This window comes from Nicotiana tabacum, chromosome 11 (assembly GCF_000715075.1).
Source record: "Nicotiana tabacum cultivar K326 chromosome 11, ASM71507v2, whole genome shotgun sequence".
In the NCBI taxonomy this organism is placed as follows: Eukaryota; Viridiplantae; Streptophyta; class Magnoliopsida; order Solanales; family Solanaceae; genus Nicotiana; species Nicotiana tabacum.
In genome coordinates this window covers 90,372,603-90,444,691 of record NC_134090.1, presented here as the reverse complement: position 1 = coordinate 90,444,691, position 72,089 = coordinate 90,372,603, and the positions used below count along the sequence as shown (strand labels likewise).

General features: G+C 36.8%; 5 protein-coding genes across 5 annotated transcripts; 2 read left to right on the top strand and 3 right to left on the bottom strand.

Annotated features, from left to right (window-relative positions):
• Positions 1 to 18,583: 18,583 nt before the first annotated feature.
• On the top strand, positions 18,584 to 26,002 carry LOC107802867 (ras-related protein RABD2a). The gene is made up of 8 exons (XM_016626442.2): positions 18,584 to 18,769; positions 19,922 to 19,994; positions 24,133 to 24,180; positions 24,304 to 24,351; positions 24,847 to 24,918; positions 25,022 to 25,177; positions 25,274 to 25,377; positions 25,614 to 26,002. Exons 1-8 carry the CDS (start codon positions 18,756 to 18,758, stop codon positions 25,708 to 25,710), a joined length of 612 nt encoding a protein of 203 aa, XP_016481928.1. The 5' UTR covers positions 18,584 to 18,755; the 3' UTR covers positions 25,711 to 26,002.
• Positions 26,003 to 30,375: 4,373 nt separating this feature from the next.
• On the bottom strand, positions 30,376 to 31,131 carry LOC142165938 (uncharacterized). Its single transcript, XM_075224329.1, has one exon. The coding sequence runs from the start codon at positions 31,129 to 31,131 to the stop codon at positions 30,376 to 30,378; it is 756 nt and encodes a 251-aa protein (XP_075080430.1).
• Positions 31,132 to 36,007: 4,876 nt separating this feature from the next.
• LOC107802866 (transcription factor MYB1R1-like) lies at positions 36,008 to 39,900 on the top strand. Its single transcript, XM_016626441.2, has 6 exons — positions 36,008 to 37,279; positions 37,859 to 38,070; positions 38,152 to 38,229; positions 38,317 to 38,367; positions 38,521 to 38,601; positions 39,447 to 39,900. The coding sequence occupies exons 1-6, from the start codon at positions 37,003 to 37,005 to the stop codon at positions 39,690 to 39,692; spliced, it is 945 nt and encodes a 314-aa protein (XP_016481927.1). The 5' UTR covers positions 36,008 to 37,002; the 3' UTR covers positions 39,693 to 39,900.
• Positions 39,901 to 53,085: 13,185 nt separating this feature from the next.
• LOC107802865 (oleosin L-like) lies at positions 53,086 to 53,526 on the bottom strand. The gene has a single exon (XM_016626440.2). It carries the CDS (start codon positions 53,524 to 53,526, stop codon positions 53,086 to 53,088), a length of 441 nt encoding a protein of 146 aa, XP_016481926.1.
• A 4,795-nt stretch (positions 53,527 to 58,321) lies between these two features.
• LOC107802863 (uncharacterized) lies at positions 58,322 to 60,801 on the bottom strand. The gene is made up of 2 exons (XM_016626439.2): positions 59,757 to 60,801; positions 58,322 to 59,148 (listed from the first exon to the last, which is right to left on the bottom strand). The coding sequence occupies exons 1-2, from the start codon at positions 60,799 to 60,801 to the stop codon at positions 58,322 to 58,324; spliced, it is 1,872 nt and encodes a 623-aa protein (XP_016481925.2).
• Between the last annotated feature and the right edge of the window lie 11,288 nt (positions 60,802 to 72,089).

The following is a 72,089-nucleotide window of genomic DNA, read 5'->3' as shown; positions in this document are numbered from 1 at the left end:
TTGGCTGCCGAAACCTCTTGAAAATGTTTATTCCTGTGGGGTACTCAATTGCGGACGACTTCAAGGTCGAGAAACCGTCGTCCAAGCAGAACTAGGGTGAAGGAGGATCAAGGTACATATGCTCCGTGACCCATGACATCCTTCTTGTGGTCCCAGAGGACTGTAATTGGGGAGTTAAGGAAGTGGTAGTCCCCGGGCCCGAGGACGCTATTACTACCCATGTGGAGAGGTATTTGTGTGTTTACACTTACCCCTTTATGCTGGCCCCGGTGGACCTAGTTATTTTAGATTTTTGCAAGAGATACGAGGTGTGCCTGGGGCAAATCCACCCGTCTCTATGTAGAATCATGATTCTCCTTTGTTACTTCGTGAAGAAGACCGAGTCTCGTCAGTTCACCATTGATCATCTGCTCCATTTATTTAGTCCCCGAATCTTCCCGGGAGGGGGGGGGAGGGAGGGGCCAATCAAGCTTACTTGTTGGGAAAGCAAGGCTCCCTTTTCGAGCATTGATGAAGACTGGGACCGAGACTAGTAGGGACGCTTCATTCAAGTGAAGACCGAAGACTTGATAACTCCCGAGTTTATGCCATTCCCTAAAAAGTGGAATGTATCTCGTAAGTGCAGCCTCTCCTTAAGCGTCGATTTTTTTTTCATATTCTTTCTTTTTATTCATACTTGTGGTTGTGCAGTCGTGGCCCGGGTTCCAAATGCGGTCTACCGGCTTAAGGAGTGGATCGAGGGCATCTGCAAATAGATGACGTACTCCGAACGCGCATGGTGCAAACTTTCGAAGAGCCAACGGGATGCATGTTCTCATGGTAAGGTCTTTCTCCAAATAGTTAATACCATGCTTTTAACTTACATCATATTGACTTTTCTTCCTTCTTTTTGTAGGTTTGACTAAGAACATTGAACTTAGGACTTTGGAAGGGGACGAGGATGTATCCTTGTCCATTGATCCCTCAATTACGGGACAGCCCAGGGCTGCCGTAGGGGAAAAAGAAGAATAAAAGAAAGGCTTCGGCCTCCCCGAGCTCCGTGGTGAAGCCAAAGAAAAGAGTGGCTCGTAAGCCTAAGAAGAGCTCTAGCTCTCCGGTGCCAGACTCTGATTCGCTTCTTTGGCTCAGTGATGAGTCCAAAGAATATAATATTCTTATTGCCCATGAATCGACCCCTCCTGTGGAGCTGGCATCAGCCTAGGGGGAGATTCGTGAGGCTGATTCCCTCAGACTCGGGAAACTGGTATGGAGACAGGGTTGAGAACCCCAGGGACGTCGACTCTACTCCAAGGAAGCGCCTGGAATAATAGAAATTATGAGGATGCCCTCCAACATCGAGTCCATGCTCGAGGAGGTCCAAGCGGGAAAGGAGAATTCCAATGAAAGGATCCATGGCACGGACGATCCCCTTCATTCTTTCTTTGATAGTGTGGACTTGTCCACTTTGGAAGATTTTTTCGGGGTGGGTGACCTAGAAGTATCGAAGAAGGATAAATCTTCGGAAGCTGACGGGCTGAGTTCGAACCCAAAATTGATTAAACAATTTCTCGCTCTGAGTGTGGACCCCAGTCGCAAGATATTGGTCATTCTTACTGTCCCAGAGGATGCTCGGGGTTCTATCTGCCCCCGTGGGCATAGCCAGCTACCTCTGATGCTTGGTGATTGAGGAGGACCATGCAAAATGAACGAGGTGAATATGTCATGCCTTTTCAATGAGGCGCAACATGCACTGAACCAGGTTAGGAATCATTACGTCTTTTTGGATTTTACTCAGGTTTTGATGTCTCTCACGTCTTTCATTATTTCGCAGGCCTCGCTAATTCACTATGAGAGCTTCCTCCGATACCGGTTCGAGGCCAATCAACTCAAGCTTGAGCTCAATGGGTAGGCTCAAAAGAGGGATATGTACAAGCTCCTCCGCGAGCAATAAGACGGGGCCATCAAGGACTTTCAGGCCGAGCTAGATAGGGCTCAGACGGAGGCTTAGACCCTGAGGTAGGAACATGCCAACCTGGTCGAAAAAGTAAAGGTCTTTGAAGTTATAAACGAGGAACTAGTCATGGCGACTAACGACCGAACCTCGCAGCAGTAAAAGATCGACTTAATTGCCCAACTCCGAGTGGAAATGAATGAGGTCCAAGGCATGGATGATGGGTGGAAAAGTAGGATGGACCGGCTAGATTCGGAGAAGGAAACTGCCTAGGCACAGCTCACATCAATAGAGGTTCAACTTCGGTGGCGAAGGAGAAAGCTGACAAGTGGTCCCAGCTGAATGATGAACTCCAAGCACAATTGAGTTTGGCTCTAGCAAAATAGGACGCCCTCAGTAAGGAATATGAAGCAATAAAGTCCCAGTTGTACACAACCTCCATCGATGCCGAAGAGATGGTGGCCTAGTATAGGGATGATGTCGAAGCAACCGAGGCCCGCCTAAAGACCAATGCTGAATATATGAGGCGGCTGTCTCGAAGGGAGATCCTTGAAGAGATCCATGCATGAGGCTTTGACCTGTCGACCGAGATCGAGGAGGAAAAAATGCTTAAGGCCGAGATGAAGAAACTATCCGAGCCTAAAGGTGCGGAGGGCTCCGAGCATTCCGAAGGGTTTGAAGGCTCCGATGGTTCTGGCGATGAATAGGGCCCCGGTGAACATCATGCGTGAGTGCCTTAGAAATTTTTTAGTTTTTGTGTTGTGTATATATTTTTTGTTTATTTTGAGGTCGTTTTTTGTTGGGCCTTTGTAAAGACATTTTGGAATAAATAAAATTTCCCTTTTTGGCAATTTCGAGTCTCTGCTTTTTTAGCATCTTTTCATAATTTCTATTCTTGAAAATATTTCTAATGCCTTAGCATAGAATCAAATGTAGTAATAAGTCGTTTGTTTTTTGGAGGTCCGAACATAGCCTGACTTCGATGCAATTTTTATTTGCTCGAAGCTTTGAAAACTCGGAGTAGTCGGAAGTTTTCCTAAGATGCTTAAGTGATTTTAGATGATGCTTTTGCCGGAGGTAACCCATTTGGCAGGTTTTGAATTTTTATTGAAGGCCTTATGTTTACGGGCTTCGTACGTCTCAAAACCGTTTTTAGGGTGGTCGTAGCCTTTTAGGTTTAGGCACTACCTAATGGATTTTGTGCCTTCGGGATTTGATAGCTCAAGTTTCCTAAACTTATTTTGGATGATAGTCCCCGAGTGGGGGTAGCCCTTGGGCTCGATAGTCCCCACATAGGATAGCCCTTAGACTCAAGTAGGGGTAGCTCTTGGTCTTGATAGTACCCGAATAGGGATAGCCCTTAGGCTCGATGCTTTAAAAGGCAAATATACGTAATAACAAGGTGGAAACATTCTTTCATTTTTGTGTATAACGTACATGATCGAAAGCGTGTAAAAACTTGTATTATGGCTAAGGTAGCCTATGCGAGCACGGTTCATTTGACCATTTGGCCCTTACAATAACTCCTAACCATTGAGCCTAGGTTGTTCAAGTACAAAGTTTCCTTCTTCCCTTGCTAAGAAGCTTAACCCGATGGGTGATGGCCCCAATATTCGAGGTCCATCTTGAGAAGGCTCAGATACTGTTGATGTGACCATTGACTCTGATTTAAAACCGTTCTTCAAATTTAAGTTAGCACGATTTACTGTTGCCTCGTTAAAAATTTTGCCAAAAAATCCATTTGGGAAAAAACTGGTTCAAGGGAAAAAGAGTGCAAAGCGTGCTTTCATACCTAATAGTCACATTCTCATTTGGCTGTTGCCTAAAAGTGTTAGTACAATTCATAATATTATAAAAAGGTAAATGGGATCGTACCTTAGCAGTAATATCGTTTTAAGTGCATCACGTTCTAGTTGTTTGGTAGTTGTGCACCGTTTCCTACTTCGAGTTTGTACGAACATTTGTCGGTAATCCCGATGACTCGATATGGTCCTTCCCAATTCAGCCCCAGCTTCCCCTCGTTCGGGTTCCAGGTATGTAGTTTTACTTTTCTTAACACCAAGTCCCCAATCTTGAAGTGTCGGAGGTTGGCTCTTCGGTTGTAATACCTTTTTATTCGCTGTTTCTAGGCGTCCAACTAGACTAGGGCGGCCTCACACCTTTCATCCAATAGTTCCAGGCTTGTGCTCATGGCCTTACCATTTGATTCTTTGATCGCATATCGGAACCTGAGGCTCCGTTCTCCCACTTCGACTGGTATTAGTGCTTCAACATCGTAGACTAATGAAAATAGAGTGACCCCGGTACTAGTAGGGCTATCAAAACGGGCTAGCCCAGCCCAACCCAACCCAAGCCTCGTGGGCTTTTCAATTTGGTGGGCTAGGGCGGGCAAGACCTCCATCTATATGTGCCTTAAAATGGCCAGCCCGACCTAGCCCTAAGAGGGTCTCGGGCTATGGCGAGTCGGCCCTTCAATTTTTTTAGAAAAAAAATATTTTTTCAAATCTCTAGATATTTTTTCGTGACATAATCTCTTAATTATATGAACGACTTCTATTTATTTAGAGCGTACAAGAATCTTGATATTTGACAAGGAATCTCGTAATTGAAATACAAATTCTCTATTTCTCGAGCTCTTCTTTTTTAACGTTACATGAATAATTCTTTAGTACTTTTCTTTCACTTTACTTATGTTCGGAAATTGCTTCAATAAGTTTATATGTTAAGGTTTTTTAATTTAGGTTTAACATTATTTATTGATTTCATCATTATAGTCGTGTTGTCAATTTTCTTTGGGTATTAAACCTTGACCTTTTTCTATACTGAAGCGCAATTTAATAATTAATAACATATTAAAGTAACCAAACTGATTATTGTCCACTTACAACAATATTTTCTTTTGAAAAAAATTATTATTGGCCACTTAAAACTTTCTTAGTTCGTTGTTAATTAAGCAAAAGAAAAACTAATCTTGTCATACTACATGAATGTCAAAAATATAAATTATAGTTGATATGAAAGGGTAAATGAGCAATCTAAGATTAGAAAATGAGGATTATAGTTAATACTATATTTTTTTAGTTTTTACATTTTTAAAATATTTAAATTTAAATTTAATTAATTTTTCGCCTACGGGCCGGCCCAGGCCCAACCTCGGTCAAGCCTCAAGGGCCAGCGGGCTAACTTGGGCTGAGCTTATAAGCCTCAGTTTTAAATGGGCTAAAAAACCCAATCCAACCCTACCCAAGTAGCGGACTGGGTTGGGTTGGCATCACGGGCCAAGCCCATTTTGACGGCTCTAGGTACTAGGTTTTGAGGTTATACAATATGCTCGCAAGACTTCGGGCAGAATTTCCTTCTCCCTTTGGCATCGGTCAATCTCTTTTTTAGGTTTTGAAGTATGGTCTTATTTGTTGATTCCGCCTGTCCGTTCCCACTAGGGTGGTTGGGTGTTAACAAGATCTTTTTGATCTTGTGATCTTCGAAAAACTTGTTTACCTTTTTTCCGATGAACTGCTTCCTATTATCACATACTATCTCGGCCGGTATCCCAAACCGGCATATTATGTGGTCCAAATGAAGTCAATGACTTCTTTTTCCTGGACCTTCTCGAATGCTTGAGCTTAGATCCATTTAGAGAAATAATTGGTCATAAACAGTATGAATTGAGCCTTACCAGGTACCCACGGTAGGGGACAAATGATTTCCATTCCCCATTTTATGAACGGCCATGGGGACAAGACCGAATGTAGTAGCTCTCCGGGTTGATGGATCATTAGTGCGTGTCTCTGACATCAATCACATCTTTGTACAAAGTCCTTTACACCTTTCTCCATGTCGATCCAATAATAGCCGACACAGATTATCATTCGAACCAAAGATTGTGCCCCCGAATAGTTTCTGCAAGTGCCTTCATGAACTTCTCCCAAAACATATTCGGTATCTCCCGGCCCCAAGCATATGGCGAGCAGGCTGTCAAATGTTCTTCTGAATAGAGTACCTTCAGACTAACTGAACCTGGCCACCTTCGTGCGCAGATCACTCGATTCTTTAGGATCTGAGGGCAATTTCTTAGTCTTCAAGTTGTTTATATACTTGTTTCTCCAATCCCAAGTTAAACTTATTGAATTTATTTCGGGCCAGCCTTCTTCCACTACCGATATCATGACTGTACGACTGTTCCTAAGCTGAATTCATCATCATCAACCGATGACCCCAAGTTAGCATGAGCATTGGCCTCGCTATTTTGATCTCGGTGCACGTGCTCAAGGGCCCATTCCTTGAATTGATGTAGCTTTACCTGCAATTTATCTAAATACCTTCGCATTCGTTCCTCTTTGAACCTCCCATTAACTTGATTTACCACAATGAGGGAATCACACTTAGCTTCGACCATCTCAACCCCAAGGCATTTAGACAATTCGAGACATGCAATCATGAACTCATATTCGGCCTCGTTGTTAGTCAGTTTCATAGTTCTAATAGACTGACTAACTATGTTTCTCGTAGGCGGATTCAACACGATACCGAGTCCGGACCCGTTCGCTTTCGAGGCACCATTTGTAAAGAGGGTCTCGATTCCCAAGAAAGTCTCCAAGGATAATAACAATTCCTTTTCGACTTCGGGTATTAAGGTCGGCGTAAAGTCGGCCATGAATTCTTCCAAAATTTATTATTTGATAGTGGTTCGGGGTCGATATTCGATATCGTACCCGTTAATTTCTACGGCCCATTTGGCCAACCATCCTGAGAACTCGGGTTTGTGCATAATATTCCTTAGTGGGTAAGGATTTACGACACATATAAGGTGGTATTGGAAATACGACCTTAACTTTCTAGAGGCGCTTAGCAAAGCGAGCGCCAATTTTTCTAGGTGAGGAAACCTTGTTTCGGCGTCGCCCAAAATTAATACTAACATAGTAAATAGGAAATTGCGTACCTTCCGCTTCCCGTACTAGGACTCCACTTACTGCTACCTCAGATACGACCAAGTACGGGTACAACTACTCATCCGCCTTCGGAGTATTGAGCAAGGGTGGATTCGAAAGGTATCGTTTGAGTTCTTCCAAAGCTTGTTGGCATTCCGGGGTCCAAGAAAAGTTATTCTTCTTCTTCAATAATGAGAAGAATCGATGGCTTTTGTCTGAGGACGTCGATATGAACCGGCCCAGGCGGCTATAGACCCGGCTAACCTCTGAACTGTTACATCTTGTACTTTAATATTAGGATGAGTCGTAGTAATCCATATGATCTTGAAGGGATTAAGACCATTCATGAGATTATAGAGGATTTTGTGATTATGTTATTGCAAGACCTCGCAAGTTTAATAACATTGATACCGTTATATACGTTTGATGTAGTATTTTGAGTGGATCATTTCTGTAAAAAGTATGAAAAATATGGTTTTATATAGTTATTAATATTACTACTTTCAAATATGCTTTAAATTATACACATAATATAAGAAAATTTATGAGATTTTCTTTATTGTAAGGATAAAAATTATTTTCTCACAAGAAAAGAAGGTTACCTTTTAACCATTTTAAGAATTAATCGTACGAAAATTTATATTCTTTATATGAGAGTAGGAAAATTAAAAGTTGAGAAAATATATGTATTTTTACATGGATGTTTTAATAAAATAATAGTATATGTATTGATTTATATGGTACCATAATTTATTAATATTTTAATAGTAGTACTTTAGAATGAGGACAAAATTATTTTGAGGTTATAATCATTACGCTATTTCAAACAAGTGATAAGTAAAGTCGTGAAGGTGAGATGATAAAACGAGTCAAAGAAAATGAGTTTCGTCGAAAATTGACAATTTAGGATAAAATACGGTCCATGCTATAATATCCCATATTCATAGACTAGTGTCATACAAGGTACCACATGACTATATTAGTAAGGTGTATAAAGTGTGTTATAAGTGAGTAGTATTTTAAGTAATTTGAGATAATTTTTAATTATGTGGATAATTAGTTAATTATTAAATTGAGTGAGAAATTAGTAATAAATTAATTAAAAATAATCATTTAAGTGAGATTTTGGATAAATATTAAGGAGGCAACAACCCACGTGGAAGTATGGAAATTTGACAGCAAATGCCATCTACTCATGACCTTAAGAAGGTGGTGGCAACATTAAATATATATGTGTATATAGGGTTGGAGAGTTTTATCTTTAAAGCCTACTGATAATGCTTCTGAAAGTAGTAATCAAGTAAAAGTGATGGTAACATCAGTTATATTGGTTGTCATATTCTTTTTGTTGATGTCATCTTAGCGTTAGCTGAGTCTGAGCTTTGTACCTGAGTTAGAAATCCCATGTATGCTTCTCTCTGTAGCTATCTAAATTTATTTTCCTTTGTTGTGCTTACAAACCTCAAGCTGGTAGAAGTACAAGAAGAATTTTGTCCTAAGATGTCCAAAATCACATTGACTTGAAAAGGTTACTAGACATTCTCGGTATATCTGCTTCCCAAACCTCAAAGATGAGTAAAATGAAATTGTAGGAACTTTTGTTCCAGGGGTCCTTGGCTTCTATTCCCTGCTGAGCTCATTTTTTATCAGAGCATGGTAATACAATCATGTAGACTGTTTAGCCCAATTACTTGTAGAGAACGCACGAAAGTGGCTTGTCGTGTAAGGTTCACAGGGTTGAGTTGTTACCGTAGTTGATTAGAGGGATTGTCAAGAAAATTGACTCAGGTATGTTAAGGCTATTTCTTCTGTCTTTTGGCATGATCCAAATAACGATGCAATAAACATAATGATATTCCATAAGTGGTTCTACTTTTTGCAGTTAAGGATGTCTATGTTATTCATTCATGTAAAAGTGATATTCAAGCATGTCTAAGTATGTTCCTAAGTCTCTATTGAGGTATTTGATAAAGATATTAATGTTGATAATATAATTGACATGTGCATCTTCGTGCATTTACCACTGTGCTACGGCCGGTCGGGCAGTTACCACCGATTGGATAGTTATGTATCATTATTTACCACCGGTTGGGCAGTTATGCATTTACCACCGAGCTACGGTCGGTCGGGCAGTTGCCACTGATCAGTTGGTCAGTCATGCATCATACGATATAGTCTCAAAGAGAAGCATTATATATATATATATATATATATATATATATATATATATATATATATATATATATATATATATATAAGTATAATAAGTATGCATATACGGTGGCACTTCAGAGATTCAAGTTGATTCTGATATGTCTTTAATTAATATTGAATTATGGCAATGTTTCAGTTCTGCCTTACATACTCAGTACATTATTCGTACTGACGTCCTTTTATTGGGGATACTGTATTCATGCCTGCAGGTATAGACAATCAGTTTGACGAGACCTCATAGTAGATGAGATTGATATTCAGCGAAGGATCGGTAAGACTCCACCTCATTCGGAGTGCAGCCAACTCTATATATATATATATATATATATATATATAAGTATAATAAGTATGCATATACGGTGGCACTTCAGAAATTCAAGTTGATTCTGATATGTCTTTAATTAATATTGAATTATGGCAATGTTTCAGTTCTGCCTTACATACTCAGTACATTATTCGTACTGACGTCCTTTTATTGGGGATACTGTATTCATGCCTGCAGGTATAGACAATCAGTTTGACGAGACCTCATAGTAGATGAGATTGATATTCAGCGAAGGATCGGTAAGACTCCACCTCATTCGGAGTGCAGCCAACTCTATGAGTTCAGAAATTCAAGTTGATTCTGATATGTCTTTAATTAATATTGAATTATGGCAATGTTTCAGTTCTGCCTTACATACTCAGTACATTATTCGTACTGACGTCCTTTTATTGGGGATACTGTATTCATGCCTGCAGGTATAGACAATCAGTTTGACGAGACCTCATAGTAGATGAGATTGATATTCAGCGAAGGATCGGTAAGACTCCACCTCATTCGGAGTGCAGCCAACTCTATGAGTCATCGTGTCAGAGTTTTGCTACAGACTTATGGGTAGGCAGGTACCCTATCCCATTTGATGTCGAATAATCTTAGATGCTTTGTAGACAGAGTTTCATTTTGTACGGTATGTCAGAGGCCTTGACGGCCCATATGTATTCATGTTTTAAGAACGACAGTTATTAATACAGTGTTCGCCCTCTTACAGTTATGCACTACGGTTATTGCCATGTTGGCCCATGACGGTCATAGAAAGAATGAGTTAGAGAATGGTTCGCTCGGGCCAGTACGACACCGAGTGCCAGCTATGCCTTCCTATGTTTGGGGCGTGACATGAACGACCTTAACACTATCCACCACGGTGATGTCTTTTATAGCTTTGATTTTATCAGAATTGATCTCGATCTCCCGGTTGGATACCATGAACCTGAGGAATTTTTTCAGATCCGACCCCGAACGTGCATTTTTCGGGTTAAGCTTCATATTGTATCTCCTCGATATGTCGAAGGTTTCCTGCAAATATTTCAAATGGTCCTCTGCTCGTAGGGACTTTACTAGCATGTCGTCGATATAAACCTCAATTGATTTTCCTATTTGTTCTTCGAACATCCGATTTACTAGGCATTGATAAGTGGCACCGACATTATTTAGTTTGAATAGCATTACATTATAATAGTAGGTTCCGAACTTGATGATAAAGGAAATTTTTTCTTGATCGCCCGGGTCCATCCGGATTTGGTTGTACCTGGAATAGACATCGAGAAAGCTGAGTATCTCATGCCCGGCAATCGCATCGATCGAGATCGATGTTAGGAAAAGGAAAAGATTCCTTAGGGCATGCCTTTTTTAAGTCTTTGTAATCTATGCACATTCTTAGTTTATTTTCCTTTTTAGGCACTACCACTACCTTAGCTAACCAATTCGGGTAATTAACTTCCCGAATGGAACCTATTTTAAGGAGTTTAAATACCTCGTCTTTGATGAATGTGTGCTTAACTTTGGACTGAGGTCTCCTATTCTGTTTAACCGGGTGGAACTTCGGATCCAAACTCAGCTTGTGAGTGGTGATCTCCAAGCTTAGCTTATGAGTGGTTACTTCTAGTGGGATCCCTGTCATATCTAGATGGGACCAAGCAAAACAATCCACGTTAGCTATAAGTAATTTAATGAGTTTTTTCCTAAGCTCGGGAGTCAACCCCGTTCCCAGGATACCTTCCGATCGGGCAAGTGTTCGATCAATATGACTTGCTCCAGCTCCTTGACCATTGACTTGGTGGCATTGGAATCATCAGGGGCGATGAACGATCTAGGGAATCCGTAATCTTCATCCTTGCCTGCTTCTTGCTTCTCCGATTCAGCCGAGGCCAGTATCGTTGATTGCTATTTGGTTTCTCCCTTCATAATCAGCTCCGTGTTCTTTGATGTCGAGACTGCGGACATAGGGATCACCTCATCGTCCGTGAACATTTCTTTTCCGGCTGGCTGCTCTCCGTAAACTGTCTTGATTCCTCCTGGTGTGGGGAACTTTAGTGCCTGGTGTAGTGTCGAGGGTACTGCCTTCATGTTGTGAATCCATAGTCTTTCGAATATAGCATTGTATCTCATATACCCTTCGATCACATAGAATTTTATTTCCTGAATGGTCCTGGCGGTGTTCACCGGTAGGGTTATCTCCCCTTTAGTAGTTTCACATGCCATAATGAATCCATTTAAAATCTGGACTGTCAGCACTATTTGGTCTTGTAGACCCAACTGCTCTACGACGCTCGATATGATAATATTGACTGAGCTACCTAGATCAATTAATACACGCTTAACTCGAGATTTATTTATAAGTACAGATATTACCAGTATACCATTATAGGGTTATACAATGCCTTCGACATCTTCACCATTAAACGAAATAGTTCCATCCAGGATATAATCTCGGGTTCATTTTTCCCTTGTGATGTACACCTTGGTGCACTTTAGCATTGGTTCCTGGGGGACGTCGACTCCAACAATGATCATATTGATGATGTGCTGAGGTTCCTCTTGTTCGGTCTGTTTGTTCGAGTCCCTATTCCTGAAGTGATTTTTGGCTCGATCACCCAGAAATTCCTAGAGATGTCCGTTATTGAATAACCGAGCCACTTCTTCTCTTAACTGTTGGCAGTTCTCGGCTCTATGGTCATGAGTGCCATGATACTTACATATTAAGTTAGGGTCGGACTGCAATGGTCGAGTCCACTTGGTGTCTTTGATGTGCCCGATAGAAGATACGATACTAGTAGCATTGACATTGAAGTTGTATTCTGATAACCTTGGTGCCTCCCTGGCCCCGAGTGACCTGTTGAAACCGTTTTTGCTCATGAGTCCCCACCTACTGTAGCTTCGAATGTTCCTTTTTTCATTTCTCGCAGGGTTACGCCTAGTTCCGTTACCCTTTTGATATCCATTATACGGTTGATGCCAGTTTATGTTTGGTCTTGGTTCATGATCGACGACTCTCTTAGACCTGTCATTAATTCTTTTGAGATAAATGGACCGGGGGGGGGGGGGGGACCCCGAGCTAATCATCCTCGACTCTGATTTTTGACTGGTACCTGTTAGGGACATCGGCCCAAGTTATTATTGGGTACTCTATCAAATTATGTTTCAACTGTTGTGAAGCTAAGGAACTTCGGGGTTTGAGTCCTTGAGTGAATGCCTGAACGACCCAATCGTCCGCAACCGAAGGCAGGTTCATCCGCTCCATTTGAAACCTCGATACGAATTCCTCGAGCATTTCGTTATCTCTTTGTTTTACTTTGAAAAGATCAATTTTCTGGTCTCAACCTTGATGGCCCCGTCGTGCTATTTTACAAAGGCATTTGCAAGCATAGCAAATGAATTAATAGAATTTAGGGGTAAGTAGTGATACCATATCATTGCTCCTTTCGACAGGGGTTCTTCGAACTTTTTCAGCAAAACCAACTCGATTTCATCATCTTCTAAGTCGTTCCCTTAATGGCACACGTATAGGAGGTCGCATGTTCGTTTGGATTCGTGGTTCCATTATACTTTGAAATTTTGGGCATACGAAACTTCTTCGGGATTGGCTTCGGTGTAGCGCTCGGGAGAAAGGTTTTTGGACAAATTTCTTGGAGTCCAGGCCTTACAATATCGGGGGCGCTCCTGGGATTTCGATCAACTCTAGAGTTATATGTATCTTTTCTTTTTCGTTGGCCTCAATTTTCTTCTCCCCCGATTCTACCACCTTTGTCAGTTCCTTAAGCATCTTTATTATTTCGGCGTTGGTCCAGGGCTCCGCTTCACTCGGCCTTTTCGTGACTTACTCATTTCTTTGGGTGTTTTCTAGGGATGGTTCGGGCTCAACTCTGCTGGTATATCACCGTATGTTGGGCTTTGGTTCTACATGTGGGCTATCGTTGCCTGTTGGGATTATAACATTTCGAAGATCTATCGCAGATTGATCCCGTCGCCTTCACCGTTGGGCGTACCTCGAGCACTTGATCGGGCTCCTCCGCGAACGTTGTTCTCGGGGTCGGTCGGCTGGTTGAAATCGATGGCCACATGTGAGTTGGCATCGATTGGGTCTGCAAGTGGGACTCCGTTGGGGTCAATAGGGGGCACCTGGTTGCTAGGAACTATATTGCTGTTTTCGCCATGGTGGACAAATTCAGCACCAACGTTCAAGTGAGCAGATTGAGAGTTTGACATTCTTAGATAGATCTGAAATTAAAATATCAAAGAACAACGGTAAAATAAAGTATGTTATGGAGATATGTATCAAATTACCACTATTATCCTTAGCTCTATGATATGCGCCAAACTGTTTACCCTTAAAAAATGGATAACAATTGAATTTATACGCGGTTTCAAGGATATGTGGACTAATTCAATACAAATGATAAATGACGCTAGATAAGAAGATAAAAATTAGATTAAACCGCCAAACCAGTGATGATACCGAATCCGGGCTCGATTAAAAGCTTAACAAGTAGCTTGCCTTTGGCTCGAAGCCAACAGTTATGAAGAACTCATGAACAATGATAAGAACCTTGAGTTACTTTCGAAACAGAGAAAACAGATGTTAATTGCCTTGGTTTGCATGTACAGCGTGTATATTGAATAATAAAATTCCTCTTTATATAGTAGGGGAGTTTTACCCTAAGTACAATTCTAAGAAAGGTAAAGATCTTGCTTTTCGCTAATCACTGATCAACTGCTGATATGGACCAAGATTCACGCCGTAATATTCGGTCGGGCGCGAATCCGGGCTCGATTAAAAGCTTAACAAGTAGCTTGCCTTTGGCTCGAAGCCAACAGTTATGAAGAACTCATGAACAATGATAAGAACCTTGAGTTTCTTTAGAAACAGAGAAAACAGATGTGAATTGCCTTGGTTTGCATGTACAATGTGTATATTGAATAATAAACTTCCTCTTTATATAGTAGGGGAGTTTTACCCTAAGTACAATTCTAAGAAAGGTAATGATCTTGCTTTTCGCTAATCACTGATCAACTGCTGATATGGACCAAGATTCACGCTGTGATATTCGGTCGGGCGCGAACACCACAGTCCTTTGTTAATCATGTGCGGACGTCTAGCAATGCTCCCCGAGGTCTCGTTATTCCAATCGGGTCCGAGCCATGGTCTCGATGGCTTCAGGGGCAGGTGCTTTGTTTGAGCCTTGATACGGGAGGTTCTCAACTTTGATTTTGATTCGTTGTAGTTACATCCTCTCTTCGTTTCACCCACCAGAAAATCGGAGCGCTCTTTAGCCTCAGTTTTACCCCTATACAATATATATTGATGGTGTGATAAATTTATGGAATTAAGCTATATACGTATTTTCACAATATTAATAATTTTAGCCTGTGATACAAATTAATTACTATATTTTTCAGATAACTAATTTATATTTACCAGTAAATTTACTTACAATTACCTATTAAGTGATTTGATCCTGTAAATAGATTTTGCACCGTAAACGCATAAAATTGAAAATCAAAATTGTACGTAATTACTTTTTTATTTTATTTAATGATGACTACTTATAAATAAAGATGGAGAAAAGTGAGTTTCCCCAAAACTATTTTATCGAGCAATTTATGCTATATACCTACTAAAGACAAACTAATTACCCGCTTTTACCTACTTTTAAAATAGTTACACTATACACCTAGCCGACCAAAACTATTTACCCGTATACCCATTTTTCTTATTTATTCTTCTACTGCAACTATGTAGTTTAAAGTTGCCTTGTACTTTTTCTCTATATTTTTCTTCTCCTTCTCTTTCTTCACTTTCTCTAATTGGATTATATCCCTCCCTGTAATCTCTAATCAATCCACTTTTTCTATCCTCTCTTTTTCATGTATTCCAGGAAAACAAAGCTAGAAAGTAAATCTATAAAAAAAAATTTAGGTTTTTAATATATTCTTCTCAAAATTCTCAATCTCACTGCATTCGACAGATTTTGGCTTTCTCTATATGAAATTTTTATTCAACGTCACGCGCGATCCTCGTACTAATCACCTAAAAACACCCGATTACTTAATTGGATGTTGTGTTCAAAGTTGTTTTCCAGAGATTTTCTTGTTGAACTCTTTTTCAAACTCCAGATCTGGAATTTTGTGTGTATTTGAAGACCAACCATTGTTGAGCTTGAAGCTCTTGAATTTAAAAATTCTTTTTGAAGTTTTGTTGTTTGATTCGAATTGGGTATTATAAAATATTTTTTATAGTACCTTTTGGGAAGTTCATATTGAAATTTAGACGAAGCTCTCATTTGTTTTTCAAATACTTTTCTAAATGAACTATTTAATAGAATTCCATGGAGGTATTATTCATTGCATAAGCTCTCGTTGAGTTAATTAGATTATGTGACAATTGATATTATTTTATTTTAATAATTGAATTAAAAAAAAGTAAAACTCTTGCATACAATTATATACTTTGTTGGTATAACTATATACTATATTGGTATCATATGTTAGTTGAAATATTTTTTGGTTGTATTAGCTACATTTAATTGGTACACTATTTGATTTTTCTTTAGTAACTGTAGAATAGTATGCTATCTTGAATTTTTTTAATTTTCCTTTATGCATGTGTATTATATAATAGTTTTTATAGTTATAGGCAATTGTTGGAACGACCTCATATAACTATATACCCTGTTAGTATACAGAATAAGCAAGTTGCTTTGCGAATATTTAGCTTGCAATGTGAGCATGTAATTTTCTCATACTTTTATTGTATCCTTTAATGTTTTGGTACAATGGTATAGTCGTAGATAGTTGTAGCAGTATTCTAGAGCAATCATATACTCTGTTAATATACATGTATACCATATTGGTATCATATGGTACTAGGAGCCTTTTTTGCTGCTTATACTTTTATTGTATTTTTTAATATTTTATTATTATTTCTATTCTAACTAGTATATATGGAGATTTGGTGGCTCTATATTATGTTTTTTTGCTCCATAATTGGATGTGTTACTGCTAATAATAGAGTGTGTACTGATATTTGTAGGAAAGGAGATCAAGGTTTGCATGACAATCACGTGTTGATTCTTAAAATATGATTATGTAATTTATGGTGCTCAACAACAGTCAGTGTGATATTCAGTGAATTAGATTAAGTGACAACTGATATTATTTCTATTTAATAATTGGATTTAAAAAATGAGAAAAAAGACAAAAAGTATATTATACTAGTTATATTTAAAAAAAGGTGAACAAATATTTACTATTTCAATTATTTTTTCTTATTGTATAAAAAAAAGAATAATAAAAAATAGTGAAAACAGTAAATAAAATTAGATTATAAATAGAAAAAGAATATAAAAAAAAGAAGTTAAATGAAATTAGAAAAGGAAAAAAGGAAAAAATAAGAAGAAAATGAGAAAAAAGAAAAGGAGAAAAGAAAGAAAAAAAGGAAAAAAAGAAAAGTATCATAGAAATAAAAAAGAATTGGAGAAAAAAAGAGAAAATTTCCCCACAAAAACTAGTATGAGTAGGAAATGTAATTAGTTTGATGGGTAGAAAAACAAATGGATAGGCAAGGGTAAATAATTTTGTTTTTATGGGTAACTGTGTCATTCAAACTACCCTATATACCTACCTAATCAAAAGTAATTACCCATTTTAAAAGTAATTACATCAATACCTATTTTATTACAACTAATTACCCACCCAACCCAATTCTCGCGTGCGATGGACATATTTAATTTAAGCAGCAAAAGTGTGAATCCAAAAAAGAAGCCAAAGAATATTTAGCTTTTTTCAATAGTGGGCAGTGTTGTTAGTATTGTACTTTTTTTTTGCTATCATCACCCTTTTTTTTTTTGTGCTCCATAGTTTATTTTATCTTTTAAAAGTTTAAAAAAAAAGGTACTATCTAACTAAAATTTGAATTTTCATGTGTGTTGAAGTATTTGGTGTTGGAATTTATTGGGTATTGTTCTTTGATTATGATGTTAATGCTAATTTTCAAAGATTTTATTGTGAGAAAATTAAATCCATCCTGGATGAGTTTGTTTGGAAAGTTGATTGAAGGTTGTAGCCAAATAGTATACAAATAACCATTTTGGTATACAATTCATTCCAACTATATACCCTATTAGTATAGTTATATACTATATTGGTATCATATGCGAGTTGAATCATTTTTTGGTTGTATTAGCTGCATTTAATTGATACAATATTTGATTTTCTTTTAATAATAGTAATATAGTATAATTTCTTGAAATACTTTATTATATTAATATGTGGTACACTATTTTTTTATTTTTCTCTTTATGCATGTGTGTTATGTAATAGTAGTATAGTCATATAGTTGTCGGGAATTAACCAGTAAAGATGTATACCATGTTGATATAGTTATATGTCATATTGGTATCATATGGTAGTTTGTTTTGATTGTTTTAACTGCATTTTAAGTGAATTCTATTATGAAATTATTTATATGAACATGATTTGCAGTGCTGGAATTTTTGTATGACGATGGACATAAATTATGTATATTATGTAATAGTTTTATAATTATAGGCAATTGTTGGAACGACCCCATACAACTATATACCATGTTAGTATATGGAGTAAGCAAGTTGTTTTGCGAATATTTAGCTTGCAACATGAGTATGTAAGTTTCTTATACTTTTATTGCGTCCTTTAATGTTTTGGTACAGTAGTATAGTTGCAGGTAGTTGTAGCAATATTCTAGAGCAATCATATGCTCTGTTGGTATACATATATACTATACTGGTATCATATGTTAGTTAATATTTTTTTGATTGTATTAGCTACATTTAATTGATACACAATTTAATTTTTTTTAGTAATAATATATAAAAATAGTGAAAACAGTAAATAAAATTAGATTAGGAAGAGAAAAAGAATATAAAAAAAGAAATTAAATGAAATTAGAAAAGGAAAAAAAGGAAAAAAGAAAAAAATAAGAAGAAAACGAGAAAAAAGAAAAGGAGAAAAGAAAAAAAAGAAAAAAGAAAAGAAAAGAAGCATAGAAATAAAAAAGAGTTGGAGAATAAAGAAAAAACTCCCCACAAAATCTACAATGGGTAGCAAATATAATTAGTTTATGAGTAGGAAAACAAATTGATAGACAATGATAAATAATTTTATTTTTGTAGGTAACTGTGTCAAAACTCCTATTTTATCCCTGTCGTGTGTACATTTATTACCCAACCCGATAATTCGATTTCAATCTCCGTCTAAATTCACTTCTTTCTTCTTCTTCTTCACCTTAGCTCCATCTATTTCCGGCGACGATCCGATTTCGCCATCAGTTATCTGTCCATTGGGTGGACCGTGTTCCCGTCGCCTTTGGATCAGTCGGCTTAAAATCATGAATCCCGAATAGTAATGCCTCCCGTTTCTTTTTTTCTCCTTTAATTAAATATTATAGCATTTTCTTTACCTGATAAAATTATGTATTATTGTTAATGCAATCATAATTTCTCCTTGGTTCGCGGCAATTTTATTAATCAGCTTGTTTATTCCTAAGATATTGTATATAGCCTCGCTAGATCCAGCAAATTTACTTTCTTTTGATTAAGGCAATTGGTTTCTTACTATGTGATGCTCTTTCATTAGACTGTCCCAAAAAAGAATCCTTTCACTATCTACTATTTAGAAACTATTTAGCTTTAAACCCATTCAAATATATATGGCTTGTTTTAGACCATAAGTTTAACTAGTTTTTTGCTCCTTTTATACTCCGTGCCTAATCAAACAACATTACATAAATTGGGAAGGAGGGGGTATCTTGTTGTGAGTTCTAAATTTTCGTTTTAATCTTTCTGTTGGTTTCTCTGGCAATTTTGATAGAATTACTTATTTATTAATTATCCTGTTCACTGAAACTGTCTCTTTGATAAAAAAAGATTGAACTTTTTCCCCCAACAAAAATGGATCAAGGAATGAAATGAAATGGCATTTGTCTTCTGTTCAATTAAAAAAAAGTTAAAGTGATCTGGAAGCAAAATGCATGTAGAAATGGATATGTTACTAATAATTGGTGGAGTTCTGATGTTATGAGATACTGTGAGCTTTTTCAGAAGGGCCCACTTGGCAAAGAAGCATATAAGTCAAAGTACATCATAAGACATTTTTTAATGTTTTTTTTTATTGTTGACCGAGAAATCCGTCCGGGGCCAACCCTAGCCTGACCGTAGCCCTCGAAACTCGGGGATAATTTGCCCGATCCTCTACCCTTCTCCACTTAAATACCAGGCTTAGTTCGTATGGCACTGGGCTTGGACCTGACAATTCTTAAGTTTTTCAAACAGGGATCTGTCAAGGTTTCACTTGATCCTATGTAGGAGTACTAGTTTGCACCTCAACGTCAAAATCGAATACCCGAAAAGTAGACTGGAAGGATATCTCTTTGTTTTTAATGTTGCTTACTGCCAATGTAATTAGCTTTTTTCTATTGATAAGTAGTAGTGCCGGTTTATTAGTATTTTCAGCTTGAATGGTAATGCTGATTTCACTTTATCTTGTCTTCTGCAGTGATTACTTGTTTAAACTTTTATTAATAGGAGATTCTGGTGTTGGAAAATCATGTCTTCTCCTGAGATTTGCTGTAAGTGTTTTCATCTCCCTCAGTAATTATCTTGCTTTGAGTGATTAAGGTACGCTATAGAATATGAACTAAAACTAGGAAATTGCATTTTCCAATTTATACTAGTGCTATTTCCATGAGACTTTCAATTAGGGGGGATGGTCGTTGCTGAGTTTAGTCGAGCCGATAATATTTCGTGACTATTCTTTTTGTGAAGTTGCGGTTCGATTTTTATTTACTTTTAAGTTGACATGAACGGAGCTGTTCTCTTCTACATGTGTCACGACCCGGATTTCTCACCCTCGGGAGTCGTGATGGCGCCCACTAGTGAAAGCTAGGCAAGCCAACCGTTTGAACAATTTACTTTTTTCCCCATTTTTTTAATCCTTAATTAATTAGGAACCAACAGTTTATAACAGCGGAATTTAAACAAGCGGAAGAAACAAATAAAACCATTTAAATATTTCCAATACAATTTCTTAAACAAATACTACCTAGAACTGGTGTCACAACTACACAGACGGTCTAAGAATACTACAAACAAGGTCCGAAAAATAAATACAATACTGTTTCTGAATTACATAAATGAAACAGGATGAAAGGATAGAGGGAGACGCCAGGGCCTGCGGATGCCTGCAGGACTACTTTGGATCTCCAAATGGACTGAAGGCAGCCACCCAAAGCTACGGTTCGAAAGCTGCTACACCGGGATCTTCACACAGTGCAGAGTGTAGTATCAGCACAACCGACCCCATGTGCTGGTAAGTGCCTAGCCTAACCTCGGCGAAGTAGTGACGAGGTTAGGACAAGACTACTAAATAAACTTGTGCAGTTAAATCATATACATCGTAAAATAAAAGCAGGAGTGTACAGTTAAGAATGGAAGGGGGAAATATGCTACGGGGAAACAACAAATGATAATAGAAGGACAGCAGGTAAATACAAAGTACACCATAACTCAATTATCAACAAGAATCAGAAATCAAACAAGTGCACGGCATCACCCTTCGTGCTTTTACTCTCGTCCTCACCATAAGAATCAATATAATCTGCACGGCATCACTCTTCGTGCTTTTACTCTCGTCCTCACCATAAAATCAATATAATCGGCACAAAATTGTACATCGTGCGGCACAACATCACCCTTCGTGCTTTTACACTCTTCCTCACAAAATCATACACGGCATTACCCTTCGTGCTTTAACACTCTCTCACCAAAACAATGCACGGCATCACTCTTCGTGTTTTAATACTCTTCCTCAGCCAATCAACAATCACAAGAAATAAGGGCAAGGAAATAAACGAAATCATAATAAAAATCCCGGCAAGGGAACAATAGTACAACGATCATATCCCGGCAAGGGAATAATATCAAGAACATCAATATCCCGGCAAGGGAGATAACATTAAAAGCAACAACATCCCGGCAGGGGAGACAATATAATAATCCTCTTCTCTTTTTTCACATTTACTACACAACTTACTACACAACTTGAGCCAATGCTCTACAATTTTAGTCAACACTCTTCAATATTCAATTACCAATACTACTTCCACAAGCTTTGCTCAACAATAGAAATCATCACAAAAGGCATGAACAATACAAACGGAGGCATAATAATCATAATATAAGACTCACGGGCATGCTTGACACCAACGTATAGATACTCGTCACCATGCCTATACGTCGTACTCAACAAATAACACATAGCAAATAGGACACAACTCCTAATCCCTCAAGCTAATGTTAGACCAAACACTTAATTCGATGTCACAAACACAATTCAAGTCTCAACTATCGCTTTACCTCTTGATTCCGCCACCAATTCGCTCGTATCTAGCCACAAGTTACTTAACTATATCAATAAATGCTAAATGAATCAATTCCAATGCATGAAAATAGGTTTTCTAAAGTTTTTTCCAAAGAGCCAAAAATCGCCCCCGGCCTACATGGTCAAAACCCGATTACCCATTCCCCCACGAACCCAAATATACAATTTGTTTTGAAATTGGACCTCAAATCGAGGTCCAAATTCCCAAAATTTGAAAAACCTAGGTTCTATCCAAAACACCCAATTTCCCCATGAAAACCTTTGATTTGAGTTGAAATCATGAGAAAATGTTAAAGATTAATAAAAACAAGTTAGAAATGACTTACAATCGATTTGGAAGAGTACTTGTCTTTGATAAATCGCCCAAGAGTGTTTTGGTTTTGAAAGGGTTTGAAAAATGAAAAAATTTCGGCTAAGTTATGAATTTGCAGGTTGCAGATGTCGCAATTGCGATCAGGATTTGCAATTGCGAACCCTTCAGAAGACTGCTATCATCGCATTTGTGATTAATGTTCACAATTGGGAACTCGCTTTTGCGATGGGATTGTCGCTTTGCGACACAGAAGGATTCCAGGCCACTTCGCAAATGCGATGGGCCCTTCGCATTTGCGATATCGCTTTTGCGGTGACTACGTCGCATTTGCGACCCCAAGGCAGACCAGGTCTTTTTCGCATTTGCGATAAACGTTCGCATTTGCGGGCTCGCATTTGTGAGCCAGGTTTCGCATTTGCCAAGCTTGTAGACCTGCAACATACCAGCTAAAAACCTGCAACTCCCTAAGTCCAAATTTCACTCCGAGACCTATTCAAAACGCACCCGAGTTCTCGGGGCTCCAAACCAAACATGTACACTAACCTAAAAACATCATACGGACTTGCTCGTACAATCAAATCATGAAAATACCATGTAAAACTATGAATTAAACCTCAAAACTCATCATTTTCATCAAGAATACTTAAAGTTCATAACTCTTCAACCGGAGGTCCAAATCACGTCAAATAAACTCCATTTTTCACCAAATTTCACAGTTATCATTTAAATACTTTAACAAAATTTGTACCGGGCTCCGGAACCAAAATACGGGTCCGATACCAATGATTTCCAACATTTATTCTTTTCTTTATTTCATAAATAATTCAGCAAAATAATTTCTTTCAAAAATTGATTTCTAAGGCTTGGGACCTCGGAATTCATTTCCGAGCGTACGCCCAAGTCTCATATTTTACTGCGGACCTTCCGGGATCGTCGGAACACAGATCCGGGTCCGTTTGCTCAAAATGTTGACCAAAGTCAACCATAATCAAATTTTAACTCTAGAAATTTCGATTTCTCATATTTTCACATAAAAGCTTTCGGGATATACGTCCGGACCACGCACACAAATCGAGGTGAGATAAAAAGGAGGTTTTAAGGCCTCGAAATACAAAATTTATTTCTAAAACAAGTGACGACCTTTCGGGTCATCACAACATGTTTACTTATAGCATGTTTGATTTGGGAGGTAAAGAGGAAGGATGGGAGGAGATGAAATTAAAGAGATGGGTAATGTTTTTGTTTGTTGGTGCGGAGTTAAAAGAGGTAGGTAAGCAAATGGTCATTCTCTGCATGCCAGCCTTTTGAACCCTTTGAAATTTGATGAGGATGAAGAATTATAATATTTTTACCTTCGTCCTAAATTTACCAAAAGCTGTAAGTAAACAATGAATATTCCACCGAGCCCCTATGGCTTTGGTCTAATGGTAAGAGAGTAGATGTGATGTGTGGGTTAGGTGCACGTATCGGTTCGAACCCTGTTGTTTACAGAAGTCCTGTATATAATTAGAGAAGGGTAGAGGGTTGGGCCATTATCTACCATGTTTCAAAACTTGCTACAGTAGCCTCGAGGATTTCTCTGTTATAAGAAAAAAAATGAATATTCCATCTAAAATTCTGTCCTTTATCCTTCCTTCCCATTTCCATTGTGGAACCGAACTTGATGTGCCGAAATAACCGTTGGATCAGAAACTGGCTATTTAATTACGGTTCTCTTTAACGTCTGTCTAATAATAAATAGTAAGAATAATATGTTTTGGCAGTTTGGGTTGACATATTGCCCATTTGTAATATTCAGCATTGGTTTGCGGCATTACAATTTAGTTGCTCTGTGATTCTTTTGCTTTGTGTACATTTCTAGATCTTGCTATCTCTCTGTTGACTAACTGATTTATTTTTGTATTTAGTTGCTTTTGAAGTTTGTTGTGCTTTCTGAAAGGACTGTTTTATATTTCTAGGTCCTGGTTTTTCTTGGCTAATTTATCTGAGTTTGAGTTATCATCTTTTGATGCAGGATGATTCTTATTTGGACAGTTACATCAGCACAATTGGTGTTGACTTCGTAAGGCCAATTTCATCTCATACACTCAGAAACATATGTGTCTCTATTTATTCTTTCTGACAGAGGGAAGTTTGTATAACATGGTCACTTTCTTTTTTGATATCTGTACTTCTTTTCTTGCAGAAAATACGCACTGTGGAGCAAGATGGGAAGACAATGAAACTTCAAATTGTATGGGTTCGCTTGTCATCTTTTCTGTTTCCTTGGGATTAGATAATGTTTTATTCCTTTCCTTACATTCTGTCAGATCATGGGACACAATATGGATTGATAGTTCAATTTTGGAAGTACTCTCTGCCTGATGAATTTTTTTAAAGAAAATGCCTGTTGTGCTCAGTCTCTTGGTTCCTTTTTCTTGTTATTTACTTATTAAAAATAGGTTTACTCATAAATAAATAAAAAGCAATGCAATCAAACATAGTCTGCATTATTTTTGAAATTCTATTATTCAGTAATTAGTAGTGCTAAGATTGAGCTATAGTTGACCATTAAGTGATGAACCTGACTTGCAGTTCTGTTAAGATTCCATTATTGTAGAGATAAGTCCTGAAATTTGAACTGTTGATGTATATGGTGCTGGTGATCCCAGTATGTGGGCATACTCTTTACTGTTTTGTTATTGTTTAAGTGGATGTAAAGTCCTCTTTTCTGCCTCGTATTTGCCAGTGGGACACTGCTGGACAAGAACGCTTCAGGACGATTACCAGTAGTTACTACCGTGGGGCACATGGCATCATTGTAGGTTTCTCTTCTCTCCTTTTTAGAACTATTAACAGGTGGATTTTGTCATTCTGGCTCGGTAAAATAGTTCCTCCAACCACTATTTTGGTGATTCTGGCAGATAGTTTATGATGTAACTGACCAAGAAAGCTTTAACAATGTTAAGCAATGGTTGAGTGAGATTGATCGTTATGCAAGTGACAATGTAAACAAGCTTCTGGTTGGAAATAAGTGTGACCTGGCTGACAACCGTGCTGTGTCTTATGATACAGCAAAGGTGATGATTTTTCTTTCCGTTCATTTACCTTTTGAGTTCTTTGTTAAGTGCGTCATTTTCTACGTGACTAAAATAGCTTTTGGTTCACATACAAAGGCATTTGCTGATGAAATTGGTATTCCATTCATGGAGACTAGTGCAAAGAATGCCACTAATGTTGAGCAGGCGTTCATGGCAATGACAGCTGACATAAAGAATAGGTATTTTCTGCATCTTATTTTGGTTTATTTTTTGCCTTTTAGCAGTTGGAGTTGCAGTGAAGTAAGTTTATCTGTTTCTGATTAGGCCGAACTGAGTTGATATCTCCCTAACATAATCTTGTTATTGCCATTCCGGCAGTCTAGCTTGTTTCCGGATATATTTTCTCAAATTCTGCTGCTTCATGTGTATTTAGGTCTGTCTTTGTTTCATTAATGACTATCATTGTCTAATACAGGATGGCAAGCCAGCCAGCATCGAATAATGCAAAGCCTCCAACAGTCCAGATACGAGGTCAACCTGTTTCCCAGAAGAGTGGTTGCTGTTCTAGTTAGAATCACTTTTCCGGCCTTCTTTCTGGTTGCATTGTGCCAGTTATATTCTTTTTAATCTGCCAGTATTCTGGTGGTCTGTACAAATCATAAGGGTTGCTCCTTAGGACTTTTCTTTCCTCTTTGATATTTTTTTTAACTGGGGTTCAAAGTTGCAATGTTGGTTTCTGTTGTTTCAAGCAGTTGTTTCATAAGTTGGTTTTTAAGATGGGGATGGTGAGAGTTGTAATGCAGTTGTACTGTGTTTCACCTTGACTCTTATTCTCTTTAAATAAGTTGCTGCTTTTTTCTTCTCTGTATTCATGTCACATGTTTCCGGGAGCTTTGCTGTTGTTTTTTTCTTCTCTGCATTCATGTGCCATGTATCCAGGAACCGTTTGAAAGTACTAGAGGGGGTGAATTGTTGCCTAGTTAAAATTTAGTCGACTAATATAGGTATTAGTTGACTAATCACGAGACAGAAAGAGTAAAAGCAGTAAAGAGTAATAGTAAGAGACACACGATTTAATACTGGTTCAGTACCGTTGTGGTACTTACGTCCAGTTCCCTTGGGTCACAAGGGTTCCCTTAAGATCTTTGAATAAAGTTACAAGATTGTTGGTTTTTGTGTTTACTACCAAAGTATAGAATCAACAATTGAGTTCTAATCAATTGACACAACTTTCTTTTGTACTCTAGATCTCTCTATCTTTTGAGACACTGATAATTCAGAATTATAGTGTTTGAACTAAGAAGTAGACATATTTGGAATACACTTTTTGTAGTTGCGTGATCTTCTTCTTGAGAGAGCAGCCTTTTTATACAAGAGAAAAGAGCCGTTGAATCCTTTTTGAAACTGGAGGCATAAGATCTTTAATTAAGGGATTTGACCCAAGAGGTGCCTCTCTGAATCTTGTTTTTTGACTGGCCCAGATTCGAATGTGACCTTCCTTGTCACAACTGAATTCAAGGAATGATTAATTCGCAAGTGTGTTCTTCAAAACTGGAGTGACCATGATTGATAATCTGAGTTCTTTTGATTGAGTCAATTTGCTTCTTGATTGCTTATTAATGCTGTAATTGAATCTTCCTTCTTTCCTTGATTGAGGACGAGTCAATCTGCTTCTTAATTTGGTCATTAATGCAGTAACTGATTCTTCCTTCTTCCTTTATTTTGAAACCAGTAGCAATTTTGCTAATCATCTTCATTCTTTCCTTTTTGTTTGTCCTGAAAATATAACATAAGATAATATTGTCATCCTAGAAACTTAAACTTAAAATCTATCAATCTCCCCATTTTTGATAATGACAATCAAGGAGTAAACAAGTTTAAAGAACTTAAGATACTTCCATTTTCAGCTTTTTCAGGAGTTGCTTTCCCTGAGCTAGTGCTTCCCTTGAATTGAATTGTTCCTATGTTTGGAAAGTTGTGCTCATGTCTCCCCCCGAGTGTTTACTCACTTTTTTCTCCCCCTTTGACTTCAATCAAAAAGGAAAGAGCAATATAATAAATATACTAAAGTGGTTAGAGCAGTAGAGACCTCAGCAGAGGCTTAAGTTAGTACAGACAAAAAAATAATTATCTAAAGGCCACCATAAAAAAGAAGAAGAAGAAGTTGTTTGTCACAAAACAACCAGAGATAATTAATGACGTCCCAGAAAGTATTTGAGGGTGTTGATCAGTTTGGTACAGAAAGAGTCATTGGAGTTGTCAACATCCTTGGTGAGCTTGTTCATTTTTTCAGTCATGGAATTGAAGGCCCTAGTTCCATGTCTCCTTGTAGCCCCTATGTCTATCCGTAGCTTTGCGACATCTGAACCTGTCTCCTTAGTGACTTCTCTAATTTTATCTACATGTTCTTTCATTCCCACCAACAGCAGCTTGTCTTCATCAAGGTGTTGTTGAATGTGTGGAAGACTTTGGGAGGTAGTCGACTAAGGAACTGGTTGATCCTTGAACATCTACGGGAGCTGGATCACTTTCAACCTTGGTCCTTTTAACCCATCTATTTTCACCCAATGGGTAACCCATCATAGAGAAAGCAGTTTTATCATAGGTACTGGAGATGTGCTTGGGTGTAAAGGGTGCTAAATCAACCTTCATAACTTCCAGAATATGAGAGATAAGAATGCCATAGGGCAAACATGCAGCAGAAGAGGAAATATCCCTGATACTCTCAAACATATATTGACGAATCCATACAAACCAATTAAGACGCTTGTTGTTGACCTGACAGTAGAGGACAAAGATATCTCTAGTAGATAACGAAATTTGGAACCCGGACCTGGGAAATAGAGTAGTGGCAATCATGTGGGCCAAAACCCGGTGTTCAAATTTCAGATTTTTGGGGCCAATGTCAGGAGGATTATCAGACACGAAAATTTTTGCTTCTTTAAGAGACACGTCAAAGTTTTTGGGCCAAGAATTTTGAACAAACACATCATACCCACTAAATTTGGCAGAAAAAATCTTTTCAAATTTGTAGGAGTCCAACACAATTCTAGTACCTAAGACCATAGATTCTAAGTCATCCTTATCATTCACAAACAGACTTGCATAAAACATTCTCACAGGTTCTTCATACACAGAATTTCCAAGAGTGTCAAACACAGGGGAAAGGTGTTTGAAATAAAAAATTGCAGTCACATCACAATGAAGACTTTGCATAAGAGAAAGACTTACACAACATCCATAAGCCATGGATTTTGACTTATAGGACTCAAACCTTGCCTTTTCGCTGAGGCCATAGAAGATCAACTTGTCTTCTGGACCAAAATTCAAGCGTTCTACCTTGCCCTTTTTGCATGCAGCCTTTTTGGAGGTTTGCTCCATGGGTCGTTTTCCAGCCCTTTTCTGGCTAATGGGTTGATTTTCAGATGAGGCACTACTATCATTGTTAGTCTTGAGAAGGTTTGAATCAATAGATGATTCTACATCTACCGTTTCTTTTGTATTGAGAGGTTTTTGAAACCTACGGCTTTGTCTAGTTGCAGAGGAAGGATTTCTTTAGGCCATGGAGAAATCGGAGATTTGGTAGAGAATGAGGAAGGTATTTGGAAGATGGAGGTTTTTTATCAAGGATTTGAGATAAGTGAAGGGGCGTCTTGGTTATCGGAAGGTTCAAATACAGATGGAGGTGATGGTTCTGAATGACTGCAAGTAATTATTACACTTCTATAGTAAAATTACGGATAATTAAGGAAATAAAATATATTGAAAACTTATAAAATAATTTAACTACTTAAACAAGCAACTGGTTGACAAATTTGGCAGAATGCCAATCTTTTTTCGAAGGATACAAAATCTTTCTTCTAAAAGCGATTTAGTAAAAATATCAACAAGTTGAGAATCAGTGCAAATGAATTCTAATGCAATGTCACCTTTTGCAACATGATCATGAATAAAATGATGTTGAATTTCTATATGCTTTGCTCTAGAATGATGCACAGAATATTTAGATAGACAGATAGCATTGGTGTTGTCGCAAAAAATAGGAGTAGCAGTAAGACATAAATCATAGTCAAGGAATTGATGCATGATCCATAAAACTTGTGTACAACAACTTCCAACAGCTAAGTATTCTGCTTCAGTTGTTGAAAGAGCAACACAATTTTGTTTCTTGATGTGCCAGATACTAAGACATTTCCCAGTAATTGACATGTCACACTGGTAGTTTTCCTATCAGTTTTGTCTCCCGCAAAATCAGCATCTGAAAAGCCTCTTAAAGAAAAATTGTTAGAATGATCGTACCATAGGCCGAATTCAGTAGTACCAATTAAATATCTAATAATGCATTTACCAGCAGTCAAATGTGATTCCTTAGGAGCTGACTGAAATCTAGCACATTTACATACACTAAACATAATATCTGGTCGACTAGTAGTTAAATAAAGTAGAGATCCAATCATTCCTCTATACATGGTTTCATAAACCATTTTTCCATTGTTGTCATCATCTAGCATAGTAGTTGGACTCATAGGAGTACCAATAGCCTTAGCATTTTCCATTCCAAACTTTTTGATAAGCTCCTTGGTGTACTTAGTTTAGCTGATAAAGATTCCTTTAGGAGACTGCTTGATTTAAGTCCAAGGAAGAAAGTTAGTTCTCCCATCATGCTCATCTCAAATTCACCTTTCATGAAAAGAGCAAATTCTTCACAAAGAGTAGTGTTAGTGCTACCAAAGATAATATCATCAACGTAAATTTGAGTAATGAGATTATCAGTTTGATTACTTAATAAAAAGAGTTGTATCTATGTTACCTCGTTTGAAACCTTGATTCAAAAGGAAAGAACTTAACCTTTCATACCATACTCGCGGAGCTTGTTTAAGACCGTGCAAGGCTTTAGTTAGCTTGTATACATGGTTTGGAAGAGTGGCATTTGCAAACCCAGGAGATTGCTTTACGTATACTTCTTTAGATATATAACCATTTAAGAACGCACTTTTGACATCCATCTGATACAGTTTGAATCCTTTATGAGCGGCAAAGGCAAGTAAAATTCTGATGGATTCAAGTCTTGCCACAGGTGCAAAGGTTTCATTATAGTCGATCCCTTCTTGTTGAGAGTAACATTGAGCCACCAGTCGTGCTTTATTTCGAACGACTTGGCCTGATTCATCCAATTTGTTTCTGAAAACCCATTTAGTCCCAACAACAGAGGAGTTTTGGGGTTTTGGAACTAATTCTCAGACTTTGTTTTTCTCAAACTGCTCTAATTCTTCTTTCATAGCATTGATCCAATAAGAATATTTTAGAGCTTCATCAATCTTTTTGGGCTCAATTTGAGAAATAAGAGCTACACGAGACTTGTTCTTTTGTGATCTCCTTTTAGTTATTCCTTCCTGTGGATCTCCAATAATGAATTTGTGAGGATATCCTGGTTCGTTCCTCCATTCATTTGGAATATTCACTGAAGGGATCTTTTCTATGTTAGTCGACTGATCTAGTTGAGATAAGTCATAATCTTCTGAGGGAGCTTCAGCTGGTTGAGTCTGTTGATTAGCTGACTCACTTTGATGAACTTTTCCTACAATAACAAATTTTGGAGCACACGAAATTTCCTCATCTTCAGGAACATGTTCATTCCTTGGGCGAGGGTTAGTATCAATAGAAACAACACAAATATATTCTTCAATGCATAAGGTTCTCTTATTGTAAACTCTATAAGTTCTACTTGAGGGAGAGTAACCAAGAAATATACCTTCATTATTCTTTGGATCAAACTTACCTAGTTTATCCTTAATATTGTTATGAACAAAACATTTGCATCCGACGGGGTGGAAGTAGCTGATGTTTGGTTTCTTAACATTCCATAGTTCATAGGGAGTCTTTTTGAGAATAGGACGAATGAGACATCTGTTAATAATATGACACGCTCTACTTACAGCTTCTGCCCAGAAATGGTGAGGTAAAGAGTTTTTCACAATCATCGTTCTTGCCATATCCTGCAAGGTTCTGTTTTTCCGCTCTACTACACCATTCTACTGAGAAGATCAAGGTGAAGAGAAATTATGGGAGATTCCTTGATCATTGCACAAATTTTCAAACGCTCTGCTTTCAAACTCTCCGCCATGATCACTCCTGATTGTAGAGATGTAATAACCCTTCTCACGTTGAACCTTCTTACAAAAGACTTCAAAATTCTTTAAGGCATCATCTTTATGACTAAGAAATATAACCCATGTAAATCTAGAAAAATCATCTACAATAACAAAAGAATATTTCTTACCTCCAATACTAGCAGTTCTAGTGGGGCCAAATAAATCCATATGCAGCAGTTGAAGGGGTTTAGAGGTAGAAACAATGTTATTTTAACTTTGAAAGAGGATCGAGTTTGCTTTACTAATTGACATGCATCACATATATGATCTTTTGAAAAACCTAGTTTTGGAAGACCAATGACAATGTCATGTTTTGAAAGTTTTTGAACGGTGTGCATGCTTACATGCCCAAGTTTGCTATGCCAAACCCAGGGATCTTCAATTATAGAATAAAGACAAATTTGATCCCCAAATTCTAGATTTTTGATAGTATAGATATTTCTATCCCTATTACCAGATAGAATGATATTACTTGATTCGTTTTCTATGATCCAGCCATGTTTCTTAAAACGAACCTCATAATCATTGCCACATAGTTGACTGATGCTGAGAAGATTGTACCCGAGTTCATCCACTAGGTAAACTTCATCCACATTACATGTAGAGCTTAAAGGAACCTTTCGAACACCAATAACATTTCCTTTGGATTTGTCACCAAAAGTAATTGTTCCTCCATCTAGCTTGGCAAAACAAGATTACTTATTTTTAGGTACCCAAGCCTGCTTGGGTCCTGAATGGTTAGATTTTTGAGAGTCAGTTTGATTTGAAGATTTTGGTCTCCAAATCCACCTCCTGTTGTTTTTGAACCTGCAATGATTTGAGGCATGACCTCTTTTGCCATAGTAGGTGCAAGGTGAGCTGTTGAAGTTTCTAGAATTATTCTCAGCTCTAATCCTATTCTTGTAATTGTTAGTGCTATGACCATTTTTACCATAAAAGGAGTACGCTATTTTAATTCTAATAGGAATGTTCTGAACTGAACTAGAACTAGATGATTTTTGTATACCATTCAATTGAAGCTTGAGTTCGTTTACTTCTTCTTGAAGTATATCACGTTCAATTTCGCATATTTCTAGTTTCAGGGCCCAATCCTTCTTTTCTCTTTCTCTTTCTCTCTTGACTTTTCTGAGTTCATTTACTACTCTTTCAATATCTGCAAGAGCAATATCAACAAATTCTTAAAGTTCATAATAAGATGGACATAAAGGAGTACGTACCTTACTAGTTCCTTCATCCAACGGTGAAAAGGGTCTTCTTGAATCATCTTCTTCATCATTGATGTCTGCCATTAGTCCAAGTTTATCTGATTCTTCATTGTCACCAAGAACCATAAAACATATGTTGGCAACTTCCTCATGATCAGATTCCTCCTCATCGCTCCATGCTTCAAAAGCTTTCTTCTTTTGCACGTTCCTGCTAAGCTTCCTTTTTAATTCAGGACAATCAGCTTGAACGTGTCCGAGCTTTCCACATTCGTAACATCTTCCATCATTTTTGTCTGCTTCTGGCACGCCCTTCCTTTTCTGAAATTAAACTTACCTTTTCTGTAATTTTTGTTTCTTCTCATCATGTTGGTCACAACTTGCGAGAGCATTGCAATGTTTTCATCTTGTTCTCCTCCTTCTACTTCATCTTCATTTTCAGGTTCAACTATAGTTGCCTTGAAAACAACAATTTTCTTTTTCTCTTGAATTTGTCTATCAAGATGAGTTTTCTCAAAAGCAATCAAGTCACCTATGATTTCATCATAGGAGATTTTGTCCAGGTCTTGACATTCTAGAGCGATAACTTTTGGTTTCCAGATTGTACAGTAGAGTTTTTGCTTTTGCATTACAGTGATGACAATAGCTTATTCATCAGTGTAATCGTCCAAATCCAGAGGATCAGTTGATGTGATGATTTCACCATTTGCATTCTTCGTTGGAGGAATTGGAAGATTTTTTTTTTTATCACACGCCATACTTTGATGTCATATGACATGGTATATGTTTCCATGTGAATATTCCAATGAGAAAAATGTCGACCATTGAAGTAAGGAGGTCGAACCTGAGAGGTTCCTTCTTAAAAGAGAGCACCGACAATAGTGTTGGATCCCATTGATCTTTTTCTCACTAGCGGTAAAGCACAGATTATAAGCCTTGCTCTGATACCAATTGAAAGTACAAGAGGGGGGAGGGGTTGTGAATTGTTGCCTAGTTAAAATTTAGTCGACTAATATAGACATTAGTTGACTAACCATAAGACAGAAAGAGTAAAAGTAGTAAAGAGCAATAGTAAGACACACACAATTTATACTGGTTCAGTACCGTTGTGGTACATACATCCAGTTCTCTTGGGTCACAAGGGTTCCTTAAGATCTTTGAATAAAGTTACAAGATTGATGATTTTTGTATTTACCACCAAAGTATAGAATCAACAATTGAGTTCTAATCAATTGACACAACTTTCTTTTGTACTCTAGATCTCTCTATATTTTGAGACACTGATAACTCAAAATTACAGTGTTTGAGCTAAGAAGTAGACAGATTTGGAATATACTTTTTGTAGTTACGTGATCTTCTTCTTGAGAGAGCAGCCTTTTTATACAAGAGAAAAGAGCCATTGAATCCTTTTTGAAACTAGAGGCATAAGATCTTTAATTAAGGGATTTGACCCAAGAGGTGCCTCTCTAAATCTTGCTCTTTGACTGGCCCAGATTCGAATGTGACCTTCCTTGTCACAGCAGAATTCAAGGAATGATTAAATCACAAGTGTGTTCTTCGAAACTGAAGTGACCATGATTGGTAATCTGAGTTCCTTTGATTGAGTCAATTTGCTTCTTGATTGCTCATTAATGCTGTAACTGAATCTTCCTTCTTTCCTTGATTGAGGACGAGTCAATCTGCTTCTTAATTTGGTCATTAATGCAGTAACTGATTCTTCCTTTATTTTGAAACTAGTAGCAATTTTGCTAATCATCTTCATTCTTTCCTTTTTGGTTGTCCTGAAAATATAACATAAGATAATATTGTCATAATTGAAACTTAAACTTAAAATCTATCACCGTTTGGTTTATTCTTCTTATTCTTAGTTGCAAAACACCATTGTAGGTTGTGCGTAGGATTTTTTTTAGTTGCAAAATGGGTTTGTTAGATTTGTTGTGTTTTGACAATTTGATGATTGTGGTTTGTTCTTTTATGATATTTGAAAGTCATGTTTCAAAAGTTAAGACAGTGTTATAAAAAGTGTGCGCTTCTCTCTTAAAGCGCAGAAGCGACGCGAGGAGACGGCATAACGCTTTTCTGCCATAAAAAGCGACTCACATCAAAAAGCGCTCGCTTTACCCTAAAAAGCGAGAAGCGAGGCGATGGAAAAAATGCAAAAGAGCATGCTTAAGCAAGGGTAAGGCATCTGCTAGGGTTTTTTAAAAAAAACTTCGCAAATTCACTTACCAAATACACTTATGCAAACACTCTGCTGCAAGCGACGATGGGTAAGTTTCTTCTTCTCTTCTTCTTCTTTTCTTTTCCTCTTCTTCTTCTTCTTCTTCTTCTTCTTCTTCTTCTTCTTCTTCTTCTTCTTCTTCTTCTTCTCTTCTTCTCCTCTTCCTCTTCTCATTTTCTATAGTTCACTGTTCGATTTCGACTCCTTTTTCTCTTCTTCTTTCTATATTTTTTTCCAATTTTTATTGCTCTATTCTTCTGCCCTAATTTTTGCTCTATTCTTCTACCCTTATTTTGTGCTCTGTTCTTCTGTTCGACTATACTGTTTTTCTCTTCTTCTTTCTATTTTTTTCAGTTTTTATTGCTCTGTTCTTCTCCCTAATTTATACTCTGTTCTTTTGCCCTTATTTTGTGCTCTGTTCGATTACACTGTTTTTCAGTTTTTATTGCTCTATTTTTCTGTTCTTTCACTATTTCTGGTTCGACTCCTAACTGTTCTGTTTTTTTTTGTTGTTGATTGTAGTAAATTCAATCTTATTATTCAATGGCATCAAGCTAAAAAAGAGATCCAGCTTAATATGTTATTTTTATTGAGTTCTTGGCCATTTATCTATGCCTATTTAATTTTTTTTATTTATGTGTTAAATTGCGCTTTACATGAAAAAAGCGCGCGCTTTGCTTCTCGCTTCTCGCTTTGGTGAAGCGAGATCTCCTCGCTTTTTTCCGCTTCTCGTTCTCCAAAACACTGATATAAGATCATTTGGAGTAGATTTGGACGTTGAATCATGTATTGAATTGTTGAAATTCAAGAACAAGTTTATGTTTCAGAACTTAAGATTAGATTTCTGAAGTTGTATCGAAGAGATAGAACTACTTCAGTTCCGAGTTTTCTAGAGTTGAATTTAAGAAATTTCCCGGTGGGTATATTTTTGTAGTTTTTTGTTCAATGTGGTTATAACTTCAAGGGCGGTCCCAACAGTGGTGTATCTATGAAAATGCTCCTTTGTTTAAACTATTAAAATCTATTTATTTTGAGATGCATATTTATTAAAATAAATTTTTAAAGAAGTACTTTGGTAGTGTATCCGTGTGTATTTGTATCATTAAAGAAATTCTCTCAGTAGGATTTTTCCTAAAAAAATTACTTTTTGCCTACAAGTTACGAAAGAAATACACATATAAAGTCATGATTTATAAATGTAAAAACCAAATTTGTTCTTATGTTGATTTTTTGGTTTATTCAGAGAGACAATATGGATAAAGCTAAATATAAAATATTAGATATTTTCTTATACATACACGAGGGATTGCACTCTTTTTTCATGTTGTCTAACTTAAGTTCTAGAATAGTTTTTGGAAAAGAGATACCGAAACAGTTTGAATTTTTTTAAATTTTTTTAAATTTATTTATTTTATTATTTTTTATGGTGGTACTCTTAGGGATGACGCTATCCATACTCCTTAAATTTACATCCATAATAATCCTGTTTCTCAATTTGTTAACAAATAATCTTTGACTTTATTTAATGAAAGTGACTCTCTCATACATGGCAAAAAAGTAAAATTTACTAGTTTGCCAGCAAGGATACTAGTGAATAAACATAGGTTGAGTTGTATTTTCCTTCCATGTTCCGATCCTTTGCACCCAAGTAACACTTAAATTATCCTAATTAAGAACTCTTTGTTCCTAGGGAGTCAATGATTATCCTTCCGTATAGATATTGCGTATGTTATTTTATATTTTCTTTCTTTACTTACAGGAAAAATCGAACTAAAATTACAAATTTTCCTTTTATATATTGTTTTCTTGATCGTGTTCACACATATTTGTAAATAAAATTTAAGCAGAGAATTTATTTTTCAAACTAGATCTCAAAAATTGGATTGCTAGACCAAAATAACTTTGATAAATAAGGAGTTACTTCACCGGTATCCAGTGGATTTGATTCCATATATATCCTATAGAAGATTAATTATGAATATAACTCCCAAAATAAAAGAGGGAAAAATTTATTATTTATGTAAAGTAAGAGTAGTATATGTAAGGAAAAATAACTAAAGGTAAGGTAAAACTTACACGGCAAAATGATTGGTAGAAGCTATAAATATGCAATCTCTTTAGTTCAATCCTATTTGTATTGCCAAGAATTCGAGAAAACCTCGTCTTATAGTAGCGTACGCTTTATAGTAGAATTGAATACAACCACCACTTTGTATTAATTTAATTATATTATATGTTGAAGAAAAACAACATATACATATAGAAAAACCCCCTGGGTGAGTATCTAGCATGACAAAAGATGCAAGGAAGTGCTCTCATTGTGGGCAGAATGGACACAATTCAAGAACATGTAATTATAATTCGAAAGGAATCAAATTATTTGGAGTTAGGATCGACGATACGACTAATAATAATCACCATGGTGATACAAAAATGAAGATGAAGATTGGAGATCATGAATCTGCCATAAGAAGGAGCAAAAGTCTTGGTAATCTTGAAATTCATGATCACAATGCCGTCCTTGACTCTGGCTATCTTTCCGATGGGCCAAGAAATAGAAAAAAAGGTTTGTCAAATCTTGATCACCATTTCTTTATCCTATATTTTTTTATATACCAATTGGTGTCTAAGTCGAATGTTATGTTTGGGAGAGTTCAAACATCTACTATATATGTTAATGTGATATTTTGGCTAGTGTCGCCTTGCCGAACCTTCATAAAATAGATTCTTTGTATTGTTTTTGTATTGTTTTCTTATGGTGTCAATCACGAATCATGCACGTCTTTTTTCTTGAGATCATAACAATACTATATAGGTTTGTAGCGTGTTTTATTTATTTCATAGCGAAATAATCACAATGTATTTAAAGCGATTTTTGAGGTTTTGAATCAATTCTACAATAGTCTTTTACGATTTAGGTTCGTTTCTAGTTTTCAAAAATTTTGTCTCAAAATCCTTGTTTCAAATCTATATATGAGACTCTTTTTCTTTTTGCCAGGATTATTCAATACAAGGTTTGAGTTACTTTACATATATAGTATAAGGAAATTCCTCCTTCCCTACCGAATGGAATTTCAAGGCGTCTTGCTTAGATCGCATTTGTATAAGCCAGAATTATTATAGTTGTAATTTTATTTTCTGATAGGAACATCATGGACAGAGGAAGAACACAGATCTTTCTTAATTGGTTTAGAAAAGCTTGGAAAAGGTGATTGGAGAGGAATTTCCAAAAGTTATGTGCCTACAAGGACTCCATCTCAGGTGGCTAGCCATGCCCAAAAGTATTTTATCAGAATCGCCTCAAATGATAAAAAAAAACGTCGTCCTAGTGTCTTTGATGTCAATCTAAAAGATTCGGTAATATTTTAATTATATTCTCCTTTTTTGCTTTCTTTTCTGTTCTATGTATTATACTGATAGGAATTTGTAAATTTGCAGATTTCACAGATTCCTTCTGAAACTTATTCTTCTTCACCTTCTATTTCAAAAAACATGGTTCCTGAAGTCCAAAAAGAGGCAAGTCTATAATTTCGATGCCACAAAAAATAATTAATGTTACATATGATTAGCGTATTAATTAAAATGGCTATGTTTATTGGACAGGCGAGTGCCCCATTGGAACAACTGTTCGACACTTGCCAAATTAAAGGACAGGTACGTACATTATTAAACTGCAGATCTAATTGATACAGATAAACTGTAGTTCATATGGATTAAATTATCTAGAATGACTAAAATAAAGGTTATTTTTTTAATTATATAATACTATAAGTTAAAGTCATAGTCGTAACAATAATATATGTGCAGGCTGCTCCTTGTGCAAGGCCCCCACTTTCACCGATGACTAGACCCTTGGGAGTCCCTGACTTACGCCGCATGCCTTGTATGGTAAGAGGGGAGAATTACACACTCCATATACTTTGGACAAGAAAATTCATTTTTGTTGATAAAGGAAATGAATAGAAAAGTTGAGAGTAAGCTCTTAATGTTGATATCACTAGCCACAAATGAACTATTTCTAATCCTATGGCGAAAACACCATCGACGACACTTCACAAAAAACTTCTCTTATAGTATACAATAGAAAAAAAAAAATGCAAATAGAATATCAGTTTGGAGCAGAAAGTGTAGACACTGAAGTTTTAACATATCAAGATAAATCCTAAATTTAAGACAACTCTTGAAATACTAGGAGTGGTTAGGGTTACTTGGTGGCTATTCCACCCAAACCCTAAATCCATGCCTATAAATAAGGCTACATCCTTCAAAGAGATGTCAGCAATTTCATAAACTTCCGGAATATGCATAAAGAGGACGTCAGCAATTCCATAGACTTCCGGAATATGCATAAAGAGATCAAATATGAGATTTTCGAAATTCCATGAAGCTCTTGGAATATTCATTAAGAAATCAAAGACATGTCAAATATGTCTTGCTTCAAGTCCTACCTTCGAGAAATACACTGCTAAGGTCCTTGAATCACGTAGAATAAATCGGAGGGAAAAATCAAGGGATAAAGAGTTGTAACCTATAATGTTTATTAATAAATTTCTTTTTCCTTTATAGTTTTTAGTGATTGCAGTTTTATTTTCTCTACGATAAATTTGTCGCAAACAGAAAGTAAACCCCTTCATAACCGAAATAGATTAGATATAATAGAGTACAACTTAAGAAATTATAGTTCTCCATACGACACTTGTCTAATATGTTATGACATTGTCTTGTGTATACAGATGGGAGTACCCAGGGGCCTTACAGCAGCCAAAGTAATAGCACCTACAGTCTCTTGGGTTCCTGTATTCAATTTCCCACCTAATCAAAGCCATCTAAATTACCGATTTGCACCTTTTGTGGCACGGCCACCTACTGCTGGTCTATTGTCACACCCACCTCCTCATTCCCAGGTTCAATCTCAGCCAGGACATTCAACTCCAGTGACAAATAACGATGGTTTAAACATCTGTATTGGAGCTCTTTGAATTTATTTTTCAAGTCATTCTTTACAAAAGTTGGGCAATTTTTGGGTCGTTCTTTTGCCTAGCTATTTTTTTGGTTTGCTTTATTTTTTGAGATAAAGAGAATAGAAGTTTGCGGCTATTGAATCATTGGAAGTCATGTCCTTCGATTCATAGTTGATTTATAGTGATTCTACTTATGTTTTCTTGTGGATTTTCAGTATTATATTGAATGATGCATTTTGACATAATTAAATTATCATACAGAAATTAAATAATTGCACAAGATGTCCTGTACTGGAATTATATTTTGTTTGACTAGATGTGACCGAATCTTTCATATGCTTGATTCCTCAAGTTATAGTTGATACTAGTGATTCAATTCACAGCTTAATTAAATTAACATTCCACTGTACCGAGCAGTGGTAGTGGTGACAAAGTGGTTAAAAGTAAACAGTTATCTATTCATATTATTTATTAAAAAATCGGTTGGATAATAAATTTTTGTAAAATGGATCAAATATGGATAAGAATCATATTTTACCAACTTAGAAAATAGATAACCAATAGATAACTAATGGATTTAACTTTTATATTTATAAAGTCTCAAATTGGGGGTTCCTAGAGTTTAGGAGACTAGGAATTCTCCCAAAAGTGATCATATTCAAGAAGCCATGGATAATATGGATATCCATATTATCCGCCGGTTAACTGATTTTTATCCATATTAAATATGGGTTGAGTCGTATAATTTATTCTTTTTTTCATTACTCATTTTCGACTCGCCCATATCCAACCCGATCCCGCCCGTTTGCCACCCCCTTCTAATTGGTATTTATCTCTAAAATATTTGGAGATACACATGCAAGGTTTGCTTGTTACTAATATAGTTGTTTACCCGTAAACCAGTACAATTGAATTTTTACATAATTTATACACAAGTGAATTAATTTGATTCTAAGATGATAAATAAATTAGATAAAAGTATAATACTTAGTTTTGAGATGGAGATAAAGCAGCAGAAAACGTAATTCCGGGCGCAGAGCTTCCGGAGGCAGTAAGAACAATATATATAAGCAAGAAAGTAAAATGTTTTTGAGCTTTGATAGAATAGGTATTCTTGTCAAGAAATTCGTCGCGTTTACAATGATGGTAGAGCTCACTATTTGTAGTTACACCTAGGGAACAAGGTCCTAGGATCAAGCCCCTCTTAAATGACAATTATGAGGGCCATTGAAGAATGTGTAACGGTAGGCAGTGGATGCCATTTTCTCTGTAACGGACCATGCACTTAATGTTATAGAATATTTTGAATGCTACCGAGTGGCAGACATTTATTTTGCCTTTATAGATATCATTCTTTCCGATGGCAACAAGATCATTGCCTCCGAGCCCGACTGTCTTCTATCTTCGGCTCCACGTGTCCCTTTCTCATGCGATCATAAAATATGAATATATTTTACCCTATACAGACAGCCCCCCACCTTTCGGTGGCATAACTTTGTGTCACCGGGAAGTTGGTAGAAATACCTCTTTTGGCAGAAAATTCTTTAAAAAATTTCTGATGGTTGATTAGACGCACGTCTCTCCGTATTTAATATCCGCACACGTGTCAGCCCATGATTTAGCATCATTTTTGCCAGTTAACAGGGTAATTATGTCCACGATTTTAGCTGCCTATTCCTTTACTTATCGCATCAAACTTCTTCATTTACACTTCATAATTCTTCAAACTTTCTCAAACTCTCTTTACTCTACTCGTACTTTGTCTTCAACCATTCTTTAACCTCTTCTTCATAGAAATCCTTACTTCCTTTCTGATAAAAATGGCTTCTTCTTCCAAAAAATTTAATTCCTCAAGAAACAAAGATAAAGTTGATGATGATGCTTCTCTTACGGTGAGCACCACCATCCCAAAAGGTCTTATCATAACTAAAGACTTCGAGGAGAAGTATCCTTCTGCTAACCCTCGTACATAGGCCATTGACTGTCTTCCATACGTCCTTCCAGTATTCTCGCTATGAAGGAAGACTGTCATTTCCATGATTTAGACATTATCGCTTCTGATCTGGCGGAGTGAGTAACTTTATCCAAGAAGGGTTTTACGTATTTTTATATGTATCCCTTCACTTTGGGGTCGTACTCTTTAAGTGGGGAGCTTGACTTAATTATTATGGAGTTTTACATCTGTTACCTGGTGTGCCTGGCACAAGTAAGTCCTTCTGTGTGGAGGACAACTACTTGTCTTCGGCGTCTATGCCAGGAGATGGGAGATGAGCTAACCCTAGCTCGACTAATGAACCTTTACTCCTCCAAGAGTTTTCGCGGGAGAATGATAAATTTCAGCAAACGTGGCCATCATGCTCTGCTAGCCAGTATGGATGATGATAACAACCGTGGGTGGATGGAATAGTTCATCGTAGTTACCACCAGGGACATCATTTCAGCCACGGCTTCATCCTTTCTAGAATTGTAGAATCGCACTTGTAAGGTCATCGTTTACCTCTTCTTTTAGTTAAAGATCATCCCATACTGTTACTGATTCCTCTTCTTTCACTTGTTCCAGCAACTCGGTGGGTTCCAGCAAGGGTCGAAGGTTTGGACCATTGGGTCCAGAAGATTTTGGATGTCACTATGCCCGAGACCCGTACGTGGAAGGAACTGGCCCTTAAATATGGGTGGAAGGCCAAAAATTATAGTAAGTTAGATTTATCTTGTTTTTACCTTTCGTATAGGGAAGTTGATTAACCTTTCTCTCATTTTAAATTCTGGTCTACCCCAGGGCTGAATTGTCGTTATCGAGGAGGACTTTTAGGCTAGTTTGCTGACGACGAGGCTATTGCAGGAAGCTATTACCCAAACAGGTGTCTCCTGGCCTACTTCTAGTGAAAGTGCTTCTTCTTAGAGTCCCCCGCCGGAGAACAAGAAACCAAAAAAGAGACGTTCCTCCGCGGCCGGGGGAAAAAATAAAAAGGCAAAGAATGTCGCGCCCGAATCGTCTTTGGATGTTATGGTAATGAGCCTTGCGCCCGATCCGGCCATAGACACTATGGTGATCGATGATGATGGAGAAGCTAATAAGGAGGGGGCTTCTCTACATAGAAGACGACGACCTTCCTCAGCTCAACAGAATGCTCAATCTGTTGAGTTAGTTACACCAATCGAGGACAATGCATCGGCACTCTAGGGGGAGTATGATATGGTGGAAAATGCTAACTCCCAATTTTGAGGCTGAGTACGGGTCCCTATCGTCTTTAGTTGATGAGAAACCAAGAACCAACACTGCATTTGCCGCAGCTACTTCACCATTAACTTCATCTTCTTCTTCACCAACTCTGCCTTTACCACCAGCAACTGCTGCATCATTTCCACCGGTCGCAGTTGCCCGAGCGGATGATGTCCCACTTCCCCAGTCCCCGGTTCATGGGAACCTGAGGAAAATTATGCTACCCCCTCAGAAGATCCCCAAAAGAGGAGGAGCGTTACCCTCTCAGTTTTTACTGGATGTCATCTGTTATCCCAACCGGTGGAGCTTGCTAACTATTTGAAGCCTTTGGCTTCAAACAAAGATAGGGATAACATACAAACTCTCTGGGGAGAGTGTTTGTTGAACAACGTCATGCACAACGCAACAACTGTATATTCTTTGTTCCCTCCGTTGTTTCTTCTATCTTTGTTATGGTAGGATTTCGAATTTGCATTTTTGTTTTGTAGGCCAACTTCCTTACTTCTGAGGGCCTTCAGAGGCTGATTTGTGATAATGAGGAACTTACATCTAAACGGGATTGACTTTTGGCCGAGCTAAATCAGACTGCTGCTCGCCTATCAGAACTGGATGCACAAGCTGTTGAGGCCGTTGAATTGAAGGCTCGGTTGCGGCAAAGCGAACAAGAAGTGGTAACCCTTAGTCAGAAGGTTACACTGTTAAGGGCATAATTTGAATAGAATAAGGCCAAATGGGTTGAGGTCCACAATGTCGTTCTTGCTGCATCCGATCGCGAGGTTGCCGCTGCAGAAAGATTGAATAGTTTGGAGGCAGCCTTAAACTCCAAAACTGAAAATGTTATTGCTGCCGAGGTGAAGTATGCCCGGTTGGAGGAGAAGCATATGAAGACCATCGAGCACAATAGAGTTTTCAGCTTTGCTGTCTGCGAGCTTGACGTTAGCCTTCGGTCTACCAGATCCACGCAGGATAACTTAAAGAAGAACTCCAGTGCTGAGCGGCTTCGCTCGTTGTTGAAAAAACATATGCTATGTATAGCATGAGGAGAAAAACTTTGGAAGAGTCCAAAGCGGGTGTCATTGACTTTGATTTCGAAATCGCTAAGGCCCATGAGCTGGAGTCAACTACCAAAAGGGGTCTTCCGACCTAACCTGATGCTACCTACTTTTCTAGTTCCTGTTCCAAGTTCTCAGGAACTGAAGAAGAACCTAAAGGAGATGATGTTGAAGGCTAAAATGATGAGGTCCAAGGTATTGAGCCGGTATCAAACTCTCATTTTCTTCTTCCGAATTTCGGAGATGCAGTAGCGTAGTTTTTGTTTTCTTTTCTTTCTCATACATTTGTACTTGTACTATTTGACACGTTTATTGTAAATAGAAATACTTTTTCGTTCAAGTATCGTGCAAGTTTTTCTCTTTGCATACTTTTCATTTAAGTATTTGCACAAGTTTAGCTTTTTGTGTACTTTTCATTTAAGTATTCTCGTCAGTTTTGCGTGTCGGGATATGCAAGGCTTCGAATGTATTTTTCCCCGGTAGTATTTGGATTCCAGTCATAGGTTCTTCTAAAATCAACCCTTTAACGTGTGGGTTTCATAAAAAAGGACCCTCTTATGTTCACGGTGCCCTTGAAGAGGACGTCTCATGTTCATTATGGCACTAGCCTTTGAAGTACTTGTTTAACTTTCAAATGATAAAATCAGTTCATCATTCAGACAAGAAACAAGATAGAAATAAAAAGACTTTACTTTATTCCTTCCATTTTCAAAAGTACATAGGCGTTAAAAGAAATTATCATTTCTTGTGGCTAACTTGTACAACTTGTTTCTACGGGGCTAGCAGTGCAGTCCCCGGTCTCGATGACAGAACTATGTTTTTGGTTTTCGTATTCCGGTCGATGTGGCAATAATTGTTGTTGTATCTTCATATCATTTCCCCTCAGTGTTCGAATGCGAAGAATGCGAATTTGAACACTAGAAATTTTACACCTTCGAGGATTCCACTAGTGAATTGTAGGTAATCTTAAGTTCGATCGCAAACTTCACTTCCCCTTAGGAATTTATGCCATCGAGCCAAAGATTATCTAACAATCCCCAAGTGACTTTCACTTGTGTACAGTCAGGTAATCTCTGTTCGATAGCAAACTTTACTTCCCGGTAGGAACTTTGCTATCGAGCAAAAGACTATCTAACCGTTTCATAGTGGTTCTTTGCTTGTGTGCCTTATAATTTAAAGGTCTTATTGTTTCTGCTAAAACTTCCTTCGTAGTATGCTTTCCTTTGCTCCCTCGTTAAAAAACTTTCCAGACAAACCCGATTAGGACAAAAACTAGACGAAGGGAAAAAAAGTGCAGCACATACTTTCAGTATAGGCGATGTTTATCAACAATAGTATCTCTTGAGGTGTGCCACGTTCCAGTTGCTTGGAAACTTTTTTCCATGTTGATTTTCTAACTCGTATGACCCCTTCACGGTGACAGCTGAAACCCAGTTGGGGCCTTACCATGTTGGACCTAGCTTCCCCGCTTTGAGCTCCCGGGTGTTCTGAGTTACTTTACTTAAAACCAAGTCTCCTACTTTGAAATAATGGAGGTTGGCTCTTCGATTGTAATATATCTCAATTCTCTCCTTTTAGGTTGTCATCCTTATATGAGCCAAGTCCCTACGTTCATCGAGTAGCTCAAAATTGACTAACATTGCTTCATTGTTTGCTTCATTGTTTGCTTCTTTATTTGCCTGAAAATACCTCAGGGTAGGTTCTCCTACTTCCATCGGGATCATGGCTTCTGCCTCATACACAAAAGAGAAACAAGTCTCCTCCGTGCTCGATTTGGCCATTGTTTGGTACGCCCATAGTACACCTGGCAGCTCTTCTAGCCATTTACCTTTAGTTGCTTCCAATCTCTTTTTTAGATTTTGTATAATCACCTTGTTTGTTGATTCTGCTTGGCTGTTTGCGCTCAGATGATAGGGTGATGATGTGATCATTTTAATTTTCAAGTCTTCAAGAAACCTCGTGATCTTTGCGCTGATAAATTTTGTCCCGTTATCGCATGCTATCTCTGTTGATATCCCAAATGTGCAAATTATATTCTCCCACAAGAAATCTACTACTTCACGCTCGCTGATCTTCTGATAAGGACTTGCTTCAACCCACTTAGAAACATAGTCAATTAAGACAAAAAAAAAATTACCTTACCGGGGGCCGGTGGCAGTGGTCCGACGATATCCATTCTCCACTTCATGAATGGCCATGGTGACAAAACTGAGTATAATGGCTCTGCCACTTGCTGTACCAGCGGTGCATAACATTGATATTTATCATATTTTTTAACATAAGCTTTGGCTTTTTGTTCCATCTAGGGCCAATAGTAACCTGTCATAATTAATTTTAATACTAAGGAATCTGTGCCTGAGTGATTTTCGCAGATCCCTTCGTGGACTTCTCGCATAACATAATTAGCTTCGGAGGCTCCCAAACATCGGACCAACGAGCCTTGGAAAGATCTTCTGTACAATTGACCCCCCTTGAAGCTGTATCGAGCTGCTTTAGTGCGCAGTGCCCGAGATGCCTTAGGATTTCAGGCAATTTCCGTGCTCGAGATAGTCAATAATATCGTTTCTCCAGTCCCAGACCAAATTAGTCGTGTTTATCTCGTAATAGCTATCTGCTCCAATACCGAATGCATAAGTTGTACTACCATACCGGAGTTCGATCCCTTCATCTTTGTGGACAATCCAAGGTTGACTAGTGCATCTACTTCTGCATTCTCTTCCCTCAGGATATGTGTATTTGACCACTCTCAGAACCGAGCAAGCAGGGCCAGGACCTTCATTATGTATTGTTGCATGCATTTCTCTTTAGCTTCTAAGACCCCATAAACATGATTTACCACCAACTAGGAGTCGCATTTGATTTTTATGACCTTGGAGTCCAGCCCCCGGGCCAATTCAAGCCCTGTAATCAAAGCTTTATATCCTGCTTCATTGTTAGTTAAATGAGCAGTTCTTATGGCTTGCCTTAGGGTTTCTCCCAAAGGCGTGGTTCACACTATGCCAAGCCCATACCCTTTCACATTTGAAGCTCCGTCCATGAACAAGGTCCAAAATCCTGATGTCGATTCTAACACCATTACTACTTCTTTGGTAGCCAGAATCAAAAGTTCCGGGCTGAAATCGGCCACAAAGTCGGCCAAAGATTGTAACGTAATTGCAGTCCTGGGTTTATATTCTATGTCAAATTCGCTCATTGTAGCGGCCTACTTAGCTAGGCTACATGAGAGTTTAGGTTTATGAAGAATATTTCGTAGGGGAAAAGTGGTCACCACGGCTATCGGACGACATTGGAAATAAGGCTTTAGCTTTCGAGCGGCGACTACGAGAGTTAAGGCCAATTTTTCTAAATATGGGTAGCGAGTTTCTGCTCTCGTCAAAATTTTACTTACATAATAAATAGGAGATAGCGTACCTTCACCCTCGCGGACTAAAATAGCACTTACCGCTACCTCCGGAAGTGCTAAGTAGATCAGTAGTTGTTCGCCTTCCTCTGGTTTTGACAGTAACAGAGGACTTGACAAATACCTTTTCAGATCCTTCAAAGCTTGTTGGTATTCCAGTGTCCACTCGAAGTTATTATTCTTTTTGAGAAATGAGAAGAAATGATGGCATTTTTTCAAAGATCGGGAAATGAATCTGCTCAAAGTAGCCAATCTCCCTGTTAGCCTTTAAACCTCTTTTACGCTTGATAGCTAGTCCGGGATGTCTTCGATGACTTTGATTTTATCGGAGTTAACCTCGATCCCCCTTCACGACATGAGGAATCCCAGGAACATACTGGAGCTGACCCCGAATGCTCACTTCTTGGGGTTAATTTTAGTGTTATGTTTCCTCAAGATGTCAAAGGTCTCTTGCAGGTGTTTCAGATGGTCACCTGCGTTCAAAGACATAACCGTCATATCATCTATGTAAACTTCCATAGTTTTTCCTATTTACTTCTCAAACATTTTGTTTACACGACATTGATAAGTGGCTCCAACGTTCTTTAGCCCGAAAGGCATCACATTGTAACAATATATGCCAAAGTTAGTTATGAAAAATATTTTTTCCTGATCCTCCGGGTTCATCTTGATTCAGTTGTACCCAGAATAAGCATCGAGAAAACTCATCACCTCATGTCCGGCCGTCGCATCAATCATTTGATCAATGCTTGGCAATGGGAACGAGTCTTTTGGGCATGCCTTATTTAAATCCTTATAGTCTACGCACATGCGAAACTTATTATTCTTCTTTAGAACTAACTACTATGTTAGCTAGCTAGTCGGGATACTTTAACTCTCGGATTGAACCGATATCAATCAGGCGAGTTACCGTTTTTTTGACAAATTTGTTTTGACCTCGGCAATAGGATGTTTTTTCTGTCTTATCGGAGGGATGCTGGGGTCCAGGCTTAGCTTGTGCATGGACACTTTTTGGTGTGATACCTGCCATATCCACGTGCAACCACGTAGAATAATCGACATTAAATTTAAAAAATTTAATAAATCCAGACCTGAGTTCGGGGTGCAGTCCTATCCCTAAGTGGAACTTCCTCTCCAAGAACTTTTTGAATAATGCGACTTGTTCAAGTTCTTCCGTTGTGGACTTTGTTGCGTCCATATCTTCTGGTACTTGGAAATACCTTGACACTTGATAGGATTCTGACGACTCTTCCCACTGGTTGACTTTGCTCAGCTCGGGAGCAGACGCCGGTTCCTGTCATTGCTATGCCGCATGCTCCTTCCCTTTGCTATTGGAGACTGAGATTGTATTCATCTCCCTTGCTGTTGTTTGGTCACCTCTTTATTTTTAATTCCCTTGGGAGTTGGGAATTTTAGCAACTGGTGATATATTGATGGCACAACCTTCATCTCGTGCAACCATGGTCTCCCCTGGATAATTTTGTAACCCATATCGCCCTCCACTACTTTAGTCGTCTTCATCACCCCCTCGGCATTCATGAGCAGTAGTATCTCTCCTCGGTTTATCACGCTTGCCAGATTGAACTCGATGAGAAGTTTTGTGACCAGAATAATACTTCATGTGAGCTTAGCTTTCTCCAACACGCTCCACTGGATAATATTTCTCGAACTTTCTGGGTCCACCAGAACACGTCTAATTTTAAAATTTAAGATATTTAGAGAGATTACCAGGGCGTCGTTATGTGGTACCGGTAGTCCATTCGTGTCTTCCTCTGTGAAAGTAATGTCATCCTCAGTGATTTACCGAAGTCTCTTGCTGTGTGCTACCGACACCTTTATCTTTTTTGCCGCTGAAAGTGTCACACCATTAATCTCGTTCCCCCCAAAAATCATATTGATCATCAAACGAGAAGGATCATCTCTTGCTTTTGAAGGCTTCGTGTTATCACTACTGCATCCGTAATTGTTTTTAGCTTGATCACTCAAAAATTCCATGAGATGGTCATTTTTCAGCAATGTCGCCACCTCTTCACGCGGATGCCGGCAGTCCCTAGTCCGGTGACCGTTTGTCCCGTGGTATTCGCACCATAAATTAGAATCTCTTTGGCTGGGATCAGATCTCATTGGCTTCAGGAACCGTCTTTCTTTAATGTTCCTCATAGCCGACACCAGCTCCACTATGCTGACATTGAAGTTGTATTAGGAAATCCTGGGGTAGGAAGAATCTTGAGAACCTGGTGTTTCCTTGTCCTACAATGACCTGTTATTTCGGCTGCGAACAGTTCTCTTGTCGGTAGTGAGTCTATCCGCCGACCAGAAACCTCTATCGCATCTTTTGTCCTATTCATAGGGAAAAAACCAACCTCTTGAAGGCCGTCGATCTATGTCAAAATCATCCTTCGATTTCTCTTTATTCTTCTCCTGGTACCAACCCTTGGCCAATGCTAGAAAATCGAGCAGATCATCCTTAATCCTTATCTTTAACTCGTACTAGTTGTGAACATCTGCCTAAGTTATTACCTAGAACTCGAACAAACTTTCTTTCAACTTCTGGGAAGCGTCGAAAGTTCTCTGATTTAGACCTTTGGTGAATGCTTTGGCTGCCCATTCATCCGGTACGATCGTTAGCAACATCATTTCCTTCCGGATAAACTCTCGCAGCAACTCGGATTCTCCTTGTGCATTCCTGAATATGTTGGTCTTTCTGGCTTGTACCTTTCGGGCCCCAGCATGGTCCTTTATGAAAGAGTCCGCGAGCATCTCAAAGGAGTCTATGGAGTGCTCGGGCAAAAGCGAATACCATGTCAGGGCTCCCTTTCATAAGAGTCTCCCCCGAACTTTTTCAGTAAGACTGACTCAATCCCGTAGGGAGCTAAATCGTTTCCCTTCACCGCTGTTGTATAGGTGGTGATGCACTCCTGAGGATCTGAGGTCCATCGTACTTCGGCACGTCTGGAATTTTAAATCGCTTCGGGATCAATTTTGGTGCCGCGCTTGGTTTGAATGGCAGTTGTGTATAATTCCTTGAGTCCGGCCCTTTCAGCACTGGTGGTGAGCTTGGAATTTGATCCATTCAGGCGTTTATTTCCCTTATAAACCGCATAAGTTTGATTTTAAATGGATTATTCTCATTGTTGTTACCATGTCCGCTATCGTTCCCCTCAGCCCTATCAAAGCCAACTTCGCCCCTCAGGGTGTTGTAATCGACCATCTGTGTTGTTTGATTTGTAGGAGCATAGGGAGGAATTGCACCTTGTCCATTCCATTATTGGAAGCACCCGACAATGCCTGTTCTGATTCTGTCATGACCTTATCCTGCCGCGAGAGATGTCCATAATGGCCCTTTGTTGTTACCTCAGAATCCTTATTGTTTCAACGACGTGCTCATCTTCAGCATCGTCAGGGGTTGCCTTTCGATCATGTCGTGGATATTGCTCGTCGTGAACCGACATGCCTCGTTTACCTTGTTGCGGGTATCACTGATGGAATCTTTGTGCCTAGGCTGATTTCCTTGCCATCAACGTTGTGTGTGATTTTGACGCCATTATCTGCCATTTTAATGACTTTTGCTAAGAACAAAGAATCAAACAAATTAGTAATAGACGAAGGGATGAATTCAATTACGCGACTGTCTATGCCCCAATGCGGGCGCCAAACTATTTACCTATAAATCGGTACAATTGAATTTATACGTTGTTTATAGACAAGTAAATTAATTTGATCCTAAAATGATAAATAAATTAGATAAAATATAATACTTAGCCTTGAGATGGAGATAAAATAGTAGAAAATATAATTCCGGGCTCAGAGCTTTCGGAGGCAGTAAGAACAATATAAATAAGCAAGAAAGTAAAATATTATTGAGCTTTTGATAGAATATGGTGTATGCTTTCGTCGCGTTTACAATGATGGTATAGCTCACTATTTATAGTTACACCTAGGGAACAAGGTCCTAGGATCAAGCTCCTCTTAAATGATAATTATGAAGGTCATTAAAGAAGATGTAACGGTAGGCTGGGAATGCCATTTTCTTTGTAATAAACCATTCACTTAATGCTATAGAATATTCTCCATTGAATGCTATCGAGTAACAAATACATTTATTTTGCCTTGAGAAGCAATTGCATTGGGAAGTTGATGGCCTCTAAATTGTTTATTTTAACATATTATAAGTTTACTAATAAAAGAGATTAAATTTTATATTTATTTTTTGGAAGATGGAAGTTATTTAGATAAATAATAAAATTCTATAACTAACATGCAATAGATGAAAATAAGTAATTTGATGACGCCTTTGATAATTAAAAAATGATGTCTCTTGTAATATCTTTGGAGTTAATTATTTCTTATAAAAGAGCGGATAAAGCTATTTTTTTAACATCAAAATAGACTTGATCAGTTATTCCAAATGTATGAAATTATTTTCATATCCACTTAATGCATGGTATAAAATTGAAATTATTAGATTATGAGAATTTATGAGAGCACATTCTTAACTGGCAATATATATTTGTTTTAAATTATTATATAAGCCTTAATGAATTAAATTAACAAATATCTCCAATGGTCAGAGCTAGCAGTAACCGAGAAGTTACGCTTTCAGCCACCGTTTTTGTTAGGCCGACTTTGGTATGAATTAACAGAGTTATTGAGTTCAAACTAGGCTTTAGTACGATAAAACTTGACCAAATAAATACAAATCTTCGATATTGAATTTGGTCCGTTTAGGTTTTAAGATTTACTCCCTCTGATCTATTTACCTTTTTATTTTAGTATAAGTATTCATTTATATAATTAAAAAAAATTAATTTATTTTTTTAAAATTATCCTTATATATACGTATTCCTAAAATTTTTTTACTTATCACATTAAATTATATTATAATATATAATTAAAAATAATTTAATCACACTAACTATAGATATGCCACTTAAGGTGTGAAGAGATAGTAAATAATGTAAAAATAATTTCTAACCTAGTAAATTCAAAATGAATTGCGGTATAAGTCGACGATTAATATATACGTCCTATTTGCAGGATCTTACAGTTTATGTGAACTTATTTCCTTTTTGATCCGTTCCAAAAAAAAATTATTTCCTTTTTGAAACAGAAAGAAATGAACCCTTTCTAAATTTGATAACAATTATAACTTTAAGCTTAATGAGAAACTTTTATAACCACACAAATACTCTGAGACCCATTTGGACTTGTTTAGGATCACAAATTCCAAATTTTTTTTTATTTTTTTCTTAAACTCCGTACCCAATCAAACAGATTCACGTAAATTAGAACGGAGGGACTAACATTTTTAGCTAAAGACACGTGATTATATATCGTCTCCTATACGCCATCATGACCTAAAAATGAACACTATTTGCTAGACATAAGGGATTATGTTTTTGCGTAGTTAAATTTGTTAAGACACTTGGACCAGATAATTAAGCATTAAAGTTTCTTGAATAACGAGAGACTAATTACAACATCAGCTCCATTTATTTCGGCCGTTCAGAATAACAAGAGACTATTACAATAGTGCGGACTCGCTGAAGACAGAGCCCTTTAGCAACATAAACAAGTAATATAACAAACTTCTCAAACAGAAGAAAGATACAGCATGGAATAAACTAATGAAATTTATGTAAACTAATACAGCAGCACCATGATCCCCAACTTCAGTAGATTACACCATATAAACACTAAGACCCGGTACTACTCCATACATGCTAATTAAGCCCAGTCTCAACCCTGCTGGGTCCCAGTGACATGTTGCTGCCCAAACTCCTGAGCCCTGTCTTTCATCTCCCCAGCCTTAGTAGCCAACCTGTGCCTTGCATGCTCCAACTGGTCCGCACCGGGCGGGCGCTTTCCGGTCACGTACCTATAAATCCACGACAACACGCTTATTGCCGCCACCCCAAATCCGCCCGAAGCCAAGAACCCTGAGACCAACATGAAAATAGTAATAACAGCAGGAACAATCACTGGGCTAAAAATCACAAGCAAAGGGGTGGCAACAGTAAGCGCAATCACCGTTCCGGCTAAAGTTAGGCCGGAAAGAACAAGAAGTGAGCCACCAGCAGTGACAGCAGTAGCAGCCTTCACCATCTGGTGAGATCTAGGCTGTTGCACTGAATTGAGCTGCTGGTGCTGAGTATGTTGCTGCCCATAGTAATCTGCCATACTTGATGAATTTGTAGAAAATTTTGCAGAATCTTTTTCTTCCCAAATGGAGGTGAATTGAATGTGGGGATTGTGAGGTTTACCGATTTTGGATTATATAGAAGGGAAAGGTAAGGAGAGAAGGGGGCACGTGTTTTAGGAAGGGATGTAAAGTGTTATAAGGGCGAAACATGCGGCGATTGCATGCAATGAGAATGCGTGTTTATGAGACACGTACAATTGTCGTTCTATTTGTAGTCTTGTGTACTTGTAACCGTTTGGGGAACTTATGAAATGGACAAAAGCATCCAAAAGACAATGCACTTTGTAAGAATGGTAAATTCGTTATATTTTTCGCACTTCTTTTCTGCTTTTCGGGTTCTTTGTTCTACTAGTGTCCGTACCCGCGCGTTGCGCGAAAAATATAAAATATAATATTTTAAAAGAAAAATTATTTGGAAATACAGTACACGAAAAGAAAACACATTAATACATTCAAGTCATATGGAAATAGACTTCTCCCTTATAAATACAGCTAGTGAGAAAAGGACCTAGAAGCTTTCTTGTGCAGACCATAGGCAATGGCAGCAGCTATAAGCTAAGCAATAATACGCATAACATTCAGCTCATAAATTGTAGAAGCGAAAATTATAAATAGGGAGCTAAATAAGCACATTCAGATCTTTAGAACCTTATGAAAAGTGTGAATACAAATTCTAAAACCGAGTAAAAGCACTCAACCATTACAAAGTTGTACCTTTAGTCTTTCAACCTCATTATCAATAAGAAAATGGAGCAGATGTATGACTATGACATAACCAATAATACTACATGGTTTCACTCTAAGTTCTTTTTTTGTCCCTCTCTTTTTCAAATATTGTAAGCACCGCAGAAAAAAAATATATTTTAGTCATTGCTGAACTTTGTCCATAAACAATCAACCGGGAAAAAAGTCATAATTTAAGTTTTGAATTCAGTTGTATTTGACCAGTTTTGCAATCCACTATTAGTCAACATTCTCATAAACCGGCTTTTTATTGGCCACAAGTAATAACAGTGCCCAAATCCCAACTAAACCAAACGTAGTGCATTAAAAATAATTAGGAAACTTTTGAGGAAACATGTCATCTTTTCAAGAGAAAGAAATAATAATGTATAAGACTCTAATTCATGGTCATCGACAAAGATTTTTTTTATCAGTAACACATGCATTCTTCAGCTTCTTGGTTTCTTTTAAAAACTTAAGTTACCAAGCTATATGATATTAGAGTATTATGGAAGAAATGAAAGCCAACTTTTACTAATTTGCTCCACATATGCTGAGAGAAGGTGGTGTAACAGAACATGTTATGCCCTTTGCAGATAAGTATATTTCAAGAACTATGACATCCTCATTCTTCAAAACTAGTCTGACCAATGTTGTATGCAGGTCATGTGTCAATAAAGATGTATGCCATAATAATGTATGAAGTTTGAATACCTTGTAAATTAAAGTATGGGCTAGCAACACAATTCTTTCTCCTATACATCAAATAATCATAAATTTTTAATCAAACTATAATAGATTGTCATCTTTTACTAAATGTAAGAAAGACTATTGAAAGAAATTACCAATCAATAAAGTTAAAAATGCTGACGAATTACTTTTTGACTCTATTGTAAATTATCTTATTATAAAAGAGAACTTGACAAATAAAAGTTTCAACAGGTTGGGCAATAGCCCTTAAACATGTTTTCGCGAAGAACAATCGGTACTAAATTACCCGATCCTTCATTACTCACATTGCTTTGCATCTCCTCACTTTGTACTTTCTTCTACATCCCAAAAAATTACAATTAATGGTTAACTTTCTTTGTCCTCAAACTATAAGCTGAAATCGAGTAGAATAATAAAAATTGTGCATTCTTTTGTGAGGTTCAAATCGCAGCATTCTGCTTTATCTTTGCAAGTAAACAAAGTTTGACCCACTCTAAGTTTCGATGTATTTTAACATAGTCAGTTTAAGACATTGGAGTAAAATAAATTTAAGATATTCAGTTTTCATGAATATTGACTGCATTGGAACCAGTGGCGGAGACAGGATCTCCACGAAGGGGGTTCAAAAAAATATTTTTGTAGCTAGTAGGAATTGAACCCATGATCTTATGTAGATTTTGAACCCCCCTTGACAACTAAACTACACTTTTGGATTGTGTTAAGGGTGTTCAAAACTTAATATATAGAGATAAAAAACAGATTTTGCCTTATATATACAGTGTAATTTTTCGGCGAAGGGTGTTCGGGTGAACACCCTTGCGCCCCCTAAATCCGCCCCTGATTAGAACATGAAGATAAAGTGATAAGATATGAGAATCAACTGATTTTTGACATTCAAACTTAACTTGAAATGTGTAAAGGCTCTATTAAATAGAGAACGGAAAAAAATTTATTTGTAGTTGTATTTGAAACTACAGAGAAAATGCAGAAAAAGAATTTAGAAGGAACCTTATGAAAAGTGTGAATAGAATCTTTCGGATCGACATAACAAAATTTAAAAAATGCAGAAAATAAGAAAACCCGAACACATTGCAATTACTTACTCATTTCCAATAGAATGATGAAAAATCCAGCTTATACTCTGTTGCAATCCACATAACTGAACAGGAAAGAGAAAGAGAAAAAGAAAAAAGAATTATAACGAAAATAGTAACGACTTTAGAGCTCAGAATATTTATGCTTAACAAATGAAAAAATTGAAGGTATTACCCGATTCTCTGAAGATTTTCAAAACATGAGATCTTTGTCAATACTCTATGAGAATATGTCATCTTGTATGACAACTGACCGTATAGTACTGGAGAAAATTATATGAATAGCATCAAATATGGAGATTGAAGAAATGAAATTCAATTATGTGAAAATGTATATTTATACAGACAAAAAAAATTGAAAGTTAGTGATTCCTACTTGGAAAAATCTTCAAGAAGTGTAATATGTTCTACATCTGCTATGAGTACCAACAGTTTGGTTGCTTCATGTCTAACAGTTGGATGGTTATTCATATCTTTAACAGACCTGAATAGTGCATCTGTAGAATTTTTAGTATGTAATTTCCCAATACATAATCCATTTCATGCTTTAGTAAAGCAATATTTGAACTTACAGATTCTTTAATTGGGAAAATTCTTCGTGTTCACCATTGTTCTAATGTGAAAAAAGAGCAGCGTAACACTCATACATGCCCAGTCCTTCACTCAAAAGAACGTAACTCAAGTCTTGGATAGATGAAGAAGCAGAAGGAGCAGCTAGTCTATGGATAGAAAGGGTGACAATACCATTGTTGAGGAACCGTTATCAATTACTATATTCTTCAACTCTTTGATTTGTCTTAGAGTCAGTTCACTTGTCTGTCAGAATTATTGAGCTGGAATTGTAGCCAAACTGCTTTATATCAGGGAAATATTAATTTATAAACCAATTACATGAAAAGTATGAAGAAGAAGAATAATGAAAAGGAAGTGTAAGACACTTACATTCCATATGTCATTAAGTTTTTCCTGCTGTGAGATCACATTAATAATTCGAGCACTAAATGGAGAAGGCATCATTAACAGAATGGTGACTTTGATCATAATTCTGCTGTTAAAGTAAGAAAGAGCATAATCAAATAATAAAGTAGCATAAACTATAACACGTAGCAGTAAGCTATTGAGAATCAAATCTATTGTATCACATTATCCAATTGATGAATTACCACATTCAAACCACTTGCGTAAGTGACATTGAGTACTTTTCACCAATGCGATGTAACAACTACTGTTAATCCATATAATGGAAGTTAGTGTACAATCTGTAAGTGCAACATTAATGAAACATTATTTTATATATCTAGAATTGTGTAACAGAAAAAGATTTGAAAAATATCGAAAACTAAAGCGTACCTATTCCATGTTTGAGGAATCATCTCAACAGCTACTTCTCAGTTGGTTCATAAATCTCAGCAAGAAAAGTAGTACTTAAACCTCAAAAAAGATATTAATGATCTTTCGAGTGGCAGACTAAATTTCGAAAAACTTCTTTAAATACTATATTTATAGCTTCAGTAGTTATTTTTCCATCGTCATCATAAACCAAATTTTTTTATCCCTTTCTAGTTTTCACCCGAGAAAGAGCAACATATAGTTGTCCGTGTGTAAACACATATTTCTTCAAAAATAATCCCACCTGAGACAATGACTGTCCTTGACTTTTGTTGATTGTCACAGCAAAAGATACAACGATTGGAAATTATCTTCACTGGAACTTAAATGGAATTCTAGCATCAGATGGAGTCAATATCATTCTTGAAATAAATGCTTTCTGTCCAGCCATCTGTCCTAATAAAACCTTCGTTTCAATGACTTGATTTCCAAGTTTGGTTATGATCAACCTTGTTCCATTACATAATCCGAGCGTGATTTGAAACTCCTGAACATTTAATAGTATTTAAGAATTCTGGTGTGTGTATATGTTCCAATGCTATATAAGTATGGTTAGAGCTGCAGATTGTATCGGAACTCAAATATAATTTCTCAGAACTTTCATTAAGCGAAATCATATATTCGTTGATTGATTCCACCATATCAAGAGTTGGAGCAAGAATAGCTCTTTGCTGGAGGTATCCTATATCACTGCAACGACTGTTAAAATCGGGATATGTACTTTCTACAATTGCAGATATTGGATCATCAGACTGTTTTATCAAAAGATCATATGGTATTTGGACTTTTTCATAGCCATCAACAAAAGTACCAACCATACCGTCGCCAATTCCCAAAATCTAATATGAAAAAACTATCATTCATCTAGATTCGTCCCTATTTCATTACCTTGCAATCTCATATTCTTTGTTAACTTTAAGAGCTGACAGTGAGGCCACAAATAAGAAGAATTGAGAGATGCATTAACAATATCTTGCCTAGTGCCTTTTGGAATGACAAGTAATATTTGTCTGAAGTCACCACCAAGAACAATTGTTTTACCTCTAAATGGGTGGTCTAAATTGGATGCATCTTTAAACTTAAGAATATCTCTTAAAGTTTTATCAAGAGCTTCAAAACAATATCTATGCATCATGGGTGCCTCATCCCAAATAATCAACTTTGCCTTGACAATTAAATTTGCTAAAGGAGTACCTTGCTTAATATTACATGTTGAATCTTCGGTTAGATTTAGAGGAATCACAAATCTTGAATGAGCTGTTCGACCACCTGGTAACAACAAAGATGCAATCCCTCTAGATGCAACAGTTAACACAATATCTCCTCTAGATATTATGGCAGAAGACAAAATTCTCCAAACAAAAGTCTTGTCTGTTCCTCCAAAACCATATAAAAAGAAAAATCCACCCTTGTCTTCATTCACAGCTCTTATTATTTTTTCATAAACTGACTTTTGCTCATCTGTCAAATTCTTTACTAATTGTTGATGTTCCTCCGCCAAAGCGCGTTTATTATAACGCAATTCATCCCGTATTAATCTATTAATGTTGTCAACTTCTTCCGTATTATAAACAGGCCTTGGCATTGTTGGAAAATCCTGAAAACTTCTTCCACAACCTTTCAAAAAAACTTCAAGCTTTTGCAAATAATGATTTTTCAATTCATGATATGTTAGCTCAACTTCTGTAATAACATAAAAATATAAAATAATTAAATACAATAAAATGTTAAAGTTTAGTTTAGCAATATGAAATTAATAATAAGATTAACGAAACCGTAAAATGTTTAATAGTATTTTACATGAATTAAAAGCACATGTAACGTACAAAGAATATGAAGGAATAAGATAGTCCAAACCTTGTGCTTTATTTTATTTTTAAAAAAAAATACTAAAGTGCAGAATGCATAAGAGCGATTATAGGCTTTCCCGAAACTTAAGGGCATTAAATACAATGTATTAATTGCGAAGCTTTAGGGCATTAAATACAATGCATTAATTTTTTATTAGTATTTATGTCTGGAAAGTGCATTAATTAGTACCAATATTATTCCTATGATCTAAAGAAAACACTATAGTAAAAAGACATAAACATAACAAAATATTGTTTAACGAACCTTAAGTTCTGGAATGAATTTTGTATGAAGTTGAAAAAAAATATAAAAAGCAATGAACAATAAGATTAATATGAATGAAGTAATTAAAAAGAAAATTAATTAATAAAGTTAAGCAAATCAGCCATCCTTCAGAAGTATCATATCATAACTCGAAATTGTAAGCATTAAATAAGTACCTGGGTGATCCAATATTCTTCTTTCTTCATGAAGGATATCTTCTGATAGTAAATGCCATGTTGCTTGCCAAACACTTTCTGGACGTGACATTGAATTTGATAAAAGTAGCATAGCAAATAATTGCCTAAGATATGATGCCATTACCCAATTACTTGCTTCCATTATAGCATCCACGTATTCCTTATCATCATCTAATAAACCCAAAGCATAACATGCATCTCTAAAAGTCTCATGATCACAACTGTTGATTCTTTTGAGTTCGTCATAGCTCTTTGGACCTTTAATGACATTCAACAATAATCTAAGGTAATATTGCTCGCCGGATCCAGGTGGAACAAAGAAGATTCTCCCAATAGAAAATGCAGATATTCTTCTTTTTTCCCATCTTTTCGGGTTTTGTTTCCACACAAACTTTAGAGGAAATTCTGCATAAGTCAATTTTCTTGCTTCAGGAAATGTCTCATTAGCTTCAAACCAGCTTAAAAACATAGATTCCTCAACGGTTGGTCTGTTGACAACTGCATCAATTGGATCATCATCCGAAAATATGACTATTTGATTATTTGACAGGTGAAAAGATAGCCTTTCTACCAATGGTTCTCTGTGGTGTATTGGGAATTTAAATATTCTCCAAGCAGCTTTACAAGGTGATATGTATCGACAATCACAATACATATTTATTTCATCAACGACCCCTGAGTCTTCCTTATTTACACTTTGAGAAAAAGCTGCGGTAATACGATCATTTCCTTTATTAACATACTTAAATAAGTACTTAATAGATCGTGATTGATTACACCACTCCACGTTAATATATGCACCATACTTCAATAATAAAAATCTATTGCGTGGTACAACATACCTATTATCCAACTCAATACCTACTCTCTTTGCAGTTCTACCATCATCTCTTCTTCTATAAATTGGATACCCATCTTCATCAATTGTGGTTGATGACACAAATTTTTTTGGAAAGTGCTTTGTACACCTACCATTCTGCATGTAAGGAGAAGATTTTCTAGCAGCACCACAGGGGCCATGCATCATGAAATTTGTAACAACATTATAATAATGAGTGTGAGCACGTGATTTTTTGCCTCATACGAATTACTCCAAAATAATTCCCAAAATTAGGTTTTTTCTTTAATTATGTGTTATTTTTAGGAAATGTTGTGCGATTTTCCTGTTTGTTTGCATAGATCTGTGTGCATGTTTAATTTTATTAATACATTAAAAATTAAAAAATATATAGCATTTGCATTTAGGATTGAATTTTTATATTTTTGGAATTAATTAATAATTAGGTGTTTTACAAAAATGAAAATTCAAAAAAAAATAATAATAATAACATATTTTTGTAATTTTAGTTAAATTGTGTGATTTTCTTTTAATTTGGCATTTAATTATTTGTGATAATTATTAGTCAGAGTTAATTAGTATTTTTAAGTTAATTTGGTGTTTTATAATTTAATTTAAGATTTTTAAGTTTAATTTTTGAGAGGAAAAGAAAAAGAGTTAATAAAGAGAGGAAATAAAATTTGGGCCAAATCTAAATTAAATCCCAAAGCCCAAATCTATTAACCCAGCCCAAAAACATGCCCCATACCCGGTCCAAACTTCCAGCCTCTGAAACCATCGAAACGACGTAGTATAGGGATAGAACTACGTCGTTTCGATTTCAATAGATCTCAACTATCCATTCATCCATATCCAACGACCAGAACTTTGCCCCATTTCCATTACCCAACCCTGAACCATTTCCCCCTGAACCCGATCCAGCCTCTAACCTTAACAAACGACACCGTTCAAACCAATCAAACAATCCAAGCCGTTGATCTCGTTTGATCGAACAACCTGGATTTAACCTCACCCTCAGTATATATTTGTCCAAACGAACCCCGCCCCCAAACCAAGCCCCCCTCTCATTCTCTCCCAAACCTTGTCTCTTTCAGAGACGAGGAACCCTAATAGCCGCTACCCCATCCCTTCACCATAAACCCGGCGGCGCCGGCTCCGTTCGCCACCAAACTCACCCCCCAGAACCCCCTTGATCCCCTCTTTCATAATCCGTAGTTAGATTCCCTCGAACATCCCTAGAATGGTTCGAATCTAGATTTAAAGGGACAAACCCTAGCAGCCGCCACCATTCACCACAGCCTTCCGGTGGCGGCGCCGGCTCCAATCCTTCCCAAATTAACACCCCTGAGCCTTCTAACCACCCTCAACCTGAATCCCCACTCCGTTGTCCTCGAATCATCACCGGCTTCTTCGAATCTTCGATCGAAGCTTAGGACCCAAAACCCTAGTTCATCTAATGAACCTCAAACTCACACCAGCTATCCACCTGACCTCCCTTATGCCTAAAACGCCCTTGGTTTGGCTCGAACCTTGCCAGAACTGTTCGAATCCCAAATCAAACAAACAGAACCCTAGAAAGGCCAAACCTGGAGTCTGTCCGAAAAAAAGGAAATTGGGGTCTCAATCAACTTTAGTACACTCGATTAAAGTCCGTTTTTACCCCAAAAGGCTCAAGTTGGAGTTACGAGCAAAGCGAGTGAGATATAGGTCTGAGTTCGGAGGTATTTCTTCTGTTTCTCTGTTTGTTTTTCATGTTTTGTTGTTTTTCTGTATAAGATGAGTTGAAATTTGTCTTTTTATCGATTATTCTTTCCTTCTCCATCAGACCTTTTTATTTGGTCGAATTTGTTTCTGTTCTTTGTTGTGAATAATTATAGGCTGTGTAATCGATTCGAATAAGTTCGTCGATTAGTTGTTTTATTATAAACCCCTGTTCCTGTCAATGCCGATTGAAGTTGCCTGATTATCTATTTTCAGATTGATTGTTATCAATTGTTGTAGGTAATCGGTTAATTAGTTTTTGTCGATTAATTCGTTCTTGTTTGTTAAATCAATAAGTTCGTCAAATGCTTGTTGTGTATGCTTGATCTGTGGACACTTAGCTTCAGGGCATTATCAATAGGCTGACAATGAACCTGCATTCATGTTACCTGCATTCATGTGCATATTGATTCAATGTTTCAATTTCAGTTTAAATGATTCTGTTGAGTTCTGTGTGTTGATTTAAATTCAGTTCAGTTTGTTTCAATTGGGATTCGACCTTAGTCATTTAACTGTCAATAAGTTTGGTTTAAATTTTTGTTAGCTTGAATAGATTTTAGAATTAAAAGTTTTAATACAGTTGAATAATTGTATTAGGGGCAGTAATATTAAGGGGTTTCAGGGGTTTAAGGGATTTTAAATGATTCTGTTGAGTTCTGTGTGTTGATTTAAATTCAGTTCAGTTTGTTTCAATTGGGATTCGACCTTAGTCATTTAGCTGTCAATAAGTTTGGTTTAAATTTTTGTTAGCTTGAATAGATTTTAGAATTAAAAGTTTTAATACAGTTGAATAATTGTATTAGGGGCAGTAATATTAAGGGGTTTCAGGGGTGATTTGGGAATGAAACAGTTAGGATAATATTTTAATGTTAGTATTTTGTTAGTGAGGTATTAGTGTCTTTAAATTAATATGGTAATGGGGAACAAAAGGGGATGGAGCGCTGAAAATAAGGAAAAGTTTTCCTTAGTGGGTTTTAAAGTGGAAAAATTCAGATTTTTAGTGAAAAAGGGGGTAAGGCAGTAAGTATAAGAGGGCAGAGGGAGGTCTGTAGAAAGAAAGGGGAGGAGAAAAATTGAATTCTGAAAGCTGAAAAGTTGAAAAAGAATAGCTATTTTTTATTGCCTAGTTTAGAATCTGAAATAGCTAGAACCTTCTTCCTTTTACTTCGACTCTATACTTGGGGAAGTTTATAGTTGCTGGTTATTTGTTGCTGCACTGATGTTGCCACTTCTGTTTGCTACTACTGCTGCTGCTGACTTTCTTCTTCTTCTTCTTCTTCTTGTATTGTCAATACCAGGTGCATGCTTCGAACTCCCTTGATGTAGTTCCTTGAAGTTCACAGAAATGGAAATATTCACAGATTTGTGTTCATTTGTAGGCTGCCTGTTGTTTACAATTAGATGAATTGTTAGTTAATTATACCTAGTCGGTATTGGTTATGTGTTTTGTATTATATGAACAGTGCAGACATACGGATTGTAATTAAGAGCTAACTAAACTGCTATGCTCATGTTGACATGCTTTTAATTTACAAATTTAAACTGCTATGCTCATGTTGACATGCTATTAGTTTATAAATTTGAGCTGCTAGGTTATCAGTTCGCCTCACCTAAACATGATTTGAGTTAGAGTTTGTGATTATAACTGCTGCACCGGTATTTTAGGAGTGAGCTTACTTAAAGAATGATTTTGTAATTGTTGGCATTAGAACATATTCAACCATTGTTTAACATATCTGTTTGTTGGTGATCTTAAGGCAGAACTCAATTGTTATAAGGTTTTGTTGGCCTTCTTGATTAGTTGAAAGTTTGATTCCTATTATGGCTCCACCTTGGTGATTGATTGAAATATGTTTGTGATTTATTGCTTACTGCTAATTGACAAAGGGTACTATCTGTTGCTTCTATTTCTATACCATGTACTTTCCAGAAGTCCAGGCAACAAAATCCATTAAAAAGGAAATATAACAACCCACTTCTTTATGCTTGAATACTAGTTGATTATTGTTACAAAAAGCTCATGTCTAATAAGCGACGAAAACAGAGGCGAACGAACTTGAGATTTTGAATGATGTCATATAATATTTGTTTGGTTGCGCTGATTTTGGTTCCGAATTATTCTGTTAATGAGCCGTTTCGATAATTGTTTAAGCCATAAGGCCATTGTGAAACAAGGAATGTATAGCCTTGCAACTCATTGGTTTGAGATGTGCCATATTAGCCAGGCCAACAATTATGGCCCTCACTTAATTAACTTTAATCCTTTAGAATTCAAGGTGTGCCATTTAGTGAATTTTCCATGGCCTCGCAAGTTAAAAAAACAAGTAGTGGCTTTTTAGGGCGATTTTTAATAAAGTTATTTTCGTAAAATCGGGTGCGCATTTATGTGACCCAAATCTAAATCTCGACGAAGTCGAAATGTGACATTAATCACGGGTACATTGATTGTGACGTGATTCGAGATGCATTTCCACGACGTTGCAAATTCCTTTTAAAAAATACTGAATGAGATGAGCCTTGACAAACAAAAATACACAAGCTGCGGGGCCCTCTATACGCGTTGGTAAAGTTACTTAGACTTCAGGATGGGCCGTTTATCAAAATTTCACGGCCCTACCCAAAATAATGACACGTTAGTCGCTTTAGGCGCATATTTAATAATGTTATCTTCTTAAACTCGGGTGCACATTTACGTGACCCAAATCCAAATCTCAACAGAGTTGAAATGTGTCAATAACCACGGGTGCATTGATGTGACGTGGTTCGAGATGTATTTTCACGATGTTGCAAATTCTCGGTAAATAATAATAATAATAAAAGCGGTACACAGTTAAAATTTGCACATGGATTCAACATGTATCAAAACTCAGATAAATAAACCGAATATGACAGTTGAGCGACCGTGCTAGAACCACGGTCGGGAATGCCTAACACCTTCTCCCGGGTTAACAGAATTCCTTATCCGGATTTCTGGTGCGCAGACCGTTAAACAGAGTCATTCTTTTCCTCGATTCGGGATTAAAATCGGTGACTTGGGACACCATAAATCTCCCAAGTGGCGACTCTGAAATAAATAAATAAATCCCGTTTCGATTGTTCTTTAATTAAAAAACTCTCTTTACGCCCCTTTGCGGTGGCGCGGGTAAAAAGGAGGTGTGACAATGAGGATCTTCTTTTTTATCTAGTAATTCTGCTGAGATTATTCCATCAATATCTGCGACATTTGGGTATTTATTCCGAAGAAAAAGCAAGATTTGTGCATGAGGCAAGCCTCGCTTTTGGAATTCAACTGTATAAATCACTGAAATACAGAATTAATTAGATAATGAAGTTTTTATATTATTTATTTTTAATATTAGTATATAATAAAATTAATGTAACAATGTAATAATTTTTTAGAACATAAAAAGTATACCTGCTTTTACTTCTCCAAAAACTTTATTGTCACGTAGATCCTTTATCATGCGATCCAGCTTGATTTTGAAAACCCTTGTTAAAATGTCGGGACGATCTTCTGGAGATAATCCCCTACTCTCCACAAATCTAATAATCTCTGGCCATTTTGGGTTGCAGGTAAATGTGATGAACAGATCAGGGTACCCGACCCATTTGCAAATTGCCATGGCATCTTGATAATTTTGCAACATGTAACGTGCACCCCCTGTAAAGCTGGAAGAGAGTATAACTCTTTGTCCTTGAGAAGAAGGTTCTATGTTTCCATGTAAAACAGCATCTTGTAACCCTTTATAAAAGTGTGCTCTCAACTGTTTTTGATGAAGCCTAATGAACCTCAATCGAGAAGATTCCATCATTGTATAGCCATCTACTAAGAATTGCTGAAATAATCTTCTAGTTGACACAATTGTTGGAACTTCATCCTCCCTTTCTTGAATTTTATACGATAAGTGCTCACGCGTGCTAACGCATTTTCTTCCACCGGTCGAATCATCAATATCATTTAAAGGAATATCTTTTCGGTATCCGTCTTCACCATATGGAAATAATAATGGATATTGCAAACCTAAGTATGATGCATTTAATTCATTTATCCTTTGTAGTTATCCAGATTGGCTTTCAACTATGATATCTCTATCAGACCTTGTTTGTTCAAAATCTCCAACGATCAAAGCAGCTACCTCTGAAACTGTTGGTAAATTATATCTTCTTCCATCAGAGTCTCTTTTCCCTATCAATCTAAGTCTAACATTTGAGGTTCGGTCTTCTTGAAATTGATCTCTTACCATTCTAAATGACTTTGCAAGAACATTGTTGTCATCAAGCATTTGCTTCAAGTCATTCACAATTTCAGTATGAAGTTCATTGTTCATTTCACTGCGACTGTAAGAATAAAATATTGAATTCACCTAACAATGTATGTCTTATAAAAAATAAAATTTTAAATTATTTTTAGTAAGAAATTGTCTATGCTAACCTGATAGCATTAATTTTATTTTCCATCTCATTTTCTGTATCATAGATATAGAATTGTGCAAATTTTGGAAAAGATCCCTCTGGAGGCAATAAACTTCCAATCTGATGATAATTTTGCCCAGACAATCTGAATGTTCTGGGTCCCTTTGTTTTGTTGACAGAGACATCAAACTTTCCTCCCATTGATGTAAATGAAAATATTGAATTATATGTTCGAATATTCTCTCTGAAATTTTTGCTTTTTGCACCTTAATAAAATTAAATTTGATTAAAGCAGATATATATAGATATGCAAAAATTATTGTGTTATAATTTTAATTAAATGAATTTATCTATTAACCTGATCCAAACAATAAATCCTTCAAAATGAAAGGAGGCTCCTTTGGATTTGGTAGCTTGATTTTTCCACGACTACAACACAAAGTGAAAACTAGTTTTTTATTTTTATACTTCTTGTCAACTCTTTCCTCGAACCAAAAATATGTCCCACAATATTCACATTCATAATTGGCATCTCTTATATCCCAGTAATCTGGTTTTATCTGAGTAAAATAAAGAGGTTAGCTCAAAGTACTTATTATATAGAAAGTAAAATTATATTGTATATGTACATTCGATAAACGTCATACTTACTTTCATTGGTCATCCAACTCTGTACTTCATCACCTATAAATAATAATAAGTAAATCTTAAAATTAGAAATTCAATAGATTAGGAATTGTTAATTCATTTTAACACTATCGAACATTGATGAGTTTGTATGTGAATACCTTCAAACACATCGTCATCTTCATTTTCATCTGGAATTTGTACGTTGGATTGCATATGACCTTGATGCATAAATTAAAAATTAATAAACTTGTATATATGACTATGAGTTGCATTGTTCTTTAAATGACATACCTTGTATATCACCATCAATATTGACATCTTCAAATTGTAGAAAGAAATATTAATAGTTAGCTTTTTTCAATTTCATATTCATCAAAAAGTATAAGTTTATTGCAATACTGAGTTTGAAATAATAAGAGTTCGTTTAACATAATGAAAATTAAGTATAACCAAAAGAAAAAACTCATGCAGAACTATAATTCAAAAACTATAACAAACATGTTGTAGTTAATAAAATAAACAGAATCAAATAAATGGCAACAAATTAAATTAAATTTTTTAAATTATTTTGTTGGCCAGAATGTTCTGCGTATAAGGTATAAGTATATAAATTAGTAACTTCATTGTTTATGTCGACATTTATTTTAGCCGCACTAAATATTGACTTCCTCAAATTTCAAAAATAAGTTATAATAAATTAAACTTAAATATTTACCTTGAAATAATGGTATCTCATTTAAATCTGGTAGAAAATGTTCTTTCTGCAAATTTGAACTCGACAAACCATACTGCAAATGATTTTCTTGCATTGAATTTGGATATTGTGCTTGAGAATGAGACGATGAAACTTGTCCACAACTCTTTATGGGAGTACTACGAAATCGAGGGAAATTTAGACGATTTGTTATGTCCGTTAATGATCTTTTGTTTTCCCTTTTTGAGAAGCATTCCCTATGATAGTAGTATCAACAAATTCTGTAAATCATAAAATAAAAACAAAAAATTAATTGTTAAAATGGAAAAAGATAGGACAACTATCAAACCAATATTTATATCCTAAAATTCTATATAAAAGAAGTTAATAGGTAGCATTTTTTATATTTCATGTTGGTCAAGAAAAAGTATAAGTTTATTGCAATATTGACCTTGAAAAAATAACTCTATAGCTACGTTTACCATTTTATATCTGGATTTTGGTGTTTTAACAGTATCACAATTACTTTTAACATCATTCCATTAAATTAAATTGAAGGTAGTACTTTAGCAAACTTATGGAATTAAAGATGCTGAAGAGTATATATAGAATACAAACCGACTCCCATCGATAAGGGATAACTTTGACTAGAAACTCGCATTACAAACATTAACTAATAATACTTCGCCTATTATTAATCATACTTCCAATGAACCCCCTATCAAACAACAGTTTATATTACATGACTAACAGCACTTCATTTCAAAATATTAAAGGTTAAGCCTAATCAAGCAAAGAAATATTCAAAAAAATAAACATCCCAAAGCGAAGATAAATCGGTTAATGAACTTTTCAAAGTAGAGCGAAAAAAAGAAAATTCATACAAAATAATAATATAATTATAACATACATGTTGTACTTAAGAAAATAAACAGAACCAAAAAAATGGCAGCAAATAAGGCTTTTATTTTTTAAATTATTCAACTGACCTGTCCATTACGCATTAGAGATAAAAGTATATAAATTACTAACTTTTTTATTTTTGTGGAGATTCAGCATAGCGGCACAAAAGTTTGACTTGTTCAAATTTTCAAAATAAGCTATAATAATAAAGTTAACACAAACATTTACATTGCAGTAATGGTACCTCATTTAAATCGGTCTTCAAATTTGAAGTCGACAAATCATATCGCAAATCTTGTTCTTGCATTGAAATTGGAAAGGTTAGTATATAAGAATTGATGGGCTGATTGGAATTGTGATTTTTCTCTAATTGCAACTGAGTAAAACAGGTATAAAAGCGACTAATAAAGACGACATATCATCAAAAGTACTTAAAAACTGCATAAGATGTGTAGGATGGTTACATAGCAAAAATGATAAAACATACGACATAATATATTTAAATTTATGCAATGATATATCAAAAAATGCATATTTGTAAGAAAGACAATACACAGCAGAATACAGAATGCATAAATTACTACTATGGTGTAAGGATCATAAATTACATCGATATATATGACACATATTTTCTGAAATATACTTAAATTTGACCATCTAATGCATCTATGAAACTGAACAAAGAATAGAACAAAACGATTTAGTAAAAGACCAAAGTGACGTCCAACTGTTTAAAGAATTGTAAAATTACTCATGATGTATATAATGTTTAAAGTTCATACCCTTCGAGGAAAATTTAGGCCGTTTTTGCTTCCGTATGCATATTTGATTTTTTCTTGCGAGTTTTTTCTCTTCTTCCATATCAAAGTGCCATAAAAACTGAATTTGGTGCGAGAAATTGTAGAGTCCTTTGGAAAAGTAAAGTGGAATTTTGTAGGGTTACTGACAACCCCCCAGTCTGCTGATTCCGAAGCAAAAAAAACTCTATTTCTTGTGATTGTGTAACTCAATATCCAAAATTTCTGAAGCAACCACAACAGGCTTGACTGCAACACTATTTTAGAAGAAAAACTACTGTAGATAAACGCAGGAGCATGAGAGCGCTGGCTACGTATCAAAAATATTGACAGGTGTTGAGGTACGCAGTAGTCCGAAAGTTGGGGTGTGTCACGACCCCAACCCCGGTCATGATGGCGCCTAATACACTGCTAGGCAAGCCCGACCATTCAACAACATTATCCCAAATTCTTATTCAGATTATAGATAAATATCACAGAGAATTTACTAAGTCATTTCATTCAAGTGTATAATTAATAATAAAATCTGCGGAAGTTCAATTAAAATACCACACCATATCCCAACAGAATCCGGTGTCACCAATATGAGCCTCTAATACAGAATATCCACCTATTACAAGTCTGTCTAGGAAAAATACGGAATAAAAGATAGAGATAGATGGGAGAGATCAAGGCTGCGAATACCATGCAACTACCTCGATACTCCCGGATACTGCTGCTCAGCTAAATAAATCCTCACTCAGCCTGTAGTGTACCTGGATCTGCACACAAGGTGCAGGGAGTAATGTGAGTACTCCGACCCAGTGAGTAATAAACATAAATAAAAGCTGAGAATAAGAAATCATGGAAAAATACAAAGTAAACTATAACTGGAAGTCTAGAACAACAAATAGTGAAGCAACAAGTCAATTAAGTCAGAGTACCAAATACTGAGGCAGGTATAACAGATCAAAACAAATGCATGAGTGTAATGCAATGCATATGATGGTACACTCTAGTACCCACTGCGGCGTGCAGCCCGAGCCATCCATTTATTTATCGTCGACGGTGCTCACTGGGGGTGTGTGCAGACTCCGGAGGGGCTCCTACAGCCCAAGCGCAATATCAAGCCATCTCGTGGAATCAAATCTAGGCCCTCGGCCTCATATCAATCTCAGTATAATCACCCAGTCTCTCGGCCTCAATATCAATGTAATCAACCAGGCTCTCGGCCTCAATATCAATGTAATCAACCAGGCTCTCGGCCTCAATATCAATATAACACTGCTGCGGCGCGCAACCCGATCCATGCTCAGTCCAGAAATCATCATAAGCCCCTTGGGCATTTGTAAAATAGTATTTCTCAGCCCAAAATATCATTTAAAAATACCATTTAAGTTTTCAAATCTTAGAAAGATGGCTGTGTTTGCAAAAAAGTATTTAAAAACCTTGGACTGAGATCAAATGATATGCATGTATGCGAAAATAGTGATATCAATCCCAGAAGGATTCAAATAATTGGCAAGAAGCCCAAATGTAACAGTTAAATCCAAGTAAGGATGATTCTCAATTTAGTTCAAGTAGAAAACACGGTAAAAACATCTCTCGGGACGGACCAAGTCACAATTCCCAATGGTGCTATACCCCATGCCTGTTATCCGGCGTGCAAGTCACCTCAATATAGCGTTACGATGTGAATTCCGGGGTTTCAAACCCTCAGGACATCATTTACATCAATTACTCACCTCGAACCGGCTACTTCTTTAGCTCGCGACGCCTTTGCCCCTCGAATTGGCCTCCACGTGCGTCGAATCTATCCAAAATCAGAACGAATATGTCATAATATGATAAGGGAACTGTCACACCTCCTTTTGCGCGCCCGCCCGAAGGGTAAAATGCGCGAGGGAGTTTTTTCCAATTTAAGTGACAATATTCGAAATGAGATTATTTATTTAATTCAGAGTCGCCACTTGGGAAAGGTTTGGCTTTTGGTGTCGCAAGTCACCGGTTTATCTTGAATCCCAAATCGAGGAAAATATTTGACTTTCCAAATGAAGTCTGCGAACCAGAAATTCTAAGTAAGGAATTCTGTTGACCCGAGGGAAGGTGTTAGGCACCCTCGAATCCCGTGGTTCTAGCACGGTCGCTTAAATTGTTATAATGGCTGATATCTGATTTAATACATGTTATTACTTATGTGCTTTCATTAAGTTTAAACCGCTTTTATTATTTATCATTTTTATAGAATTGCAACGTCGTGAAAATGCGTCTCGAACCACGTCACAGTCAATGCACCC

Coding starts and splice junctions, on each gene's coding strand:
- LOC107802867 (XM_016626442.2), top strand. Junction 24,181..24,303: donor GCACAATTGGTGTTGACTTC/GTAAGGCCAATT, acceptor CTTTTCTTGCAG/AAAATACGCACTGTGGAGCA. Junction 25,178..25,273: donor TGTCTTATGATACAGCAAAG/GTGATGATTTTT, acceptor TCACATACAAAG/GCATTTGCTGATGAAATTGG.
- LOC142165938 (XM_075224329.1), bottom strand. CDS start 31,131: ATGGCAAGAACGATGATTGTGAAAAACTCTTTACCTCACCATTTCTGG.
- LOC107802866 (XM_016626441.2), top strand. CDS start 37,003: ATGACAAAAGATGCAAGGAAGTGCTCTCATTGTGGGCAGAATGGACAC. Junction 38,071..38,151: donor ATGTCAATCTAAAAGATTCG/GTAATATTTTAA, acceptor GTAAATTTGCAG/ATTTCACAGATTCCTTCTGA. Junction 38,602..39,446: donor TACGCCGCATGCCTTGTATG/GTAAGAGGGGAG, acceptor TTGTGTATACAG/ATGGGAGTACCCAGGGGCCT.
- LOC107802865 (XM_016626440.2), bottom strand. CDS start 53,526: ATGGCAGATTACTATGGGCAGCAACATACTCAGCACCAGCAGCTCAAT.
- LOC107802863 (XM_016626439.2), bottom strand. CDS start 60,801: ATGCATGGCCCCTGTGGTGCTGCTAGAAAATCTTCTCCTTACATGCAG. Junction 59,149..59,756: donor AAGAATATTGGATCACCCAG/GTACTTATTTAA, acceptor ATGTTATTACAG/AAGTTGAGCTAACATATCAT.